The sequence below is a fragment of the Herpailurus yagouaroundi genome, unplaced genomic scaffold (genome assembly GCF_014898765.1).
Source record: "Herpailurus yagouaroundi ecotype Mexico unplaced genomic scaffold, PumYag 29, whole genome shotgun sequence".
In the NCBI taxonomy this organism is placed as follows: domain Eukaryota; kingdom Metazoa; phylum Chordata; class Mammalia; order Carnivora; family Felidae; genus Herpailurus; species Herpailurus yagouaroundi.
In genome coordinates, this window is record NW_024412377.1 from 4789981 (window position 1) to 4862069 (window position 72089).

At 44.1% G+C, this 72089-nt stretch overlaps 1 long non-coding RNA gene across 1 annotated transcript; it reads left to right on the forward strand.

Moving 5' to 3' along the window:
• The first annotated feature begins 27723 nt into the window (after nt 1-27723).
• On the forward strand, nt 27724-56825 carry LOC121042412 (uncharacterized). Its single transcript, XR_005796182.1, has 4 exons — nt 27724-27993; nt 55556-55611; nt 56057-56142; nt 56648-56825. It is a non-coding gene; the product is annotated as an uncharacterized LOC121042412 (long non-coding RNA).
• Nucleotides 56826-72089: the final 15264 nt, after the last annotated feature.

The following is a 72089-nucleotide window of genomic DNA, read 5'->3' on the forward strand; positions in this document are numbered from 1 at the left end:
CTCTCTCTCTGCCCCTCCCCTGCTCCCACTTTCTCTCTCTCTCTCTCTCTCTCAACAACAAAAAAAAAAAAAAAAAAAAAAGCATATATAAAAAAAATATCTCTGTGGTTGTCAACTGGGGAAGATTTTTGTCCCTCAAGAGACATTGGGCAATGACATCTCTGGAGACACTGTTGGAGCTTGTTACTAGAATCTAGTGGGTAGAGGGCAGGGAGGCTGCTAAACATCCTGCAGTCTACAGCATAGCCACTCACGCCAAAGAATTACCCAACCGAAAATGCCAACAGATGTTGAGAAATCTTAATCTATGACCACTGAGATACATCTATTCAGAAAATGATTACATTTACAAAATTGAAGCTTTATGATAGTACATTGAAACCATAGGAGATTAGTATGTATTTCCTATAATTTTTTCATTTCTTCCCTTCCTATTAGCAGTTTTTGTCAAACTAAAATTAAAATCTTTTAGTTCCATAAAAGGAATCTTCTTTCCATGAACATAAATGACATTGGTTTTAATATGTAAAACAGTGGATAATATTTTGGTACATTCAAGTTGTTAATTGTTCGTGTTATCAGGAACATGTAGGCTGTTGTTTTGGAAAAGTCGTTGTTTGCCATTAAACCCGGAACATCATGGATCACAAAACTCAACACTGACTGATAAAAATAACACTCGGTACCCTCAGTGTGTGGGTGACTCTAGAGTAAATTGAGAACAGATATTTATAGGGAGCCTACAGATGAGACACATTTATAATCGGTAAATGGCTCCCATCATCCTTTCCTAAATGATGGATTGCCCTCAAGGATCAAGGATGCAGTCAGAGCACGAGGAAGGTGGAGAATTTGCGCATTTCCTCATGACTCTTACAACCGTGAAACACATCCTCACAAACGCCGGGTGAAACGAGGTTGTTGCGGTAAAAAGCCCTGTGAAATCCATGGTGGAGGGGTTTGCTCCCTTAGGAAGAGGCTTTCAGAGATCTAAGCAAGTCGAATACGGAGACCAGATTATCTTAGAAAAATAAATGAATATAGTACCGCTATCGAAACAGACAGGCATCTCAGATCCCCAGGAAGAGCTGAAAGTAACAACATTAAAAACACTATTTCTATCTGAGGTGTGATTTCCTGCAAGCATACCGAATTTTCTTTGCCTGAAGCAGTGGCAACATCACAGAGCATCTGTAATGTCCCAGATAAGGATGTGGAGGGGACCGGTGGTGATCTACTGTAAAGAGAAGGGTAGCATAGGGCAGGGCTTGCGTTGGCAAACTACAGATCTGAGTTTATGTCTTAGCTCTGGCTCACCTAGCTGGTGAAATTAGGTTGAAAGTGAAGATTAAATTAGAGATAGCATTACAAGGGAGCGCTCAAGCATAGGAAAAGTTCAAAATCTATTAGCTATTATGGTTATAAATTTAAAAATCCAATGGGAGCACCCGGGTGGCTCAGTGGGTTGAGCGGCTGACTTCGGCTCAGGTCATGATCTCATGGTTTGTGAGTTTGAGCCCCACACCAAACCCCGCGTCAGGCTCCACTTGGGATCCTCTGTCCCCGTCTCTCTCTGCCCCTCCCCTGCAGGCTCTCTCTCTCTCTCTCTCTCTCTCTCTCAAAAATAAAATAAACCATTTTAAAAATAATTTAAAAAATAAACATCTGACTCATAATCTCATAGTCATTCCCTTAATAGCCTCCCCCATTGAAACAGCCACTATCCCACATGCAGCCCACAGCAATTTGGTGCATCCTGGATTCTGTTCCTGGGGTTGGACTGGTGTCAGCCTTGAAGTAGGCAGAGGTCATGATGAGCTCAGACCCAGTGATGGAAGTTTGCTGAAAGACACTTGGCCTCTTTGCTGAATGTAATGTGATGACGGCACCAGCACCCCTACAGGCCCACAAACAGATTCACTCTCCCTTTTTCACAGCATGGCTTTTCTAAGATGATGTTTTTTACCAAAAAATATATGTGCATCCTTTTTAATACTGTAAGTCACACTATATATACATATGCAAAGATATTAGAGTCTACAGGTTATCTCACATACCAATGCCACTTTATATGAAAAGTCAAAAAAGATTAGAAAGAAGATAATGATACTGTGGCATGTGATATCTGAGCATACTAAATACAAAAACAAACTACGTCAACTCTCCAGCTACAGACAGATAATAAACGTATGAAAGGGAAAAAAGCTACAGTTTATTTTTACTTAAAGGGAGAATTCTTATTCCATTATTGCTCTTGCCTTGCACAGACATCACGCATATAACCACCCGACACTATCACTACAGGGGAAAAGAAAGCTCTGTATTATTCTGTCCTCTTCCATTTCCTGCCTTGTTTTCAAAGGACGTTTCCTAACAGAGGAACTAACCAACAAAGCCAAAGTGAGTGGGGAAAAATGTGTGTTTGCGTACCGTGTGTTATACAAGATGATGCTTTTGGATGCATCACACACTGGAACCTGTGACATCACACCTACACCTTCGGTATTTGTGCTTAGATTTCTAAGGTGTGAGCTTACACTAACAGCCTAGACCGGATCGTTCACCTTTGGTTTAGCTGGGTTCACCAGTCTTTTATTTCTGCCTCCAGTAATTGTACGCTTATGCTGATGGACCCTGTGGTCACACGAACGAGCTTGGATTCTTTGCTAAACAATGGTGGCACATTTTCTATGACAAAAAAGTGTCTTGAAACTCGGAAATGAAATCTAAGCCATCTTCACATCAGTGCTCTAGATTTTTTCCAGAAATAGAATGGGTTTAGCAAAGAATGAGATGCTCTCAGATTTAAATTCTGCCCTCCAATATTTTACATGGGTTATTATTGGCTTTCTTGTCTTTATATTTGGCTCTCTTTTCTATGTAAGCCTTTATTTTTTTAAAAGCTTACATGCAAAGCAATATTCGCGGACATGATCATGTTGTGTGTCATAAAACTATTACCGCTCTAGTTATCCTGAATAACGGACAAAACATTAGGCATGTTATCCTCGCCATTACGTTCCTCTCTGAAGTTTGATCAGAACACTAGGGGAAACAATTAATACAGCTTGAGAAAACAGTAGAAATCGTCCCATTACAGACAACAGCACTGTGGTGTCGAGTGGACAATAAACTTCCACCACTGGCAACAAATACTTTCCTATACAAGAGGAAGGCTGTTGAAGTAATTGGGCTGGGTTGGAAATTTTTAAAGGTGCATGAGAAAAATGTCACCATCTTTTCATGGATGAAGTATAAAATACTGCAGACATTTAGTGAACCTTTATTGAGTAAGTCAGTTACTTTTCTGTGTCAATAGCGAGAGTGATACCAATTCCAGGCTTTCGATTCTGGGGACCAGATTTAACTGCAAGATTATCACACTCGTTGCAGATAACCCAGATTCCGAAACATAATTAGGGTCGATGCGTATTTGCACGAGGATAGGTCGTGTATCTGCACATAAATGAACCCGATCTCATTCCGTGTTCTGGGATTAGAGCAACTGCGTTGGATCCAAGGTGTGAACGTGAGGTGGCTGAGTTTCCAAGCACAAATCACCAGATTATCTGTGCCACTGAGTAGAGGCTGGCCGAGGAGTTGTCACAGAGAACACAGGTTTTCTGATTTTGCTCCATTTTTATTCTCTGCAGAATTCTTATTTTCTTGCCAACCCTGTGGTCCAATCTAAATCACTTTTTAATAAAATTTTTATGTATTTATTTTGAGAGAGAGAGAGAGCATGAGTAGGAGAGGGGCACAGAGAGAGGGAGAGAGAGAATCCCAAGCAAACTCCGTGCTCAGCATGGAACCTGACGCAGGGCTCCATCTCCTGACTGTGAGATCATGACCTGAGCTGAGATCAGGAGTCAGACTCTTATCCGACTGAGCCACCCCGGTGCCCCTAAAAGACTTTTTTTCGTAAAATACCTAGACCAGTGGGAAACTGAGACTGAGGAAGAGCCACGTGTCAGCATCTGGAGCCAGAGAGATGGTGAGACTCATGGAGTCCTCTTAATACTCAGCGTAGTGCCCAGGAAAAAAGCACGGGGGGCTAGGGCTGAGGAAGCCTCAAAACTTCCTGAGCGATCCAGTGCTGTGTAGGGGTTACTGTATGAATACACCAAAGATGGCCCCGGCATTGTTTACCTCACAGCAGGCTACAACCATTAGCTCACAGCCCACTGGCACCAAAGTCAAATTTCACACATCCAATTGCTTTCAAGAGACCCCAAATAGGCAGATTTGTAGCTATTTAGAGCCTGGTTGCATTGCAAACCCCGTGAAACTGCACCCAACATCTACCACCTGTAGATGAGATGAGTCCTGTGGCTATAAGAGACCCAAACCGCCATTTCCCTCAGAGCTCCCCGACCCAGAGACCACCCCCCCCACCCCACCACCCCAACCTAGCTGCTGCCAGCATCATTTGGACATCAAACGCCCACTCTCCATGTCCCCTCTGCCCCCGGAAGTTCCTCATCCTCTGTCTTTTCCGGCCAGTGGCCTGTGCAGCTGTCTCTGGAAGTTTTCCAGCTGGGAGGACTTCTTCTGTCACGCAGTCCTATCCAAATGCCCCTCAGTCACGCTGGTCGTGCAATATTGTCATCTCGTGGTCCTGTATTTTCTTTTCCTCGGTCAGCCCTGAAATTCTCAGAGTCACCACAGGGACCAATAAAATATGCAGCCAAGAGAGGGGCAGAGCTTGATCTAGAAATATGGCACACGTGGCGGGGCCTCGCCACTGGACCAAAGTCCAGCCGCCAGGGAGCAGGCGCGGAAGCAGACCCTCCCGGGGATGCTGGTGTGGAGGACAGACAGTCCTCCGAGCACACCCAGGAAAGCCCATGCTGGGAGGTGATGACCCAATCCCATGCTGGGAGGCGATGACCTCCACCCTACGCCGGCACCTATCAAACCAGCCCCCTCACCACACTGGGGTCTAGACAGACTCGTGTGAAGTGCTGGGGAGGTGAAATGCCTGCATTTGTCCACACTTGGTCCACTAAGATGAAGTTGTGACTGTTGCTGGAAGAGAAGGCTCAGGTAAAAATTAATCCAGTTATAATAAATTACGTATAGAAAGGTGTTATGTTGTTTGCTCAGCTGCGTTGATGACGGGGTAAAATTTTACATACTAGATCTGCTGCGTAGTTTGATCTAATTAAAAAGAACTTTTGGGCCGTCGGGGTGGCTCAGGTGGTTAAGCATATGTCTCCTGATATCACCTCAAGTCACGATCTCACAGTTCATGAGTTCACGTCCTGAGTCAGGTTCCACACTGTGAGGGCGGGGCCTGCTGGGGATTCTCTCTCTCTCTCTCTCCCTCTCTCTCTCTGCCCATCCCCCACTTGCACTCTCTCTTTCTCCCTCTCTCTCTCTTAAAATAAATAAAGAAGCCTAAAAACTTTTTTTGTTGCCTCCCCACATGCTGGGCTGAGACAACCTGTAGACCATCGCTTCCAAATGACTTCCATCTCTTGGCCCAACAGACCCTTCCGTATGAGTAATGGTTACCATTTTTCTTGTGTAGAGAATTGGGCCAAAAATATCAAAGATTCAATAAAATAAGTTGACAATAAGTTATTTTAATAAAACCCATTGGCTGAATTAATCTCTATTAAAGATTTCCCAAAATATTCACTGTTGTTCAAAAAAATAATAAGTAAAACAGCACGAGAGAGAGGAACCCATCATGAAGTTTACGAACCTTTGAATTCACGGCCCTCACTCGCAAAGGCCTCATTCAAATATCTGGGATGGACCCTAGCAATTTCACACTAACAATCTCATGCTCTTTATCTTAAGGAAAAAAAATCCTTTTTTCCAACCCCCCCAAACTTGTATGTTCCCCAAATGGCATATTGCCACCGACGTTAGGATATTATCAGGTGGAGCTGTGGTTCTACATCATGTAAGACTGATTTTAGAAGAAATGGCCCCAGGTAGCCACTTCTGTGTTTGGTGTCCAGAAGCCTCAGAAGGCTTGGAACCTGAGACCATACTAGACTTGGAGGATGGAGAGACCAGACAACACCCAGGATTCCTTCAAGCTAAGATAAAATGATGGCTGAAAATCCTGCGCTGTTTGGAAAGCTAGAGTACTTACCTGGCTTCTTTGGGTTAACGTATTAGTTGTATATGCTACATGTGTGCAGGGGAGTCAGCGTATAACGATGGCCTTCCAAATCTACTCAAAATTTAGCTGAATGTGGGCAATCACTCAACTTTCCAGCTTTAAGTGTTTCATCTAAGAAACAGGGATGGTAAGAATCCCCATCCTAAAGCTGCAGTAAGGATTAAAGGTGATAGCATATGCACATAGCCTAGAGTCGACCTTGTGCCCCCATCCAGTGGAACATGCCTCGGTAATAAAAAGGGACAAACTACTCATCACACAACCACGTGGCTGAATCTCAGTTGCATCACGTTAGGTGAAGAGAGTCGCAATCAGAAAGCTCCATACTGGATGATTTCATTTCTATGACGTGCTGGAACAACATAGAGGGAGAAGCTACGTCGGCTGCTGCCCACACAGGGGGCCCTCGTGGGGTGAAAGAACTATTCTATTTCTTGAACGTGGTGGTAGTTACCCGATTGCAAGCTTTTCTTAAAAATTCACGAGATTGTACACCTAAAGGAGTGAATTTTATTCCATGCGCTACGTATTAGGTATAGTTATGCAAATCATACCTCAAAGAACCTCACCCAAACAAACAAACAAACAAAAAAAAAAAACCACAAGCAAACAAACAAACAAAAGAAACCTGTTAGAATGCACTAGAGTGGAGGCCAGGCAGAGATGGCCTGAGGCATCTCTGTTCCAACAGTGTTCCCTACAGCACAGCTGGGTCCTGCCACGCCCTGCCCCGGAGTACCTGCTTAGAAGTTGCCAGAACCCCCTGATCTGCTTCGGTGGGATGGGGTCTGATACTCATCCAAGTATCATAATCCTCCTGGTGGGAACATGGGGCTGGGGAGAGTTTCAAGGTCACTTACCATGATGTGTCACCTCCCTGACCGTTTCCCTGACTTCAGCCACATTAGGGAGGAGAGCACTCTCAGGTCCGATCGTGCCATGCCTAGCCGCAGGCACAAAGTCTACATTCAAATAATTGTTAAAGTGAAAGATTCCACGAGACCTATTGTCCTGAGGGTCAGATAGTGGCCAGGAGATCATGAATGAGGAGCACCTCTTAGTGTGAATGGGGACACCCCTCGCCTGGCTAGCTATTGATTTGGAAGAGGTGCTTTTAATTCTAAGGGATATTTAAAAGAAGGTCATGCCCCTCTTTGGGGGGATGACGACGTGTCAATGTAGCTCATCTTTGGCACAATAGACACCGACCTAGTGAGGGACGTTGATAACGGGGGAGGCTCTGGGCGAGGAGGTGGTGGTGGGAAATCTCTGCGCCTCCCTCTCAATTTTGTTGTGCATCTAAAATTGCTCTAAAAAAATAAAGTCTCGGGGTGCCTGGTTGGCTCAATCGATAGAACATGTGACTCTTGATCTCGGAGCTGTGAGTTCAAGCCCCACATTGGGTGTGGAGCCTACTTGAAAAAAAAGAAAATGGAGCAAAAACGAAGCCTTAATTTTTTTTTAAAAAAAAGGACATAGTGATCCAAGTCTCTAGAAGGAGTTAGCTCTGATCTGCAACTTGTTTCCTCACAGGTCTGATTTTAAGGGAGGGTTCTTCCTCATCCAAAAACGAGCCGCAGGCGCCCGTGTCTGATCTGTATTTGTCTCGACAACTTGCCGTATGGAGAATCCTTACGAAGAGACTCAGAACATGTATCTTAGGCAGCAGCTCTTGAGAACTGTTCTTAGTGAACTGGAGTCATATGAATGGAAAAAAAAAAAAACACACTTCAGTGAAAGAGACAGGAAGTCATCTACAAAATTAAGCTTCACTTGTTTGGCAGAATTGTGCATGTTTCCAAAGCAGCCATGGCTTTGTGGTGGGTTCATCACTCACTAAGAATGATGTCAGGCACCTGATAATGCATGCAGCAGGGGCTGAACAAGGTTATGTATGAATTTCCTTCTTTTGCAAGAATTGGATTAATCATAATTTTTGCTCCATGACTCACTCTCATCATTAGCCATACATGGTTTGCTTTTTTTCTCTGTTTAGTTAATTAACATATATTTGGTTAGTTTAGCGATGCAATCAACACCCACAATTCAACATCCCCCCCAAAGAAGCTAAGACTTTAACTATAATCTTTATTTAACATCCACAGACCCCCCCAGTTTTCCCCACACAGGATAACTGCACCCTGAATCCTGTGTTTAATCTCCCCTTGATTACCTTATAGTAGTTTTATTGCTATTTTACATATTCCCAATGTGTCTCTCTCCATATATTTAATTTTAGCTCTTTTTCCCTCTTCCCAAAAAGGTATGCTTTGTGTAACCTTTGGGTCCTTCCTTTTTTTTTTTTTTTTTAATTCTGTATCATGTGGCGAACATTCTTTGATATTGTTGCAAGCAGCTGTGGCTCATTCATTCTGACGCATGAATTGTTCCACGAACTGTGATGTGTCCCACTGTGAACAGTTTCTCCGTCCATTCTTCTGTTGACATTTTCATGCATGTCCTGTCTTGTACATGTGCCTGGTGTTCCCGTGGGCAATGGAGTTGCGTGTGCTGGGATATCCGGTATGTGAATATTCCACTTCAGAGATAATGCCGTGCTATTTTCCAAAACATTTACACCAAGATACACCTTGCACCCTCAGTGGGTGAGAGATCTTATAGATCCACATTCCCCTCAGCACTTGGTATTTTCAGATTTTAAAATTATTGCCAACCAAATGGAGGTAAAACGGCATCCTGCTATGGTCTTGATTTGCATTTTCCTGGCCATTCATGATGTTTAACCTCTCTTCATCTGGTTCTTCCTCTATCAGTTAATTTCCTTCCCTCCTTCCCTCCCTCCTTCCTTCGTTCCTTCCTTCCATCCTTCCCTCCCTCCTTCTTTCTCTTCTGTCCTCTCCTCTCCTCCCCTCCCCTCCCCTCCCCTCCCTTCTCTCCCCTTCCCTCCTCTTCTCTCCTCTTCTTTCCTTTTCCATGGATTTGCTTCTTTATATATTTTTGGCACTAAGCTTTGTCAATCGTTGGTCGCAAATTTCTTCTCCCTACGTGTAACTTGTATTTCCCCTTCCTTTAAGATGTTTTCTCATTAATAAACTTGATTAATTTCAATACTGCCCATACACGTTATATTTATTCAGCACAACAAGATACCATGATCGTGATTCGTTTAAAAAGACTCAAAGTGGGGCGCCTGGGTGACGCAGTCGGTTGAGCGTCCGACTTCAGCCAGGTCACGATCTCGCGGTCTGTGAGTTCGAGCCCCGCGTTGGGCTCTGGGCTGATGGCTCAGAGCCCGGAGCCTGTTTCCGATTCTGTGTCTCCCTCTCTCTCTGCCCCTCCCCTGTTCATGCTCTGTCTCTCTCCGTCCCAAAAATAAATAAACGTTGAAAAAAAAATTAAAAAAAAAAAAGAAGAATTGACGTAACCTGCCCAAGGTCACATAGCCAGTTCATCGAAGAGCTAGGTTTTGAGCTCAGGTCTGACTCCAGAGACAGTGTTTTTACTACAAGATCAATTTTTTCCATACTGATGAGGTTATGTTTTTTCCCATCCAAGAGGTCAAAACTTTTAGAAGCATATTTAGAAAGCCAACATTTTCAAATGTATACATGTAACAAATCTCAGAGCTTTACAGGTGAAAGGGGTCTTGTAGCTTTAGCACATCACACAGGTTACAAGTAGAAATACCGAGACCTACACAGGCGAATAACTGTCCCAAGACCACACGTCCAATTAGTCAGAACCATAACTGGAGCCTGGTGCCTTCACCCCCCCCCCCCCACTTCCCCTATCTCACAATACATGAGGCTATTGGCACAGCCCTAGATATTTAAAATTTCTGTGTCCTTTGTGTACAGCTGCCCCCAGCAGGCTCCAAGCCAAGGTGGGTGATGGTCCGGTGAGGCCAGAGCAAAGACCTGGAGACAGCGATCGAGCCGCACGTTTACTGGGTACAGAGAGTCCAAGAGCCGCCGGCGGGACAGAGCCTCCACCACTGGGATCCAGGTGCAGGGAGCTTTTATAGCACAGCAGGCTAGCCTGGGAACTCTCAGTGGCCCTTCCCCTCCTCGCGCGACCAGTGTTCCAAGGACATCAAGTCCTGCCACCCGGACAGCCTTTGCTACTAAAGAGACACTCCCGTTGCCCACCCCCCTCCCCCCACCCAGGAGCGCGTGGCCTTGAACACCCAACGACATGTTCTTCTGCACATTCTGCTTAACGGGAGTGTAGACGGGGGGCCAGATCGCCACATTCTCAAGAAGGGGATTAACAGGGGCATTCGGGGTGTGTTTGCACAAACCAGCTTTCCAGCCTGTACCGTATGCTTTGAAATCGATCTGCATGCCAAAAAAAAGTTACATTAAACCATTTGCATGAGACCGCTTCAGCTAGCTGCACTCACCATCATTAACGAGTCTCCTGTGCGGAAAAGTAACCGGAAGCACTCTGCTTCCTAGAAGTTAGAAAGTGCATTCTATCAAGAGGGCGTTCCTGGGGCACCTGCATGGCTCAGTCGGTTGGGCATCCGACTCTTGATTTTAGCTCGGGTGGTGGGATCGAGTCCTGCGGCAAGACTGTGAGCAGGCTTAAGATTCTCCCTCTTTCACCCTGCCCCTTCCCCCCGCTCTGTCTCTCTCTAGAAAAAATAAATAAATAAATAATTAAATAATTAAAAGTAAAAAATTTAAGGGGTACTTCAGTGGATCCATCAGTTAGACGTCCTACTCTTGATTTCGGCTCAGATCATGGGATCGAGCCCCACATCGGGCTCTGCACTGAGTGCAGACTGAGTCCCTCTTGTGCTCTGTCTCCAAATAAATAAACATTTAGAAAACTAAGTCAATAAAAACTTAATTTTAAAAAAAAATTAGGAAAATTAAAAAAAGAGGGCATTCCTGACTTTGGGCAGCCCTCATAGCAGGAAGCATTAAATTGGCCATGAGTTTATTTATGAAGAGCTTCCTGTTGACAGCTCCATAGACAACTTCTAGGAGAAACACCCCAGCATCTTTAAACCAGCCTCTTGTCATCTGCCAAGACCCCCGCCCAAGGTCAGCACATCGACACGAGCACTTCTCCCTCTGGGGACCTGCTGAGTCTGTGGTGAGCCTTCTAAAGAAAGGTTGGTGTGCCTGTCTTCCATCAAGCTATTCGTGGAGAGGCCTGGAGATGCCCATCCTCATTCAGCTGTAACGATAACTACTTAACGTTTCGCCACAGATGCACGAATGAATGTGCCCCAGTGCCTTCACACAAGGCCCGTGCTTCTCTGGATCGGCCTTCTCTGTGCAAAGAAGTACGCGTGTGCACCAAGAATGACACAGCTTTCAGTCTTCTGGAAGTCGCTGCTGAGCAGCTCTCTGCTTGTGCTCTGGTTAGCATCTGGTTGCCGACAGTACTACCCCCTCTGATGGGGTTAAGTCAAAGGGATGGAATACAGGGAAGGGCGCGCTGACAAAATCGTCAGGGAGGCGGGAGAAGCAGCTCCTCATGGGGGCTCCCGGGGACGTCTCTTGGGCACCACACTGTCCTCTTCTGGAGTCAATCAAGGAATAGTTTGCATTGCTGCCCATTGAAGAACTTCACTGTTTCCGCTCAAATCAGGAACACTCCTGTTCCCGCTGCTGCAGCATCTGGAAGCCCCAGAAGCCACCTGCAGACCCCGGCAGTACAGCTGGATTTCCAGGCCACAGGTCCGTGTGTCACCTGTCACCATCTAACCCCTACGGGCAGGGAGCCAGCACCCTGCCTTCCCCCACAGAACTCAGTTCCAGTTCAGAGTCTCTCACCAGGGCATCAAACGGGCAGAATTGAAGAACAAAGTCACCAAGACAATGGAGTCCTGAGTGCAGGTTTCAGTGTTACTCTGGGCGGGCGCCGAAAACTGGTCCTCAGCATCCAGACCAACTGTGACCCACGCGGTTGGAAATACCCCCCAGCTGCACTTGGGGATTTCTTCTCTAAGGATGCGGGGTCCTGTTCCAAGGGGTGAAAGGCACACACATGACTTCTGACCACCTTGCCCTTGACTCTCCTGAAGTACTCCTGTTCATGCAAATGTAGAATACATTTGGGGCGCCTGGCTGGCTCAGTGGGTGAAGCGTCCGACTTTGGCTCAGGCCAAGATCTCACGGGTCGTGAGTTTGAGCCCCGTGTCTGGCTCAGCACTGACAGCTCAGAGCCTGGAGTCTGCTTCGGATTCTGTCTGTGCGTGTGTCTCTCTCTGCTCCTCCCCTGCTTGCTCTCTATGTCTCTCTCTCTCAAAAATAAATAAAGTTAGAGAGGGAGGGAGCCAAACCATAAGAGACTGTTAAAAACTGAGAACAAACTGAGGGTTGATGGGGGGTGGGAGGGAGGAGAGGGTGGGTGATGGGTACTGAGGGGGGCAACTTTTGGGATGAGCACTCGGTGTTGTATGGAAACCAATTGGACAATAAATTTTATACAAAAAATAATAATAATAAAAATAAATAAATAAACATTAAAAGTTTTTGGAATATATTCAAATAAAGCAACATTTCCACTAAATCATTATAATGGATAGGATTTTAAATCATTCCATTTGAATCCTCTCTGCCTCCTGCCCCCTCATTCTCTTAACTGTATTTTACTTTGCTGAGGTCACTATACTTTTGTGGCAGAAAGCACCATAATTGTACACACGTTTAGTTTACGTGCACATGGTCCATAAAGGTAAAAGCTATAACATGTAGCTTATTTCTGTTCCAATTTTCCAGGATGGAAAATGTTTTCTGCTTCTACTTGTCTTAAAAGCTTTCTTTACTCTTTCCTCCACTGCCTCCGGTTGCGATCCTAGGTCTTTCCATACAAAAGGTTCTTTTGTTGTGTGTTATTTTACTGTAGAGAATATTTTTCAGACTCCCATTCCCCTGCAAGTTTCACATTTAGTTTGAATCTGAGACTTGGTGGTGTTTCATTCTGTCCCTTATAAGCCCAATATGAGGTCTTGGGATTTATTGCCTTTTCTTTGGTGGGAGAAACAAGAGGCAATTTGCTCACTGTTTGAAGCCATTTTTCTTCATTTCTGCAGGGGAGCTCACAGCCCAGCGAGCGCCCTCTCTGCTGGGCTGCAGGGTTCCCAACCCCTTTGCGGCCGTCTCTGGGCGGCCCCGCCCTGGACTCGGGTTGCCCTGGAATGAGTTACCGCTGATGGGGCAAAAGCACCTTGAGATTATTGTGCTGATAAATCTCGATGGCCTCATTACGAAGCACCATGTGGGCTCATCTTCAAAGTTACTGAGCCTGGTTTCCTGCGGGCTTCACGTGCTTCTTTGAAAGCTGGACGGAGAACAGGCCCACAGCAGTGTTGCACCTTATTTCAGAGGTTCTCTGCCTGGGGGGTTAATCAGATAGCACTGGGGGAGGTGGAAGACTGAGGAGATCAAGGCAGGTGCCGGGTGGGGAGGGGGCGGGGGACGGGACTGAGAAACTAGGAGTTGGCATTGCGTAATTCTTGCCACCACTGATTTTGTAGGACTTTGCGTGAATTGTCTGATGTACGTTCACGCTCAGGCTAAATGTATAGAATATAGTATTAAATATAGCTTTAACCCATTAACATTCTATTAACTCTGTCATCCCCGGTCTGTTCCTGCCTTCCTCTCTGCCTCCTGCCCCCTCATTCTCCGAACTAAATTTCACTTTCCAATCCATGTTTTTTTTTTTCTTTTTTTTACTTTTAGCCTCAGATGCTGAGTTCACCTCCTGCGTCCTGGGAGAACGAAGGACACTCTTTTTCAAATTGACCGTAACCCGTGGCATTCAGTTTGATTAAAATGCATTCAGTTCGATTAGCCATTCTCTCGGACACATTTACCATCTGAAATCTCTCTTGGCAGAGCTGAGTTTGTGTGTTTCCCCTTGTTTCTTCTGGCATTTGGCCAGAGGCTTGTCCTGCCTTTCCTCCACAGCCTGCAAATTCTTCAGAGAAGTGACCTGTTTCCTTTCTCTATGAGACCCTAAGCAGGGAGCGGGACCCAGTGCTTCATCGACGCTAGGCACTTAATAACTGCTGGCAGGATCAATACTTGCAGTCATGGGCGACGAGGAGTTGTGTGTGGCAGAGCACAGGGTGCGGAATCAGCAGTAGCTGGCCCTCACGGTTAGAAGAAAATCTGCTCTCTCTGGCCTGCGGTCTGCCCAGGCTGGAGCGCCAAGGGCTTCATGGAAAAGTCACCTGATACCCAGTCGCATCAGCTACAGATCCAGATTCGGCTCCCGACTTAGCAAGCCCAGCAGAAAAAGCACTTTCCGCCTCCAGTATCCGTCGAGCAACCATGGGAGAATTCTAACTGGCCCTGCCGAGGTCCTTCACCCCTCTGGATGACGCACCCTTGTCAAGGTGACGGGTTGAATTGACCGTGAGCCGGGGTTCCAGGCCTCCGGGTAGCCCTCACAGCAGAGCCTGACAAACCTTCAGCTGGTCCCCCAGGTGGGGGATGGGGAGGTCTTCCAGAGGAATGGAGCTGGGGCCAAACAAACCTCAGCAGCAGCCACATTCCTCATTCTATATCATTCTATAGAACTCCATGCTGTCTGTGGTCTGAAGTCCCCTTTCTTCAGAGCCCCTGACCTGAGCTGTCTGTTCCGATCAGAGGAGTCTCTCCTGGGGGATCCTTCCTCATCAGGCCCCCGTGCTCCCATCACCCCTCCACCCCCGTGCTGTGGATCCAAATCTGACCTGGACCCAAGGCCCCAGTCAAAACACGCCTCTGCCAAGACCCCGTTAGAAGAGCAAACTCTGCTTTCCATGTTGGAAGTTACCAAATGGCCTCTCTTTTGGCAACTTGGTTTGTCACAGTGGAACACACGGACCTAAAGCACGCAGAAGTGCAACAGCCCTGAAGTCCCAGGTGGAAGGAAAAAAACACAACTGAGCCCTGGAGCCATGGGTGTGGCCCTCGCTATACCAGTCAACTGAGCAACTGAGCAACTGAGCGTTGGCTTTGAGCCTACTTCCTGGGCCCGAGACCAATATTCAGAACCGCTTCTGTTTCCAGAAGGATCTAAATTCTTTTATCAAATTAATTTGGATTTTTCTTTTTTGAAAGAATTGTGGTTTTTTTACATAATTCTTTCTTTCCTTGATTTATGTCTTTCACTGTTTAGCAAATGTCCACTGGGTAGATAGCACTAAGTCAGGGATTGTGGCCCCAAATCAGAGAAGGGAAAGCCACTGTTTCAATCCTTGAGATGTTAAATTAAGGAAGGGCTAATTAAATAACCTAAATTGTTTAAATTATTATTCTTTTTTAAAATCCTACTTTGTACTAAAGCTGGGCAAAGCAGGAAGCTAGTCTCCTGGGGTGCCTGGGTGGCTCAGGGCATGATCTCACGGTTTGTGAGTTTGAGCCCCTTGTCAGGCTCTGTGCTGACAGCTCAGAGCCTGGAGCCCGCTTCGGATTCTGTGTCTCCCTCTCTCTTCTCCTCCCCCACTCGTGCTCTCTCTCTCTCTCTCTCTCTCTCAAAAATAAATAAACATTTAAAAAAAAATTTTAAGAAACTAGTCTCCTGGTATGTAAAATTCTAAGTGGAAACAGAGTGGGAGTAAGCGAAAATATGCTGCAAATCCACACTGATTCAATCTGGTTCAGTGATCAAACCCCATACAAATAAGCCCCCAAGTCACCGATGGTGCAGTTGTCCCTGGCCGTGATTTCAGGCCAGTGCGGGGAAAGACTGCCAGTGGGCCCTACAGCTGCAAAAAGCAAAAAACACCTTTTGTCTTAGCCTCTCAGACACTGGAGCCCTTGTCTGCTAGAGCTCTTCATGATGAGTTGTTGCTTTGGAGAAGGGATAATAAGCTTTGAATGAAATGTTGTATCTTTGGAACATCTTATGCGTGTGACATTTGCTTGTCCTGAAGGCAACACCCAGGTGAGCTGTCCTGTCGTGCTGGAGCCCGCAGACCCATTGGGGCCACTTGCCATCTGTCTTAAAAAGTACAGAAAGAGCCAGGAGTGCGTGGAAGGCTGAATGATGGCCTCAAAGACATCCAGGTCTCAAGCCCTGGGTCCTGTGAATGTCACCGTCCACGGCAAACTGGCCTTTGCAGGTATGATCAAGGATCTTGAGATCCGAAGATGATTCTGGGCTGTCTAGGTGGGCTGAAAGGCAATCACAAATGTCTTTGTAAAAAGAAGGCAGAAAGATATTTGACTACAGAAGAGAAAAAAGCAACGTAGAGACATTGGAAGCCGGGGAAGAAAGGCAGATGATGTGGGGCCATGAGCCAGGGAATGAGAACGGCCTCTGTAAGACAGAAAATGCCAGAAATGGGTTGAGCCTGGGTGGCTTAGTTGGTAGGCATCCGACTTCAGCTCAGGTCATGATCTCACAGTTCGTGGGTTCGAGTCCCACGTCGGGCTCTGTGCTGACAGCTCAGAGCCTGAAGCCTGCTTCAGATTCTGTGTCTCCCTCTCTCTCTGCTCCTCCCCCGCTCACACTGTGTTTCTCTCTCAAAAATAAATTAACGTTAAAAAAGAAAGAAAGAAAGAAAGAAAGAAAGAAAGAAAGAAAGAAATGAATTCTCCCCTAGAGCCTCCAGAAGGAATCAGCCCAACTGATCCTTGACTTTAGCCCCATGAGACTCCTTTTGGATTTTGACCTCCAGAACTTTAAGAGAATAAATGTGTATTGTTTTAAGCCACCAAGTCTGTGGTGATTTGGTGTAGCGGCTGTAAGAAACGAATACAGGGAGTTCACATAAAAGGCAGCGACCCCTCCCTCCCCCCACCCCCAGGGAAAGGGGATCAGAAAATATTACTGGAAAATGAACTTCAACTCATGACAAGGTTTTGGTGGCCAGAGAAATCATTTACAGTTAAGAATCTGTCCTTATAAGGAGAGAGTTGGTAGGATCTATACCAGGATGGGGCCTTTTTTAAATGAAGATGTCTTCTCTTTCATTTTCCAGCGTCAGTATCAGGGAAGAATTCTACACTTACAGAGCTAAACATTTCACAGTCGTTCTGCCATTTGGGATGTCTTTCCATCATTCCGTGAGACAGGCATTATAATCATCCAGTAGCAATAACGAAACTGAAGCCACAAATAGGCACAGAACTTCCCAAGGTCACATGTGTAGTGAACCCAGCTGCCTAGTGCCATCCAGACTCCTCTTTGGCAATGACTTTCCCCAGCTCCTGGGCATACTGCCAAGCAGACAGCTCTCCATTGTTAATCCTCTTTGGGGATTGCCTGGGCTGAAAAAAATGCCTCCTTGCAAGGGCAGCCACATCCCTTGAGAGAGCAAATTCATGCCTCCCTCTGCCCAACTCAGGGCAACCTGAAGAATCACCCCATCTTTACAGCCTCCCCCAGGGTCTGCCAAGGACCTTCTTAGGACCACACCACAGCTGAACTTCTCCCTCTGACCAGTTCTGCCTCCTCCCTGCCCCTCTCACAGATGTCAATACCCAAAACGACCCTTAATAAAAATCCTACGCACAAACTTCCATGTCGGAGTCCATTCCCAAGAGAACCCAGGCTACCAACGTTGGCTGCGTGAATCATTAACTTGGGACTCTGCTCCAACACCTGTACCCTTTCTGCCTTAATCTAGTGCTCCCTGGTGGAACACAATACATACATCTATGGCCTAGAATCTTCATCTTCTATGCAGAGTGCGAAAGAGAAGCAGGTGACAGATAGCCGGGGCTGGAGAGGAAATCTGCCAATGAGAGTTCCTCTGGAAAACGGGGACCACATTTTCCAGTTCCCCTCCCTGCTGATGAACGTGTGTTACTTGGACCCGGGCTGTACAGCTTATATTTAAGTAACGCTGAATAGACACCACGTGCTCTCAGGACGGGACTGCTCATCATTCCCGTAACTACTCAATCCACCTGCTGGTGAAGAATGAGATAGGGTACCACAGCTCAGTCACCGGTGGCAGCAACTGATCCAAGAACCATCCATCAGGAAAGAGTGGCCTCTTGGAGCTGACAGCGCATTTTTTTTTTTAGGAGCTGGAAGATGGCCCCGAAGCCATCTACATTTAAAGATGTGCGGCTTCTAATTCTGGGTTTGGTTGACCAGTGCACCAAAGGATTGCTTTCAAAGACGCAAAACTTCCACCCAGCACTTAACCAAACATGACCTATATTAGCAGTATTTTCCAAAAAGCTGGGGCAGGACTTTCTCTTACTCCACTGGAGATGATTAGCTCTCGAAGGACCAGAGTGACCTCATTACAAACCGCCCCAACCTGTATGACTGTTGCATGGAATAGGGACAGCTGATAACGAAGGTGTCTTGCCTTGGCTTAGCCATAGGAAACAAAATACATTCTACATTAAAAAAAAAACAACACACTAGAGGGCTACATCTTGTCTTACTGGAATACCAAGGTGTGCTTGACATTTTTGAATTGGAGTTTCATACATACCTACCTAGCATCTCTCTCTAAACTCCGCCACCACTGCCCCCCACCAAATACCTTTAAAGGTACCAGAAAACTAACAAGACCAGAAACCTCACAGCACTGATAATGCAGACAGTCTAATGGCCACATCTTTGGGATGTCGCATTAGCTTCACAGCAGCCTGAGGCTTCGCTCCGTGACGCAGAGAATGCCTTTCTAGGCTTTTCTAACCTTGGAGCCGTTTGTCACTTCTGCCACCTGCACCCACCAGGAGATGTCACAGGCTCTACTCCTTGCAGGCGACTGGAGTGAGCAATCTGGCAAAAGGCGAGGAGGAGAAGCCCAGAGACAAGGGCAGGGGGCAGGAGTGGTGACAGGAACAGCTTTTGTGAGCCGATCAGACACAGCCTCTTGGAGCAGGACCCTCAGGCATGACAGCTTTGAGTCGCAAATCACAGTGTCTCTCATGTAGACAGAAAGAAAGGCCAAGTGTACCCTGTCTGTTAGTAAATACTGACTCTTGCCTACAGAATTAAGTGAGGCCCATGAAAAAGTGCCACGTGAAGAAGATTCCCTCTGAAATTGGCACACGGCACTGTCCAGAAGAACCTCTCAAATAATATCAACCTCCCAAGTAGAAGGTCAAGGTGTAGGTAGCCGGTGATCCCACAGACAACCGCAAAACAAATGAAATACAGACAATAATGTCAAAGATATAATATGAATCACACCGAGATAAATAACCCAAAGTTTTAAAGGGGCAATGAACTTAAATAGACATTTCATATACAAATGACCTGTAAGCACATGAAAAGATTCTCAGCACGGTTAGTCATGGGGGAAATACAAGTCAAAACCACAAGGAGATACCACTACACCCATCAGGATGGCTGTGCTCCAAAAGGCAGCTAATGACAAGTGTTGGCGAGGATGTGGAGAAATGCGAACCCTCACGCCTTGCTTGTAGGAACCTATAAAGGGGCAGCCACTGTGGAAACCAGTCTGGCAGCTCCTCAAAATGTGAAACACGGAGTCTCTACACGAGCCAGCATTTCACTCCTAATTCGATGTTCGAAAGAAATGAAAACAGATGCCCACATGAAAACGTGTACATGAATGTTCAGAGCAATATTATCCACAGGAGCTAAAAAGGAGAAACCATCCAATGTCCTTGAGCTGATACAGGAATAAGCAAAATATGGAATATCCATAAAACAAAATCTTATTTGGCGACACAAAGGAACAAAGTACTGATATGTGCCACAGTTTGGATGAACCTTGGGAACACTATGGTAAGCAAAGGACCGGTCACAAAAGTCGGAAAGACTGTACCTATTACAAGAGTCTGTTGATAGGAAATGTCCAGAACAGACAAATCTGTAGAGACAGAAAGTACATTAGTGGCTTCTTAGGGCTGAGGAGCTGGGGGATGATTGGGGTGGGAACAAGATTTCCTTGGAGTGATAAAAACATGCTCAAATTAGATCATGGTCATGGTTGCACAACTCAGTGAATACGCTAAAGAAAACATCAAATTGTACATTACGAACAGGTGAATTGTGTGGTATGTGAATTACATCTCAACATTCAGTTAACTGTTAGTGGCGGGGGTGGGGGGCAGTAAGAGAGAGAGATTTCTAAACTGGAAAAGGTCGGGGGCGCCTGGGTGGCTCAGTCGGTTGAGCGTCCGACTTCAGCTCAGGTCACGATCTCACGGTCCGTGAGTTCCAGCCCCGCGTCGGGCTCTGGGCTGATGGCTCAGAGCCTGGAGCCTGCTTCTGATTCTGTGTCTCCCTCTCTCTCTGCCCCTCCCCCGTTCATGCTCTGTCTCTCCCTATCTCAAAAATAAATAAACGTTAAAAAAAATTTTTTTAAACTGGAAAAGGTCTATGTATGCATAAAGGGGACCACAGCATTCCAGAGAAAAACATGAAGAAAAGATACATGTCTTGACAGATTCTGCATTATTCCTTTGGATTATAAAAGATGAAGAGAACACCCTACAAGGGATTTTCCGGGGGGGGGGGGGGGGGGGGGGGGGGGGGACCCCCACCCCACGGGAGTCCCCAGAGCGACCTCAGGTCCTGCCTCTAAAAACTACAATATATAATAAATGTGTTATATGCATTATGTAGCTAGAGAAAAGGGATTGCTAGCATATCTTTTGCATTCTTCTTATTTTACTGCTTTCAAGTCAAAGTGTATTTATCTACAACGCATGAGTATGTTAGGTTAAAAACTACTGTTTTCATGAAAGCAGTTTGGGTTTATCAGAGGTCAGAAAGCGAAGATAAGCAAACAGGAGAGACCCTGTCTCTCAAAGATGGAACTGTGTCTCACCCTGGTCCAGCCGAGTGCCTGATATCTTGCCAGAACCCGCTTTATAATTCACAAGGCCCAGAGCAAAATGAAAATGCAGGGACCCTTGCTCAAACTCAAGAGTTTTAAGACAGTGACTGCAGAGCATTAAATCAAGCATGAGGGCCCCGTGGCCTGCGGACGTCACCTAGTAAGCATTTAATACATACTGGCATGCTGAATCAGTGCTAGATAACTTCTAGAAAAAGTTCATTCACGTATCCTTTATTCCTACTGTCAAAATTAACAGTCACTATAATAAAAGTGTGTTCTATTTAGCTATTTTCTTTCTGTATCCTCTCTCTCTGTCTGTCTGTCTTTTTTTTTTTTTTTTAAGTAGGCTTCACTCACACTCAATGGGGTGCCCAGGGTGGAGCTTGAGTTCATGACCCTGAGATTAAGACCTGAGCCGAGATCAAGAGTCAGATGCTCAACTGACCGAGCCATCCAGGCACTCCCTTGTGTCCCCGCTTTTAAAATAAAACTTTCATTTCATTAAAAAGTCCAAGGGAGCCTGGGTGGCACAGTCGGCTAAGCGTCCAACCCTTGATCTCGGCTCAGGTCATGATCTCACAGTTCGTGGGTTTGAGCCTTCCATCGAGCTTTGTGCTGATGGCATGGAGCCTGCTTGGGATTCTGTCTCTCCTCTCTGCCCCTTCCCCACTTGTTCTCTCCCCCCTCCCCATCAAAATAAATAAACTTAAAAACTAAATTTAGAAAGCCCAAGGTAATTAGAATGAATGATGGCCCCAATTTATCTTCACGCAGATGTTTTTCCTGAATTACCGTTTATTAGGATTCTGATATGCGGGATGACCTAACCGACAGAAGGTGTGTGAAGCACTGTGCCATCTGCAATGGTGAGCACTAGATAGGGTGCCTGGCATCCTTCCTAGAGCGAAGCTTCTTGCAGGGGCACCCAACCCCATCTCCTACCTCGAGGTGTCTCTGGGACCAGTGGCCCGCCTGACTCACAGAGAAGCTCATGTAATACTTACCAGATGAAACACGATTCATCAGTTGCAACATGAAAAGAGCAAACAGATAAACCAAAACATTTGATGTTACCAGCTGCCACGCGGAAAACCCTAGTTCACGACGTGAGGTCAGATTACGGCGTGAAATGTGGGAAGAGCCCTGGTGCACAGGGAGCCTCACGTGATCAACCACTTGTCATCTATTCCACAGTATGAAATGTTCATAACTGTCGAGTCTATAGAGACAGAAAACAAATAACTGGTTGCCTGGGGAAGGGAGAGAGCGGAGGGAAGGGGAATGGGGGAAACCCAGGTTTCAGACCTGACTTCACCCCAGCTGTCTGCTCGGGCTTCGGTTTTCCTGCCAGTAAACCCAATGTCTAGGGTCATCGCTGACCCACCGATGCTTCCAGGGCCCAGAATCCCCTCTCTCCTTCCCGTGGTTTTGCGGCAAAGAGCTAGAGTAGATACATGCCTGCTCAAAACAGAATGGCCTAGAAGATGCAGCTTTGCCAAGAGGTCAAGCGCACTCTCTCTCACGTAGACAGAACTTTGTTCCATTCTTTGCCTCCTCAATACCAATAATGATGTTGTACAATAGTGTCGACATACAAATGCAGGGGAGGAAAGACTTCCAGAATTGAATTTTTTAAAAAGTAATTACAGTGGACTAATTATACAAATTCCAGTAAGGATCAAAAGTGTTCAATGCCTTAATTCTCTTCTCTGCGTGTGTCGATTGGTACCAGTGATAATTGCATCCAGGTGTTCTGAATGCCACAGTCAAGTGTTGCCCTAGAAGGCAGGCCAAAAACAGATAGGAACACGTCAAAATATGAAGTTGGTCGGGATAGAATCAATTGATCATCTTCTGTTGTTACCGTGTTACACGATGCTTCCTTCAGTCTGGAGGGTTCTTTAGTGTTAATAACTAAATACTGTTTTCTTTTCTCAAGGTGGTGTTGAGGTTTCAAAAAAAATTAGGTTATAATTTTGCGGCTCTTGATAAGAATGCATTGGAATTAGAAAAAAATAAACTCATCCAGAACCGGGAGAAAGAGTCACCAGAAAATAGTATTTTCATTTCACAGAGCTAATAGGAAATAGTTTATTTTGTTTGTAGATTTCTATCCCCTACCTCAGCGGTGACAGGTCTGTAAGTCAAACATTCGGGGTACCTATTAGTGGTTGAATCGTGTCCCTCAAAAGGATACGTTCAAGACTCAGTGCCAGTACCTGCGAATGTGACAGTTTGGGGGAATAGGGTCTTTGCGGATGTAATCAAATCCAGATGAGGCCATTAGAGTGGCTCGAACCCAATATGACTGGTGTCCTTAGAAGAGGTATTGGAGAGACAGTTGCACACGGGAGAAGTGGGGGCAGAGACTGGAGCGCGTGGCTACAAGCCAAGGAATCCAGGGTTTGTTGGCAAAGCAGAGCCTGGAGAGAGGTGTGGAATGGAATGTCCCTAGAGCCATCAGAGACAGCATGACTCTGTTAACACCCAGACTTTGGACTTCTTGCTCCCAGAACTAGAAGCGAATACATTTTTACTATAAGCCACCCACTTGGTGATCCTTTGGTAGAACAGCCCTAGGAAACTAGTATCATTTCTGGTTTCCATTCAGAGGAAAAGCAAGTGTGGGGTAAAGTCTAAATAACATTTAGCCGAATCATTTTGGGGGGATTTCAGATGACCACAGCGCCTCCCATTTATTGACCACCTTCTGCCCAGAACTGCATTGTTTCGTGCAACCGTCAAGAAGACAACTAGGTTGTAAAGTAACCAAAAGTGCTTGTCTGGGGCCCTAGGGATTGCAATTGGGAGACACAGAATCTACCAAAATCTAAAGTATGTGCTGAATTGTGAATCGGGATCCTAGTGGTGGGGGGAGGGGGGCAGGCTTATAAAGGCGAAAACCACAAGGTCACAGAAGTTCTTTTGGAAGAATTGTAATGGGTGCTAACGCAGCTAAACTCACTAACACACCACGGGCTATTTAGCTACCAGGTGTTACATTATCTCTGTTCCAGTCCTAAGTAGAAGGATTTGTTCCAGGAGGTGATAGAGTTGCAACAGACAAGTTGCAACTGACCATAGTCAAAAGTTCCTGCTGTTCTGAGAATTGAAACAGAAGTGTGGAGGCCCTGCGACCTCAATATCCTCCAGATTTTGAAGGGCTCTCAGCCATGCTTGCTTTATTTTGAAATCTGTCAGTGCGTGTGCAACCCCAGGGGCTTTCAGTGTTACCATGTGTGGAGGGCGTAGGTAGAGGCTGAGACGTGACCTGGCTTGCCCATGGTAATCCTACTCGAAAATGGTGACATCCAGTCCCAGACCAAAACTATATGACCATACAGATCTTCGACTTATGATGGGTTACGTTCTGATGAATCAAAATGCATTCAATATGGACTTCCAGGGACGATGGCAGAGTAGGAGGACCCTCGGCTCACCTCGTCCGACGGTTACAACTGGATTAACACCCACCTCAGTGTAAGTAACCCGGAACGTGATCCAAAGCCTGGCAGAACAGACTCTCCCAGCTCAATGTAGAGAAGAGGCCACATCGAAGAAGGTAGGAAGGGTGGAGACGCCATCAAGAGCTAAAGAGACCCTGGGGCCATTCCTCAGGAGGGAGGGATGTGGCTGGCATGGGAAGGGGGAGGAACAGACCCCCACACCAGGCACCACAGGCACAGGGGAGCTTCAAAAATCAACAGGCTCAGCTCTGGGAGACCCAGGAAGGCGACAGGAAACGGAGTCCCCGTCTTTAAAGAGACGCACAGCAAACAGCCTGCTGATCTGAGATACAAGATAGACGAAGCGGTTTGAACAATGCCTGGGGTGTACAGGAAGATTTATTTACTAATCTCAGAGCAAGTGCTGGAGATACAGGGATCTTTAGGAGACTTCTCCAAGAAGAGAAGAGCAGGGTGCCCCTTCCCTCCCACCACCCCCAGCCAAACACAGACACATGCAGGAGCCTGTAGAGGGCCAGCGCTCTCCCCCTAGCGCGCTAAGGGCACACCCCGCCCTGTGTTCTCCTGCAGACCTGCCCCCTCCAGTGGGCCGAAGCCCATCCAGAACAAGGCCACGAGCCCGGCAGTGTCTCTCCAAAGTGACCCTTGCCCCGAGGACAGGGAAAGAAACCCACACGCACCAGTCTGACTGTGGCTCCGTGGGCTGGGCGCAGACATCCTCTAACACAAAGCCTATTTTTTTTTTTTTTCAACGTTTATTTATTTTTGGGACAGAGAGAGACAGAGCATGAATGGGGGAGGGGCAGAGAGAGAGAGGGAGACACAGAATCGGAAACAGGCTCCAGGCTCTGAGCCATCAGCCCAGAGCCTGACGCGGGGCTCGAACTCACGGACCGCGAGATCCTGACCTGGCTGAAGTCGGACGCTTAACCGACTGCGCCACCCAGGCGCCCCGTCACAAAGCCTATTTTACAGACGAGTGTTGACGATCTCATGTCATCTATCGAAAGTGACAGACAGAATGGTTGTTGACCCTCAAAAATTGTGTGGCCGACCGGGAGCTACGGCCGCTGCCCAGCAACACTAGAGAGGATCAGACCGCGTATCGCTGGCCCCGGGGAAAAAAATCCAAATTCCCAAATTTGAGGAGTGGTTTCTACTGGATGCTATTGCTTCCGCACCATTGTAAAGTCGCAAAATCTTACGTCGAGCTATCTGACGTTTGGGGACCATCTGTGTAAGTGTTTCCCTTTGAGTAAAATGGGGGTAACTCTTAGAATTTTGTAGGGTGATAAGGTAAGATGGGGGTATGAGTCAGACCTTCTTCCGCAAGCCAGTTTGGTTGAGTTATCACATGTTAGCCCAAAGAGTGGGCTTGGACGAAGTGAGCGCCGTGTAATGACCGGCTACTGATATGACCTGTGCTATCTCATTTTCGTCCTAATTACCCCTCCTACTGCTTCTCTGTGCTCCTAAAGTCACAGTTAAGTGGGCGCCCAAAGCTCTGCTTTAACCCGAAGCCCACCCCTCTGTTTCTGCCCCTCTGGAGGCAGCAGTGGGATGCTCTGTGGTTAAGCTTTACAGCCTAAGAGACAATTAATGAAAATAATAGATTTTCCTTTGTAGCACAACATGACTAACTTCAGTGGGATTTCTTTGCCACTGAATACACTGCCAAAAAAGAAGGACTAATAAACCTAACTGAAAGTTTATTTCACTTGAAAATAAAATCAACGACGCTTAATGTGACTTGAATTTCAAATGAAGTCATAACTGCTTTTTGCTGAGATTGCTGTAGTCACTTCATGCCCTGCACCAGCACTGAGCAAATAAATCTAAGATTGTAAGCTTTGGGATTAAGAAAGGGCTTTCCTCTGAGCTAGACAATCGTACAAACGATCCATATGATGGCAACCAATGAAACCAAACAGACAGGGTCCCAGACTCAGGAGCTGGTCTGTCTCAGATCCAAATGTTTGCCATTGGGTCTGGGATCTTGGACAATTCACTGACCCTCCCTGGGCATGTTTCCTACTCTCTAAAATGAGGATGATAACAGTACCTCCATTGGGTTGTTGGGCAGATGGGGTGAGTTAATACATTTGAAGTGGTTAGAACAGGGCCTGGCAGGTACTCAGGAGTCAATAAGCGTTGAAACTACTGTTATTATTCAGATTATTAATTTTTTCCAAATGCCTATTCTTATACACCCATTCATCCCTGTGTTCTCCATAAGAGAGAGGATTGAGGTATGAACGGGGTCAGTCTCTACGGAGAGCCCAGTTGTCTCTTCAGCTCATCCATACCCCCCTGCTCAAGCCTCCAGCCCTTGTGCCCGCATGGACCAAAGAAGAGAACAGGAGAGGCGTAGACTTCTCCATTCCTACTTTCTCAGTAAAGTGCACCTTGTCCAGGGCTGGAGCCACAGAGCTTCTCTGAGCTCTGTGCTGAGTAATTAAATTGAGGGCTCTTAGCACAAAAGTCCAGAACTGGGCAGCCAAAGACAAAGAAGAAGAAGAAGAAGAAGAAGAAGAAGAAGAAGAAGAAGGATGAGGGAGAGGGGGAGGAGGAGGAGGAGGGGGAGAAGGAGGAGGAGGAGGAGGAAGGGAGAAGAACAAGAACAAAAAGACGAATGAGGGGGAGGAGGAGGGGGAGGAGGGGGAGGAGGATTAGCTGGTGCATCCCTTCAATTACGTAATGCAGAGTCTTTAGGGAAACCTATCCTTAGGTATCCTTAAGGAGTGCTTTTTTCCATTTACCAAAAAAGAATATAAAACGTACACTAGGGGCGGCTGGGTGGCTCAGTCGGTTGAGTGTCTGACTCTGGCTCAGGTCATGATCTCGCAGTTCGTGAGCTCAAGCCCCATGTTAGGCTCTGTGCTGCCAACTGAGAGCCTGGATCCTGTTTCAGGTTCTGTGTCTCCCTCTCTCTCTGCCCCTCCCCCGCTCATGCTCTGTCTCTCTCTGTCTCTCAAAAATGAATAAACGTTAAAAAAAATTGAAAAGAAAAACGTACACTAAAAGTTCTTCCTCAAATACAAAGTGTTCCCAGTGCCTTTGATGCAGGAGTTGATGAAGCATTCGTTTAGGCGGCAGAGGCACATGCTAAGGAAACAGGTCTAAGGAAGGGGGTCAATCTTTATTGATCACTACCAATGCGGGGCGTTTCATGCAGTTACTCTTACTTGCATACTCCGTCAACCTAGTATGGTAGGTTTCTCACCCATTTGCAGGGCAGGGCAGGGCAGGGATGATCAGAGCAGTCAGATAATTTTGGCCCCTACCCCACAGCAAAGCAGAAATGCCGGGTTGCTGTCCTGCTGTCCAGAGTGTGCCTCCGGGACCTGTGGTCTCCAGGAAGCCCTGTCCCACAGGGCTCCTCCCTGCACAGCTGGAGCCCCATCCTCCGGCAGCAGGTCTTTTGCATAATCCTCTTGCGTGTCATTTACCTTACCTCTCTTTAAATTGCATCACATTAACAACCTTTGAGTCTCTCCAGGACCTCTGGAATTCCAAACAGACCTTTCCTCCAGCAGCCCCGCCGTGTTTGGGGCAGCTCCTGCATCCCTGGGGCCAAGTTTCAATGTCTTTCTCCTACTGTGCGATCAAAATTCTCTGCACATCTTACGAGCCTGTTGAGTCTTCTCACTGAAGCCTGTGGAGCTGGGAAAGGAGTGAGTAAAGCGAATGTGAGTCTAGCTGGGTTTTCTTCTGAAGCAGTGCGGTGATTGACTCGTCTATTCTGATTTACCCTTAATTGTAGTCCTGCATTGCCTTTTAAAATTTTAGACAAGAAGCAGCTAACACTACCTGCTTTCTTTTTTGGGGGGGACCTGGGTTCCTTAGAGCCACCTCCTTCCCCACCAAGGAGTCAGATTTCACCCCTCCCTGGGCTGCCTCCCGAAGCTTGGAGGGTGGGCAGGCGCTTTGCTCTCTGGGCTGATGCTGTATCACGTTGGAAGCTTCATTATTCCTTTTTGGCATAAGAAGGCCTAAGGGAAAGAATGAAATCTGGCCTTTGGTAGCAACGTGGATGGAACTGGAGAGTGTTAGGCTAAGTGAAAGAAGTCAGACAGAGAAAGACAGGTACCATATGTTTTCACTCTTATTTGGATCCTGAGAAACTTACCAGAAGACCATGGGGGAGGGGAAGGGGGGAAAAGTTAGAGAGGGAGGGAGCCAAACCATAAGAGACTCTTAAAAACTGAGAATAAACTGAGGGTTGATGGGGAGGGGGGGTGGGTGATGGGCACTGAGGAGGGCACTTGTTGGGATGAGTAGTGGGGGTTGTATGGAAACCAATTTGACAACAAATTTCATATTAAAAAAAAAAAAAGAAGGCCTAAGATTGAAACCGACTATATCTAATTATGTTGGAGGAGGAAATAGACATTCATTTATTAAATATCTTCCTGCAAACCTCCTGTACACACGTTCTGTTTAATGAAGCAGAGGGCACCCAAGTCCACCGCCATCGTCACAGAGATTGTAGAGATAAGATTTCAGGGCCAGCCGGGTCAGGAGGTAGCAGTAAGGAAGCAGTTTTGTTCTAGTCCGGTTGCGCTCTGGTGATGTTAGAATAACAATGTCCTTGAGGGCTCACGCCGGCCACTTGGCGGGGGACCAGCCCCAGCGAATGCAGCTGGGAGGTTCATCGGAGAAACGGAAGGCCTGAGCGAACTCCACAAAGTAATTGCAAGGCACTAAAGATATTTACAATTTCTCCCCCACCCCCACCCTGCCCCACCTCCAAGTTTTAGGATCAAAGCTGAGGCATCTGCACTTCAGGAAAAGAAGGGCTGGGGTAGGGCCAAGCTGAGGGGGAACGGAAGATTCCAGATGATCATCAGAGCAAAGGAAGGGCTGAGCAGTGAATTGCGGGGTTGTCTTAATTCTGATTTTCTGAATTTTGATTGCACTGGAGGCTGTGATCAGTTAGGAGCTGTTGGCATCTCCTTTAACCGAACCTCAGGCTGCCTTAGTGAGGACAGGTCATTCATTGTTATGTAACGATTCTCAAGGAAAACTGCCTGGTTGCTCAGTTAATTGAAGCCCCGCAGGAACCACTGTGGGCGACCGTGTGGCTGCTTCTAAATGGGAAGAATAGAAAATTACTCAGGGAAATACTTCTTTTGCTTCTCTCTTGTTTATGAGTTAAGAGAAAAGGGGAGTTTGGGGGGTTTTGGAATGGAAGAGCTACGTGTAACTAAATAATGTGTTATTTGGGACGGGTTTACTCTGCAGTTGTATTTATTATTGAATGAAATTCTTTCCTGTATGTTTTGAGCCTCGATGTGTGGGATCAGAGACAAGGATTATTGTTATCATTATCGTAAAAGTGTCGAGAATACCCTTGAACTTATCGTGGTTACAAAGGTACTAAAGTACACTCATTCTGGGTGACGTTAATGGGTCTGGGCACTCATTGTGGGCCCTTGCAAACACATTCAAACTTTCTCCTTTCAAGAAACTTGGTGTTAACACAAAGAAGGCACCACCAGACATTCCAACAGAAACCACCGGCTGGTGAGACGTTCAGAGCTTTGCACACGGCCTCAGGTGAGAGAGAAGAGGTCCTTCATGGCATCTATTTTAAGAATCTAGAAGAGCTGTAAACCCATCTATTCACTTGACACGATGGGTTAGCTTTGAGAAGATGATGTCGTGAAGGCTGGGCTTTGTTAAATTGGTCAGTTACAGTTCATGTGTGACCCACAGCCCATGTACAACTGACCAAAGATTTAGGGCCAGCGTTGAACAAGGGCAACCCTTTTTTTCTACTTTAGTGGGAAGGCGAGCCAAAATGGCACATCTCAAGGAAATCAATGAAAAACAGAGGTGGATTTTTTTTTTCTAGTTGAAATATTTGTTGAGGCAATTGTGCATTCAAAGCATCCTGCCTACCCTTTAACATCCAGCTCCCCTAACCACGGTAACATCTTGGAAAACTGTAATGCAATAGCACAACCAGGATATTAACATCAGTACGATCTGCCGGTCTTGCTGTGATTTCCCAGTGTTACTTATTTGTCTATGTGTGTGTTTAGCTCTATACAATTTTACCACCTGTGCATCCGCCACCACAATCTAGATACAGAACAATTCTGGATGCGTCCTCTTTCTCTTTAAAAACCACATTCACCTTTTTGCCAACCCCACCTCAGCCTTCCTTCCACCCCAGTCCCTAAGCCTTGGCAACCACCAATATGATCTGCATTTCTAAATTTTTATTATTTCCAAAATGGTTACGTGAATGGAATCACAGAGTACGTAAGCTTTTGTTTGTTTTTTTCCACTCCATAAAATTCCTTGGAAATTCATCCAAGCTGTTGGGTATATCTGTGGTTTGTTCCTTCCAGCTGCTGAGGGGCGGTCCATAGCATGGATGTACCAAAGTTTGTTTAGCAGTTATCTATTGAGGGACAGCTGGGTTGGTTCCATTTGGGGGCCATTACGAATAAGTTCATGATGAACATCTGTGTGTAGTTTTTGATGTGAATGTAAATTTTCATTTCTTTGGAATACATGCCCACAGGTGCAGTCCCTGGGCTCTATTATATTGGCATGTTTGGTTTCATAAGAAGCTGTTACACTGCTTTCCAGAATGGCTGCACTGTTTTCCGTCCCCACGAGGAATGTGTGAGCGGTCCAGTTTATTTACATTCTTGTCCACGTTTGATGTTGTCTCTATATTTTCTTTCAGGTGTGCTAATAGCTGTGTAGTGTTAGTTAGCTCTGTGTTGTTTTCATTTGGGTTTTTCTGATGGGCTCATGATGTTGAACATCTTTCTAGGTGCTCATCTGCCTTCTGTATATCCCATTTGGCAGAGGTATACGACTATCTTACCCATATTCTATTTGGACTGTGTGATTTGTTTTCACTGTTGAGTTTGAGAGTTCTTTATATATTCTGGGTACTAGTCCTTTGTGAGATATGTGGTTTGCAAGTATTTTCTCTGAGTCTGGGGCTTGTCTTTTCACCCTCTTCATATGGTCTTTCTCAGAGAATAAGTTTTTAATTTTGATAAAGTCTAATTTGGCACTTTTTCCTTTTACAGATTGTGTTTTGGCAGCGAGTCTATGAACCTGCCTAGATCCCAAAGTTTTCCTCCTACAGTTTTTGTCCTAAAGTTTTATAGCTTCAGGGTTTCCATTTAAGCCCATGACTCATTTTGAGTTAATTTTGGTATAACGAGTGAGACTTAGTGAACGTTCCATTTTTGCCCACACCTGTTCAGTTTTCTGTCAACATTGGTCAGAAAGGCCAGCTTCCATTTCCCCTTCATTGAAACGTTTATGCACTTTGCCGAAGAGTCAGTTGAGCACGTGTGCATGTGTCTCTTTCTGGGTTCTATATTCTGTTCCATCAATCTGTGAAAAGAAAATTTTAAAAATTATTTTAGGGCTTAGAAAACCCACACGGTTTTGTTATTTGTTTTGGACTTGTGAATAAGCAAACTCTGCACTTTTAGTTTCTCACAAATAGCACTTGCTATATGAGTTTAAAAATACAGACACACAGGGGCACCCGGGGGGCTCAGTCAGCTAAGTGCCCGAGTTCAGCTCGGGTCATGGTCTCACAGTCTGTGAGTTCGAGCCCCCCGTTGTGCTCTGTGCTGACAGCTCAGAGCCCGGAGCCTGCTTCAGATTCTGTGACTCCTTCTCTCTGTCTGCCTCTCCGCCTCTGACACTCTGTCTCTCTCTCAAAAATAACTAAACATTAAAAAAAAAATTAAAAAAAATAAAGACACACATACATACCTCTCTCTAGATATATACAGATGTACATGTAAACACGTGTATACTCAGGTAAGGGATATATACAAATAGACATACATTGTGTGTCTATTTGTATTCTAAATGGATAAAATTCCTAAATTCCTTGGTATAAATTACTGAGAGTAAAAACTCATCCATCATAAGCTATTAATTACAAGTTTATGATTTGCCATAATTAGAAATAAATTTTCCGACATTATTTTTAGAGTAACAAAATCTAAGTTAGATGTAATTTATTCTACCTGTACACAACATCAATGTCGTAAATTTGCTCTGTTGCTATTTTTTTTTAATTGTTTTCTACTATCTTAAGATTAATGGTTAGCAGTTTGGGTATAAGTCTTCTTAACTATGTAATTGTGCATATATGAAACTTAACCAGAGCACCTGTTAATCATATTTTATGTCAGAGGAATGGAGTTTTCTTTTCTTTTTTCAAAATCAAGCTGAACCACACAACCTGATAGCAAGCTGATGATAAGCAGTGTTGTGCTGAAAATCACGATAATGTTTATGATAATAAGATATAAGGACCTAGATACACACACACACACACACACACACACACACAGAGATACACAATTTCTTTGAAGAAAGAAAATTGTTGGTGCAACATATACTGACACTTCTAAAGGCTACAAATAACAGGACAATATTGCCCCCTGAGAATTGAATTTGTGACATTAATACCTATGGTGTAGAGATTATCTCAGCACGCAATTCCCTTACACGATGGAATATATTTCAAGTCGAAGTAGAATTCTGAGTACATTTTTAAATGTGAAAGACAAACATAACCAATTTAACGTCCTTGAGTTATTAGCCTGGGGATTCCAAAAAGCGAATGAAGCTTGTAGCTTATCAGCATTTCCAAAGGAACGAAAGCCTAAAAGGCAAACACGAATTACGTATGTAGATATATAATGTAGATGTATATAGTGTGTAGATACATATGTGTGTGTGGGTATCTATACATATGGGGGGAGCAGAGAAGACAGAGAGATTAATGCATCAAATGTTTATGGGTTGATGACACAGATTAATGCATCAAATGTTTATGGGTTGATGACACTGGACATTAATTTCATCCGAATAGCGTTCCATTTCCTGACGTTCTAATATCATGCTCATGAAACAACTTCCCGTTTCTTTTCATTTCCCCTATTCCATCTCCATCTGGGAGAGTGCGCACCCACCTGCTAACGTAACTGGAAGTTCGTTGGCCATTTCAGTTCCCACTTTAGTCAGTAGCCTAGGCTTCTGGTCCACATGTCAATCCCTTCTGAAGGCTGTGTAGTTATTGGTACTCTCCAACCCTGAGTACGTGTGCAAAAATCTGTTTCTGCCCTTGCAAAGCTGAGGGTCAGACCCTGGGCTCTGGCCAGGCTCCAAAGTTGGCTACCCAGGGAGACCTGCCCTGACATGAGCTCATCTCTGTCCACTGGTGATCATCTCATCTGGTGGTTTATAGTCAGTGCCACAGGGCACTCAGAAGCAGAGGAAAAAAGGAAAGACTGTCACAAGAGCCCAAATTCTCCAGTAGCCTCCAAAGGATCTACAGACTTACACATTCATACACCTGACCTTTATCTCATGTGGTCCGTTTCATCTTGACTATTTATTTGTTCTTCTGCAATAAAATAAAATAAAATAATTAAAAAAACAAAAACCCATCACAGGAAAAGCTGGCAGACGTTTCTGGACTTCTTGGCCCATATCGTTTTGCACTGGTGGTACTGCTCGGACTGAATTGAATCTGCTGCACTGATTCCTGCCAAGTAACTATGTCTTCGACAGATTCCCAACTATTGTACCTTCATCTACAAGTGCTTCTTTACTAAAGTTATATTTGTACTTGATACCATTTTTTAAAGTTTTCCTTCTTGTCTGACTTGTTAGAGAACATGGCAGGTCATTTTCTGGTGTCATTCTTTATTGTTAAAGTGAAGCCCGTGGCTCTGCCATTCAAAGTGTGGTCCACAGATTGCTGGCATCCATGAAGCATCCATACCCCACCCATGAGATAAGTATGGGACGTGAGAGGACATGTTTGCAAAGTTTTATAGCAATTTGACATTACCGTGGCATCCATGAGCATGATTTTGTATTTCACAAAAGCATCTGTCTGTGATCAATGGGAAATAAAAATTTTGGCTTTGGCCCACAGGTAGTTAAGAAGCATGGTTTTATGAAACTATTTTTAAATTAATTATTTTAAGACTTTCTCAAACAGGTTTGTAATTCTTCTGCACAAAGGTCTAAACATACAAATTAAATGTTAATTTAATTTTCAAAAATTTTTATCCAGTAAAATCCCCTTTGATTTGAACTATCAATGTGTAGATGTTTGGATCAAAATGATGATAAAGCCACCAGGGGCTTCAAAAGAAAAGTCCTCTTTGTCCTGATGGTAGTTAAATGTTACTATGTAATACATTCATTTCTTTTCATCAGTACTGCTGAGTAACCACGTTTGGATAGAGGTGTTGTATTACCTTCTAGGAATTGGTTCTCTCCTTGGAGTAGAAGCGGTGAAAGAGAGAGGAATATATCTAGTATCCGATACTACATGTTTTCCTAAATACTGTATTTTTTATAAATCATCTTTATTATTTTGTTCATTTTCAGATTAGTACTAAAAAGTCACTAGAGATTTATGTTTGGGAGAGTTGTAAAAGGTTAATAAAATGGGGGTGGCTCAGTCGGTGAAGCATCCGACTTCGGCTCAGCTCATGACCTCATAGTTCGCAAGTTCAAGTTCCACGTCGGGCTCTGTGCTGACAGCTCGGAGCCTGGAGCCCGCTTCAGATTCTGTCTCCATCTCTCTGTCCCTCCCCTGCTGACACTCTGTCTCTCTCTCTCTCTCAAATATAAAAAATAAAACGTAAAAACGTTTAAAAAAAGGTTAATAAAATGTTATTCATTATGTAATGAAAATCAATTCAATGAGAATGCCATGAACTCCCCAGTGTACCAAAGATTTATACAAACGTTGGGAGAAATTCAAAAGAAATAGATGAGATTATCCTCCTCTGGAAACTTCTTATAAAAGAAGCCAGATGCAAATTAAGGGGTCCACCCAACAATAAAGAAGAACAAGGATATGTTAAGCATAGGCACCAATGTTGAAGGAGTGGCTTTTGGCGAAGGTGGTTCTGAAGGAGCCTGGCTTCAGAAGTCTGCTTAGACAGTTGGAATGTTCAGCCTGGCTTTAAAAGCACCTGCAGGATTTGAGTTGGCAAAGACAGAGCAGTTGACAAGGGTCCAAAATGGATTTTGGAAGCGGGAGATGAGCCAAGGCTGGAGTTTGGAGAGTTGAAGGATGCCTAGTGGAATAAGAGACCAGTCTGATTAGAACGGAAGGTGAATCAAGTCACAAAAGAGAGATTGGATAGTTGTCAGATGTGTTTAATGAATACGTGCACGTCAGGAGTGGAGGCTTGTCACTTTGAGCCAAAAAACCTGGTGGGAAACCCTTTTGGCAGGCGAGCAGCCTAATAAAGGCAGTAAGTAATACACCCTGTGCTTGCCTTTCTCGCTCAGATCTTCAGATGCAGGAGATTTAAATTCTAAAGCCCTTGAGCATGAGTTAGGAGTCACTGTTAAAGTTCCATTTCGAAATTTAAATCACCCTGGGGCAGGATATGAAAATGATCGTCAGAACTCTCGGGACATATTTGATCTCCGGCAAAAGCAGTCAACTCCGTAATTATCATTGCCATATTATTGTATGATTTAGGGTTAAAGGTATGTATGGTTGACATTAATACCAAAAGAAGAAAAAATCCCAAACAGACAAGAAATGGGAAAGGAATGGAAAGAGAAAATAGTTTGGAAGTGAACAGATACGTCTAATGGAGATATGTTTGGATATGTCTAATGGAGAGTTTCACCCCCAATAGGGATCCTGAGCTGCTTGCCAAAGAATCTGAGCACAGACTTATTGGAGCCGACTCAGAATTGTACCGCTCAGATAAGACAGTGTCCAGTGTATGTTCTGTGTCATCTGTTTTTGTTTTTTTTCTTAATAAGGAATGATGGGGAAAAAGCCCTTGCGTTACTCTAGGAAAGATACCGCAACAATCTCTGATATTTTGCTGCGTATGTTGGTATCATAGACTTCATGGATGTAGTTTTTCATCGTGCTGGCTTTGTTTCCTGTGTAAATTTCATCATGAAGCTAAGATAGGAATTCGTTCACCTTATAGAAAATAGGAAACGAGTTATCATGACAAATATGGGCAACTTTTAAAATAGAAACGTTTCGACTCAGACATCAGCGTTAAGGGATTTAGCCTGGGTTCTTAGCAGTTTACTAAAATGTCACTGTGCCGTCCAAAACATTCACAAATTTCCCAATACCCGTGGGGAACTATCAGCTGTAGATGTGACTACATTACTTTGTGGATGTAGAAATTATCCTTCAGAGTAAGAATTTATCCATATCATTGAAACCGAAGCTAAGAGAGCTCCCGGCACCAAGACTCTGCCCAGGAGTGGTCACTTCTTTGAAAAGTCATGCGAGGGTATCTACGGGGAGGAAGAATTACTTGCTGCTGCTGAATGACACGGAGAGGTCGGGGGACCAGGCACCACTCCAGCCACCGTGTGAGAGAGGAGGCTTGCGGGCGGAGGGAGGCCACTCGCCTCATACTTGAAGAAGTAAGAGCCCCCGTTTCAACTGTTGATCCATTACAATGTGTGTTAGATAGTTGAGCCACCCCAGGTTAATGATTGCTTCTTAAACCATTTTCATCAGAATAAGCACGCGCTGCATTTTACTGCATTCTAGAATGTGCACGCCGTTAGCGGTGGGACGCGATGCCTCCTGTAGACAGCTTGGCGTCCTGAGACACTGGCCACAGAGTTGCCCATGTTACAATACCGCTGTGTATATTCAACCTTTCTGCAGAGACTCTGTTCCCTGTGCAACTGAAAAGGGTTTTTAATATCTCTAAGCATCTGTTGGGTATTTTCTCTAAAAAAAAAAAAAAAAAAAAAAAAAGAAAAAGAGCAAATTTCACACTTCCTCCTCAAATTCCTCCTTAAATCATACAGTTTGTCTGTGGAACACTACATAATCCTTGCTATTGCCTTCTACCTGCTTTTAGCTCAGGCAACTTTTAACACGCTGCTTTTGTGCTTGTAGATCCTATTAACGAAGCAGTTTGGGGACAGTGTATAATAAAAGAAGCAGTAAAGGTTAAGTGTATTCACTTCAATTTTTTAATGATTATTTTTAATGTTTACTTATTTTTGAGAGACAGAGACAGAGCACAGGCGAAAGAGGGGCAGAAAGAGAGAGGGAGACACAGAATCTAAAACAGGCTCCAGGCTCTGAGCTGTCAGCACAGGGGCTCACGCGGGGCTCGAACTCATGGACTGTGAGATCATGACCTGAGCCAAAGTCGACGCTCAACTGACGGGGCCACCCGGGTGCCCCTACGTCTCTCCTAATATTTCCCATATTTGTGGCAAAGATTCTGTATGCTTCAGTTAACGAAAATACTTTCAGTTAGATAAGACCACGGCAAGACCGGTAAGTATAAGGACAACACTGGGGGAGGCTTTGCACTTCCCCTGTCACCGTTTAAATAAGGTGTGTAGGGGCGTCTGGGTGGCTCAGTCGGTTAAACGTGAGACTTCAGCTCAGGTCGTGATCTCACGGTTCGTGGGTTCGAGCCCCGCGTCGGGCTCTGTGCTGACAGCTCAGAGCCTGGAGCCTGCTTCGGATTCTGCGTCTCCCTCTCTTTGCCCCTCCCCTGCTTGCACTCTGTCTCTCTGTCTCTTGAAAATAAATAAATGTTAAAAAAAAATTTTTAAATAAATAAATAAATACGGTTTGTACTATAGCAGGATATTCTCTCACTTAATGGGGGCTCGAGCAAATCATCAACTGATGAATTACTGTTAAGCCTAGTCTCTTCTGCCTCGTGGTAACTGCAGTACAACACAAGAGGCAGGCAGTAGCCTTTCTGCTTTGCTAGGGAAGAAGGTGCACTCAGAGGACCCAGCTCATCGTGTAGGCATTTGGGGGGCGCTCCGTCTTTCTCTTCCCTTCCTACCCTCTTCGTACCCTGGCATCTATAGAAGTCCCAGCATTGGCGTCGTCTAAGACACTTGAAGGTCTCCCACATAAAATAAACAGAAAACAGCATTGTGCGTCCGTGATCTCAGTAGGGGGCGGGTAGTGTGTGTGTTTGTTTCAATAATGCAAACATGTCATCCTTACTTAATCTGTAAATGTCGAAAAGACATTGTGCTAGGTAAGAAATCAAGGCTAAGCATCCTTTCCAGTCGGATTTCCTGAAATGGATTCCCAGAAAAGCTTCCAAGAGCAAAAGAAAAGAAAAGCATGAAGAGACGTCATTTGATAGATGTGACACCGTAGTGGTTATTGGGAAATAAAATAAGCATGAAAAAAACCTTCGGCCTGTCATTTCAAAGTCAAGGGTAGGGGCACCTGGGTGGGTCAGTCGGTTGAGCATCGACTTCGGCCCAGATCATGATCCCGTGGTCTGTGAGTTCGAGCCCCGCGTCGGGCTCTGTGCTGACAGCTCGGAGCCCGGAGCCGGCTTCTGATTCTGTGTCTCCCCCTCTCTCTGCCCCTCCCCTGCTCATGCTCTGTCTCTCTGTGTCTCTCAATAATAAATAAACATTAAAATTTTTTTTTTAATTTCTAAAAAAAGTCAAGGGTAAAGTCAGTGCCTCATAAATCTTGCAGATCCACAAGCATGCCTTATTTTGGCAACAGAAGAGTTCTACCAGAAATGAAGGTACTAACAAGTACCACATCCACTGGTGTAGCGACTCTCATACGTCTTCTGTTTCTCTATTATTTCTTCCTAGCAACTTACAATCAAACTAAATTCTTCCTATGAACTTGAGTGAGTAGTTTGGCTTGAAGGAAAAAAAGGGATTAAATTACTTTGTAACACATAGCTTCTGTGGTCAGCCTCTAGCTTAGCAAATTATCATGCACCGTAGACTTGATGGAAGTCTCAACAGATTTAATAAACTTTCTGTTTTCATTCCTATTTGGTCAAATATGCTGGAACTTTTAGAGACCTCACTTGAGTCAGAACCAAGAAAGGTAGTTGAGCTTATGTTTTCAAAGACCTAAAGAGAAAAAAAGATATGAAAATTGGAAGGTAGCCCTCAAGAAAAATAAGACTAATGTAGGTGTTGCTAGGATATAGTCATAGGAGAGTAGGTGTGTGCATGGAATCCAGGAATCCAGAGCCAGTGGTGACAAGCAGAAAAATGGTTTCTCAAAGATGTCCACGTCCTTGGTCCCATAACCTGTGAATAAGTTAGCTTACTTGGCAAAAGGACTTAGCCGATATGGCTGAGGTAAGCATATCGAGATGGGAACTTTATCCTGAATGGTGTATGTGGATCCAATGTAGCCACAAGGTCTTTTAATAGGGGGCCATGTTGTCAAAGTGAGAGGGGGAGATTTCAAGATGATTGGATGGTGAGGAAGAGCCACGAATCAGGAAAGACAGGTGGTTTCTAAGAGCTGGAATAGATAAGGGAGTGGACTTTCATCCAGAGCCTTCCGAGGGGTGCAGCCTGCCAATGCATTGGTGTCATCCCATGAGACCCGTGTCACACTTCTGACCTCTGGAACTGCAGGATAATGTATTTGTGTTGTCTTAAGCTACCCAGTTTGTGGTAATTTGTCACAGCAGCCATGGGAACCCAATACAGCAGTCAATGTCAAAACACACAACGTCTGGAAAACAAATTGTTTGCTTGACTATCTTTGTTGAGGACATACGCTTTTCATTAAATAGCCGAAGAAAGGGACTTGTGGAAAAATTCCTGTATGGAATTGTCTCTTGGTGACACGTCCCAGACTTACCTTAGACGGAGAAGAGACCGGTGCAGAATCGTGTGATGAGGGCAGGGAGCCACCATGTTGCTGCTGAGGGAGCACGCGTGGGGCCAAGTGGATGTCAACGTCACCCTGGCAGTTACACACGAAAAGGACAGTAGTGAACCTTGGCCTCTGGGAAGCAGACCTTCATGATTTTATGTGCTGGGAGTTCTTCTTCTGTTGATAACACCTGGTTTCTCTTGAGACCACCTCAGTCTCCTCTTCCTGTCCATGTGACCCAGACCTGAGACAACTGGCACCTCGCATGGGCCCTGGTCACCATGCCTGGTGTAGGTATGGTGTGGGACCCACCCAGCAGACCGTTCAGGCCGATTGCCACACTTTTATTTGTGCCCTTTCCTCTGTTGTTGGACCGCTAATAAGACAGTGCAGTGGAGTGAATATTTGTGTCTCCTCAAAATTGTTATCTTGAAATCCTAATCCCACTGTAATGGTACTCGGAGGTGGGGCCTTTGGGAGACGATGAGGTCATGAGAGTGGGGCCTTCAGGAATGGGATTTGGCCCTTATGGAAGTGGCTCCAGAGAGCCAGCCTGCCCCCTCCACCACGTGAGGACACGAGGGGGGGTCTGCATCCCGGAAGAGGAACCCCACCCGACCATGCTGCCAGGCCAATCTTGGATTTCCAGCCTCCGGAACTGTGGGAAATACATTTCTGTTGTTTATAAGCCACCCCGTCTGTGGCACTTTGTTACAGTGGTGCAAGTGGATGAGGACAGGTGGACTGTAGGCCTGGAGCTGGAGGCATCCATCCACCCTTAACGACATCATTAAGGTAGAGGCTGAGCACTTCTGGAAATGAAGCAAGCGCCAAAGAAAGCAGAGCAGAAAGGGAAGAGAGTAAGACTGAGGTGAACCTGGTGATGTCATCTGAGCCTCTGGGCCCCATCCTGGCAGACCCTTGGACTTCACCTCTGTGGGCTAAGACACCTCTTATTCAGGTTTTGCTTGCGACCGATACCCCTCCCTAGGAAGGAAGCCATACACGTTTTCTGGTTTCCAGTTACGCACACACAACTGCACACACCACTTCGGCCAGAATGGGCACTCGTGCCTGCAAAGGGGCCATTCGAGAAGACGAGATAATATAAAAGCACCTAAAAGAGCAAAGATCACCAGCAGCTCTCTAAACAAATTCGTAACGTGACAGCTCTGGTATTAAGAGGATGAGGGTAAACCAAGTGATGAGTTCCGAAGAGATCCAGGCCTACCATCAACCTCCAGGAAGGCAGAGACACCTCGGCCAAGAGCCTGGCAGTGACGACCGTAGGTGTAACTAAACTCTTACATAACATCAAGTAACTCTCTTACAGATCCAAGAAGTGGTTTCTGTTTCTTTTCCAATTCTCTGAGGTTCTCCGGATTCTAGAGAGGACAGGGTATCCTTATCCTCATCTGGCAGACGAAGAAGTTGATGTTTGGAGCTGTCGCACGTCCAGGTTATTGATCTGGGGCTGTGGGATCTTTAGCCTTGGTACCTGGACCCTCCTGCCTGACCCCAAACGTCTTTCCCGGACCCAAAGTTGGACTCTAAACAGGTGACGTTGTTTATATCACAACTCATTCCATCTGAGTGATTTTTTGATTTTTGTGATGTAGGTGTTCACTAGGCTCCTCTGGAAATATTTAGACACTAAAGTTACTCTGAGGAGGAAATCTCTTTGCAATCGATACTTAGAAAGATGCAGTGCAGAAACAGATAAAAGGTCTTCTGTTCAGTGTCTCCTTATTCAATAAGTGCTGAATTGTTAAGTCAATAGGAGACGTGGCTTGTTTCAACATGGGAAGGAAGGACATTCAGTTTGCCTCATACCTACCTCACCGGGGACACGGCGCGTGGACCAGACTAAAAGCAAGACCCATCAGAACCATCCTGGCGTTATCCACTGTGGCTCCGGAGTGGGTTGACCTGGCTTCCCCACCTGCTTCCTGCCGGGATTCCTGTGTTGATGGAGGATTTAAGTACAGAAACTCCTTGCTGACCTGAATACTGAGAATGTGGACCATGCAGGCTCGCAAGACGTGAGGGAAGCTCAATTTAGAAAGGCTTTGGGAAAGGAGATAAATTTTAGTCGTGTTTGCAACAGACATAAAGCGTGACCCAAATTCATTAATGTAACAGTGAATGAGCTTCAGTCGTGAACTTCAATTATTTTCTCTGTAGAATGGGGGCAATGATGCCTTTCCCATTATCCCCCTCCCAGACGTTTGCTTTGAGTGCACAGTATTTCATAACCTGAAAAGAATTGTGTGAAGTTAGTGTCATCGGTGGTGTTGATATTTTTACGAGATGGTGTATCAAAGCAGCAGAGAGAACCGGATGAACAAAAATGCCATCTGTCCCCTGCACTGGGGGCACGGTCCTGCACTGGGGGGAGAGCGCACCTTGTAGGCAGAGGGCATGGCAGTTAAGTATGCATGTAAAGAAACCTTTGTAACAAGAAGAATAAAATGTACGGAAATTGATTAAAGTCTTGGATTATTTTCCTGGCCGGACTTAGAATAATTTATGCATTTTCTAAAGTTTCCCCGACTGATGATGGTGAGGAGAATAAAGTCACTAAAGCAATTGCCGTGTTAATAGACAAGAGCTTGAAACCTGAAAACGCTGCAGGCTGGAGAAGTCCGTCTTCTGTCACACAGGGTAGTTTTCACTTCTGCCTCTAGGTTTCCAAAGGAATATGAATTGGTAATCAGCATGTTTCATATTCATCATGCCATCAAAATGCATATTTGAACGAAGGCCTCATTTAATAAACCATGAAAATATTCATGACAGTTGTGGTGTAATTAGGGTATGCAGTTTTCATATTTTTATTGAGGTATAATTACTTGTAGCAAAATGCGCGGATCTTAAGTGCGCTCGCTGATGAGTGTTTAAAAATGTACATATCCACGGAGCCAACATCCAATCAAGGCAGAGCATTGCCTTCACCCTAGAAAGTTTCTTCGTGTCCCTCAACAGTGTGTTCCCCTCCTGCACCCAGAGCTGGGTTATATTCCCGCAGATCAGCCCTTGAACTTTATAACAGTGGGAGCATAGAGAACATACCCATGTCTGGCTTCCTTCGCTAGGCATATTGTTTTTGATATTCATCCCTATGTGTGCATCCATAGTTCATTTCTTTACAGTGCTGAGTAATATCATTGCATGAATATACTTCTCTTTGTTTACTCATTCTCCGGTTGATGGGCATTTGAGGTGTTCAAATTTCTGGCTACTATGAATAAAGCTACAAAAAACACTATGATACAGATGTGTGTGGGCATATGTTTTCATTTCTGCTGGAAAATTATCTTCAGGTGGAACTAGTGGGTCATAAGGTAACTGGACACTCAATTTTAGGAGAAACAGCCAGTTTTCCATACTGGTTGTACCGTGGCACATTCCCACCAGGATGCGTGAGATATCTAGTCTCTCTTGGTCTTCTCCAGCATTTGGTGTTGAAAGTCGGGTAAATTTAAACCATTCTAATGATGTGTGGCAGTGTCTTATTCTGGTATTAATTTGCATTTCCCTGATAACTAATGGCGTTAAAAGACATCTTTTCTTGTCTCTTTAGCAATGCTTGTGTCCTCATTTGTGAGGTATCTACCTAAGTCTTTTGACAAATTTTTTTGACAATTTTTAATTGGCTTGCTTGTCTTTTGTTTTTGATATGCACGAATTCTTTATATAATTTGGGTTCAAGTCTTTGAATATATATATATATATATATATATATATACTGTGAATATTTCTGCTAGACTCTAATTTGTCTTTTTCATTTTTAACAGTCTTTTGAAGAGTAGAAATCTTTTATTTTGATGGTCTAGTTTAGCTTTTTTTTTTTTTTTTTTTTTTTTTTTGGCCTTCCTGTTAGAGTTCACGCTTTTGTAATCTCTCTAAGAAATACTTCCTACACAGGTCACAAAGACATCTACTCCCTTTTCTTGTAGAAGCTTTGTCGTTTCAGCTTTTCGTAATGTTTATTTTTCGAGGGAGAGAGGGAACACAAGCGGGGCAGGGGCAGAGGGGAGGGGGACAGGGACAGAGGATCCAACGTGGGCTCTGCGCTGACAGCAGTGAGCCCAATGTGGGGCTTGAACCCGCGAACTGGGAGATCATGACCTGAGCCGGAGTTGGATGCTCAACCGACTGAGCCACCCAGGTGCCCCTATAATTTTAGCTTTTAAATTTTGTCTGGAATTCATCAATGCCTGTCAAACTTCATGTTAGATATGGGTCAAGCTTAAGTTTTTTATAAACGGATATATAGTTGTGCTGGCATCATTTGTTACACAGGCCTTCCTTTCCGCATTGAAATACGTTGGTACATTTGTCAAAATTAATTTTGCTGCATATACGCAGATAGAGACTTGATTCAGTTCATTAGATCTGTTCATCCTTACACCCGAATCACACTGTCTTGACCATAGGGTGGCTTATAGGAAGTCTTAAAATAAGGAAAGCATGTCCCCCAAATTTATTCCTCTTTTTCAAGGTTGAGTTTGCTGAGTTCTTTAGCTTTCCACATCAATTTGGTATTTGGTATGATCTCAAAAAAAAAAAAAAAAAAAGCCTGCTGGGATTGTTAAGCTATGCATGTTAAAAGTTCCTCTTCCCTATGCATATATTCCAAGCAGTTACAACAAAGTGGTGGGTTAACCCAGTTCCCCAAGTATGGTAGGGAGAGAACTGCCCTCCTACCCCTGCAAAATCTTTGTGATAGGTCGGCAAGGTCAAAACTTTTCTTCTTTCTTTTAAAATTTTGAATGCTTATTATTTATTTTTGAGAGAGAAAGAGAGACAGAACATGAGCGGGGGAGGGTTAGAGAGAGAGGAAGACACAGAATCCGAAGCAGGCTCCAGGCTCTGAGCTGTCAGCACAGAGCCTGATGCGGGGCTTGAACCCACGAACCATGAGATCATGACCCGAGCCGAAGTTGGACTCTCAACCAGCTGAGCCACCCAGGTGCCCCAAGGTCAAAAGTTGTCTTAATTCGAAATTGAAGGGTTAACATCATTAAGATGGTGAGTTAGGTTGCTTCTGACTTCAGCCCCTCACCAGGAGACCAACTAGCATCTATCCAGAAACAAGACACCATTGAGAAAATGCCAGATCCTGGGGGTGAGGCTGGAGCACCCCTTGGACCACAGAGACCGAGAAGAACCAATGAAAAGGGTAAGAGCAGCAGGTACACTCTGACCACATCGCCCCTCCCCCGGCCGGCACTGCAAGGCACCCAGAGGGCTCCCCAGGCCTATGGTTTCTCCAGAAAGACCATACTGTAAGGTCTCACTTATATCCGGAATCTAACAAAACAGAACTCCTAGAAAACTGACCTGGAAGGAATTTTTTGAGTTTGGGTGCAGTAACAAAGAAGGCTAGGCACAATCATCAAAGAAATCTATTCAAATATCCCTCCCTTTCTCAGCTGAATATCTATATGAGGCCAGATTTTCTTCGTCTATTTCAACCGAAATGACCTATCCGGATCAGATTGAACACAGAAGCAGATGAAAAACCCACAGATACTCTCATCTGCTTCTCTCTCTGTTACGATAGTTATCATAAACCAGCTTGCATGCAGATGGGTTGCTGCGAAATGAATTTCACTCTTACGTACAACGACAGCTCTACCTTTTCATTTGGGATCACCGTCCTGCACAAAATGCTTTCCTGTTTCCAGACTCAGATCTTCAAAGTTCTGTGCTTCATGCATCAAAAAAGCTTTAAAAATGCTCTTCGCATTCCGTACAATCCAACTGCAACTTTTTTCTAAAAAGGAAAATCTAAGCTATAATAGTTATTCCCCCGCAAAAATGGTCGTGGCCCTCTGGTGTATAAATGTATTGTGAGTTCGTGTTCCACGTGCTTTGAAAGGCTGCCATTTTTCAGGGCGAACAGGCACCTTCTCACATAATCATGAGTAAGGAAGGCCTGTAACTTTGGACCCAGGACACGGATAAAATGCAATGACATATCTGATGCACCCACTGGAAAACACAGTACCAAGAAGAAAGAGACAAACTCGGGAAGGCTCTCCTGTAAAACTACCTGCAGACGGTGGCCTGTATCAGGATGAGGGCAATGGAATCCCACAGGACTGAGTGGTGAGGACAGGCGCCTCAGAATCCCAGGCTCTGGGGGAACCGGTGACATAGCTGTCACAGGTGGAAATTGTCATCTTGTCCTCAGGTGACGCCCGCGGTGATGGGCATCCGCCAGTCCACGAGGCAGCTGGCTCCATAGGTTACAGCTTTCACCGGCAAACTTGACTTCCTGGAACTAACTTTAAATCTCCTTCCCGCAGCCTCCACTGCCTTTCCCTTACATTAAAAAGGAGCCAAGCAAATAGCATGTTCTAGAGTCCACTTCCTATGAGCTGACCCCGGAGCAAAGCAGGATGCTGCATATGAGAGATCGTTCCTGGGTCAGCCACAGTCAAAACGGGAAAAATCCATTAACCTATTTTCAGTGATAATGGACTCAGAATAGTCCTCTTGTCTTTGGAAGAGTAGAAATGTAATGTGTCCTTCTAAATTAGAGTGCTGGCTTCTCAACAAACTAAGAGTTCACGCCCCCTCCCTCTCTGGTTCGGTTGAGGGAGATATTGGAATAAAACCAACAATTCGATCATGCCTACATCAGTCGCATTGGATAATTCCTGCGGCCGCTGGTAGTTTGACCTCAGAAGGAACATTCTTCTGCAAAAGGATGGAGGAAGTGCTTAGGGATTGCTGGATTTCATTCAGGAGTGGAGATGTTCCTTCCCAACGCCTCAGATCCCCCCCTTACTCACTTATATAATGTTTAGAGATTGCCAGACACATAAGTAAACATATACGGGCCCGGATGGCCTTCAGGAAGACACAGCGTAGTGAAGCAGGAAGAGAGAGAGATTTACTGGCAGAAACACACTCTGAAAGTCCTCTGGCGCTTACTAATGAAGCTGTGTTGAATTCCTTACTCTTCCTTCCTTCAAGCACAAGTACATATAAGATGGCTTATGTCACAGGGTCCCTGCTGTTCTCCAACCAGTAGTTGTTGGGAGCCAGGGTGTGCCAATTGCTCAGAGAGTCCCAGAGGACAGAGCAGCGGACAAGAATTAGTGAGTACAAATAAATACGACGCCTCACAACACGCACACAGGGTTTCTAAGGGTGCCAGGCGCTGCTCCAAGCACTTACGAATATTACTCCATTCAATCCTTGCAATTACTCTAGCAGGGACATATTGTGGCAGAGAGAGTCAGGAACGTGCCCAGAGCTATACTTCCAGTAAGAGACGGAGGCTACAGTCTACGAGAGTGGCCTTTCAAGTTTATTTTATTTATCCCCAACGCAAAATCAGAAATACTTCGACATCGCAACTCAGCAGACACTCGTGCATGTATGCGTGCACACACACGCACACGCACAGAACAAGGGATAGTTTCACAATACTTATTTTTACCAAGTGTCATGCACTCTTGAACTTTCTGTCCTCTTCCGGTGCCTTCTGATTTTGCTAAAACTTTCCACCACCATTCACCGAACTGAGTCGTGAGTCCCACCCTCCTAGGTCATAGGCTTGCAGCTGAAAATCCGTGGTTCCTGGCGGGGGCCTGGTAGGATATCAAAGGCACCATCGCAAGGTAATTGTAAGCTTTCCGGTGTGGTGTGGAAACTCCAAGGAGGGAGAGAAGCCCTCTGTCCTGAGGACCACGCGGCCAGAGGTAAAAGCCCGGAAGAGCTTTCTCGGGGGTGTGGAGAAGTCTGTGTTCAGGCTCTGGAGCAGGCAGGAACTTGGCCCAGTGAGGAAAGAGGAGAAGGCTCGTGTGTTGTGAGGCAGGAGACGCCAGCACCTGCTTTGAGGCTATGATGAGGGTGACAGAGGAGACAGAGGCTGTGACAGAGCAGAATCCTGGTAAATGTGTTGGCATCGGTGGGGACAGAAATGCATCGATGGGAGGACCAAGGCAGAAGCCACCCTGAGGGGTGAGCTACAGAAACAAATCACCAGGGAAGGATGTGCAGAAGGGCGAAGATGAGGCACAGAAATGATCTAACTTGACCTTGCACTTCGTTCTGTGCAGCACGAGCCATGGTTGGGGAGTCCCGTGGGCCTCAAGTGCTGTGGTGGCTGCCGTTGGGGCCCCTTCCCGGCTGTGATGATGGCTCACAGCCGCCATCATTTCTGCAGTATTGCTCTCAGCAGGATGGGAACTGCCTTGCTCTGAGGTCACACGTCCCTTACCCTGGCAAGTAGCAGCTGTCAGCAGCCTGTGGCCAACTGCCACCATGTATCAAAGGCTGGCCTCCTGGCCTAAAATGGGATAGCTGTGTGGTGTAGTTGATGGACCCAGCTGAATTTACTCCGAGTCGGAATCCCTTCCTTACCTACCTTTCTCTCCTGGTCTTATCCTGCTTTCCCTCACCCCCTCCCCTGAGAGCTCTCTCATTAAATCACTCTCCCAAGAACCCCTGTCTTAGACTTCGCTTCTAGGAAACCTGACTTAAAACATGCATGATAAACAGACACGATTGGTGAAGCTAGACAGGAAAGTGGCCTAACGTTACGGACGGATACCATATGGAACTTAATTAATATGCAATTTCTTTACCTGAACTTCACGTTGTGGCCAGTACTGACCTTTGAGTTGTTACTGACCTAGGAAATCGCTATGACCATTCTAGGGATGCCAGAAACACCCTCTCTGTTCCCATGTGCCTTCTGTACAAACTCGTCCCCTCGCCCCGGAATTGGCAATTCGCCGTAGCGCAGGGCCTTCCTCGGCACCAATGCCTAGCTGGTTGGTCTCCATCCAACCTGAGGCACGCTGATTTGCTCTCAAGACCTCCCACGAAGGGACTTAGAAGTGACACGATGTCATTTCAGGGGTGGGTGGCTAAGTCTGAATCAGGTACAAGTGGATCAGAGAAGGAAGGCCAAATGCACAGCAGAGAGGAAGATGGCCACAGAGATGCAGAGTGAAGCAGGCTTGCGTTGGCAATGACCCCAGAAAAGGAACGATGCAGTGGTTCCTGGTCCCCGACGCATCTGCCAAACTTGCACTTACTCGCCTGCTGGGCTTTAGGGATCTGCTTGGCTTTAACCATCCAAGAGATGAGCTGCCTTTTTTAAACCAATTCTTGAATATGAGTGACAATGAGAATCAAGATAACCATGATACTTCATTAATAAAGGCAGTATAACATATACATACAGCTGGCCCTGAACAATGCAGGGGTTGGGGATGCTGACCCCCTGCAAGGCTGAAAATCTATATAGAACTTTTAAGTCCCCCACAACTGAACTACCAATAGCCTACTGTTGGCTGGAAGCCTTACCAATAACATGAATGGTTGATTAACACATATTTTGTATGTTAAATGCATTATACACTGTATTCTTACAACAAAAAGTAAGCTAGAGAAAAGAAAATGGTATAAAGAAAATAATAAAGAAGAGAAAATACATCTGCAGGACTGTAATGTATTTAGTTAAAGAAAAACAGAAAGAAAGAAAGAAATCAACTGCGTATACGTGACCTGTGCCGTTCACACCTGTGTGAAGGGTAAACCGTGGTTGAAGATTAAATTGATTTAATATATCAGCTCATGTTGAGATAGTTACACGGACATCAACATTGCTTCCTGTATCCAAACGGCAAAGTCATGGAGTTGACTTACTCAAGAATATATTGTTTAAATATCTACATATTCTCTTGGGGTAAGAGATTAGGGACAATAATCCTATGACTTCTTTATTACCTAACTCAGTGTATTGAAGGGGCAACTACTTGATTCTTAGCTCAACAGGGATGAATGGGGTCAAGCCATGTGATCCGTTACCTTAATTCTAGAATGAATCATCTATTCATCCCGAGTCAGGTCCTGATACGGTGCAAATACAGTCAAGTGTCCCTACTGCAGCCAAGACTTAATTGACTGCAGAGAAATAGTCAGTGATCACAGGTATTTATGGGTAAAATATTTCTTCCTGCATACTTACAAAGAACAGAGAAAGGGGAAAAGTGTCAGAGTGGCAAGGTCTTGCACGATGAAATAAAATTCAAATGTTCAGCCCCTGCTTCTGGAGGAGCTCAGAATGAAGTTATTTGCATCGTATTCCTTGCTGGGTCTTTTTATCCTGTATCAAATGGAGGTGCGTGCCCCAGGGGGGAGTCCAACAATTCATCTTGATACGTTTCAGATCCCAGAGGGCTTCCCTGAATTTTTATTTAAAAAAAGGTTTAGAGAACTGAAAGAGCATGATTCCTGACTTATTCATTCCCTCCTAGCTGGTGGAGAACAGGTTTAATTTCTGTTGACAGTTGGGGATAAATTACATTCAGAGGTAAGTGTTTTATGCAGCACAATCCCTTATCTTTCAGAAGTAGAGATGTCCCCAGCAGAGTCGCAAAGCTCTGCTGACAGGCGATGTATGTCCGTAGTTAATTCCTAAGCCAAATCTTAATTCCTCGAGAATGGTTATCAGGTGTTTCGTGAGCTATGTCCAAAAATGACCTATTTCTCGTTAATTCACAGTGAACACTTGGAGCGCGGTACCCTGGTGTGTAAATGGGATGGCTGTATTTGCAAAAATAATGAGAGTATTCTCATTATTGTTTCTAGTCCTTGACTTAGTTTCAGTTATTTAGTTGTTTTCAGGATTTTTTTTTAAATTTTTTTTCAACGTTTTTATTTATTTTTGGGACAGAGAGATACAGAGCATGAACGGGGGAGGGGCAGAGAGAGAGGGAGACACAGAATCGGAAACAGGCTCCAGGCTCTGAGCCATCGGCCCAGAGCCCGACGCGGGGCTTGAACTCATGGACCGGACCGCGAGATCGTGACCTGGCTGAAGTCGGACGCTTAACCGACTGCGCCACCCAGGCGCCCCCAGTTGTTTTCAGGATTTAAAAAGTCATTATAAAAGGAGTGCATAGTCTTTTTAGAAAATGCAGAAGGGAAGGAGGTGCAATGATAAGGAAATAAAAAGTCCTCTGTAATTCTGCCACGCACAGTGTATTGTGATAATGTATTTATTTGCTTGTGTATTCACTTTAAAATTTTGGAATAATTCGCTTAAAATTGTAGAATAATTTCCCAATGTTATATTTTGAGTGAAAACATGATCATTAGGGGTGGTATATCTTTTGAGTACCCTATCTCATCTTACCCTTATGGATACTGAATAACTCGAAATACTGCATTTTTTCTTTTTTTTTCTTCCTTCCTTCTTCTCTCCCTCCCTCCCTCCCTCCCTCCCTCCTTTCTTTCTTTCTTTCTTTCTTTTTCTTTCTTTCTTTCCTTCCTTCCTCCTTCCTTCCTTCCTTCCTTCCTTCCTTCCTTCCTTCCTTCCCTCTCACCCATCCTTCTATCCATCCATCTATCCATCCATCCATCCATGTATCTATCTAAAATCTATTAACAATCTGCTTGTTGTCTTTGGGCTAATAAATAAAGTACTATAACAAACTATAACAAAAAATACAATAACAAGATGCTATAGGCTGGGGGCTTATAAACAACAGAAATCTGTCTCCCACAGTTATGGAAGCTGGGATATCCAGGATCAAGGCACCCCAGAGTCAGTGTCTAATGAGAATCTGACTTCTGATTCCTAGGTGGCTGTCTTCTCGCTGTGACCTCACATGGTCAAAGAGGTTAGGAAGCGCTCTGGGGTCTTTTACAAGGACACTAATTCCATTCACGAAGGCCTCACCCTCATGGCCTAATCTCTTCCTAAAGGCCCCACCTCCAGATACCCTCACATTAGGTTTCAACATATGAATAGGGCAGGGGGTGGGGAGCAGTGGGATTTGGGGGCATAGTCTGTAGCATTTAACATAGACTTTGAATATATTTCCTCCAGCTTGTCATTTGCCTTTTAATGTATACTACGATTTTACTGGTACCTGTGTTTAAATTTAGAGTTGTTTCATGTCTTCTTTTGTGACTTCTTTCATTTGGTTTTATACTTTGAAATCACATGAATGATAAAATGCCCATAGATACTTTGATTTAGTTAATATATATTTTTTTATTTTATTTAAGGAAAGTGATACCAACTAGTGGTAAAAATCTCAAGCACTGGGAGAGTTAACGCCCTGTCTCCCCCTGCACAACCCTGCCCCAAGCTTTGAACACCCATTCTGCAAAAATCATGGCACTCAGCAGTTCCTACCCTCCAAAGATTGTCTTTTAGCGTACACACTTTTCTTAATCTCATTTTCCTTTCTATTGTGTTCATTGTAAATTAGCAAGCCTGACTGAAAATGCTAGAATAAGGCAACTCGATCCTACTTTCTCTGTCCAGGAAGCAATCTCAAGCACTCGTAGATTTTCAAAGGTTCTTTAACAATTTCAAGCTTGCATCAGAACCATGTCCTGGTTTCCATTTCACCATAGCTTTGTCTTGTGTTTTAGATCTCCATGAACATGCATTTCCAAATTACCCCATTATCTAATTCAGTTATATTTATTCACTGGTATTATTCTGGTCTTTGAGAGTTCAGTCAAAAACAAAGTATTTTCACATCTAGTTATTTATACACATGGGATCATACAATACTTCGTGTATACATGGAGTATCATACATGTATACTTCTCTGCAACTTGCATTTATACTTTGTATCTTTAACATTTCCCTATATAAGTAGATCTGTATTATTCTTTTTAAAGGCCATCCACCATTCCATTAAAAGTAACTATGTTTCATTAGTTAATTCATTAGTTTCCTGTTGGTAGACATTTAGATTTTCCCTGTTTTTTAATATTGCAAAAGTGCTATTACTAACATCTTTATATGCATATGTTTATGTATACTCATATGTCTATAGGAAATAGTTTTATAAGTACTACATGTAAATTTTAAATGTTGATAGATATTATCAAATTATCCTTCCAAAAAGTTCATTCCGATTCATGATTTTCTGCCAAAAGTTCATGAGAGTTCTTTTTCTCTCTCATTCTCTTTAATGCTGTATATTATAAGCTTAAAATATTTGCACAGGTAATTGCTGAAAAATGGTGCCATAGTATTGCAAGAATTTGTACTTATTTTGAGTAATAACTGTGATATTAGGCTGGTAATTAAATATTTTAGCCTCTTGTAATGTCCTGCCTTTCTTTATTCTTTGCCCATTTTTATTAGGTACTTTGTCTTTTTGTTGTCAACATGAGAGAGATTTTTTTGATCAGAAATTTCTATTATTATTAGCATTTTATCTCTTTTCTTTTGACTTGGTGTATCATGTCTTTTTTCCCTCATAGAAATGACAAGTTCTTTTTTTCAAAAAAAAGTTAAGTTTATTTATGTGTGTGTGTGTGTGTGTGTGTGTGTGTGTGAGAGAGAGAGAGAGAGAGAGAGAGAGAGAAACAGGGAGAGAGAGAAAATCCAAACCAGGCTTCATAGTGTCAGTGCAGAGGCCGATTCAGGGCTTGAACCCTGAGATCCTGACTTGAGCTGAAATCAAGAGTTGGACGCTTAACAGACTGAGCCACCCAGGAGCCCCGAAATGACAAGTTCTGTATAGTCAAATATATCAGTCATTTCCATTAGGGATTGTGGGTTTCTCTTCCTGCCTAGATAGGAATGTCGAACACAAACCTTTCAGCTCTTCACATTCTCCCGACCATCTTTTTCCTTCTCGAGGTGTCTCCTGCCTTCACCACCAACTTTGCTGCACTCCCTGAGGCTCCCCGAATTCAGGCTAAGTTGCTGAAATGCCACATCACAAGGCATGGACCCGGCTTTCTGGAGATGGTCCCTGATGGACTAGATAACACTACCTGGGGGCATGGGGCAGATACCTACCCGTGCAGTGAATCTGGAGCAATGGGAAAAAGGAGACGGGAGGAAACTTCTCTGAGATTCCCTCAGCACCACTTCCTTCCTTCTGTGGATACCTCTGAGATCTGATTCTTCCTAAGAGCCAGTTCAGGGGCCACATCTGCACCGCTGCCTGCCGTGCCCCCTCCCAGCTCACTGGGAGGCAGTGACATTGGGTAATGCGTGGCCTGCATTACTGCCCTGCCTTCCTCCCCCCTCCTCCCTCTCTCCTGACCCTCTACACAGCATCCAGCCCTTTGTATAAAACCTGGGCGAAGGCATTTGACATCGGAGGTCGTTCCAGATAATAGCTCCCAGATGTAAGGCAGTTCCCAGACCCAGAGTGCACTGATTGGAGGAGACAAAGTATCTGACAATGGCACCGGGGCCGATTTGTCTACAATTACAGTGGAATGTCCAACCAGCAAGAAACAGACTACTGGTGAGCTCTGTGTGTGCCATCATCCCTCTGGAGAACCGGCCAAGACTTGTTGGCAGATTGATTACATTAGATCCCTTCCGCCTTGGAGGGAAAATGGTTTCTTCTTGAAACTGTACCGAAGAAGTCTCTTGTTGTGAAGGTACACACCTCCTGAGAAGGCTCTTCTCTCTGTTTGTGGAAACGTCAATGAAAAACATTGACCAAAGGAGTAGAAAACATTAATAGATTAATAGTGTAGTTCATGTGGACAGGAGGTACTAAAAATATGGCTGGTGAGAGGGTCAAATATTTAAGGATTCTAAAAAATATATATTTAAGGATTCTATACTTCCTTATTTTATAAATATTGTAACAGAGAAATTCATTTTACACAACTAGTAGGATTCTACAGAAGAAAACAGAAAAAGATCAAGATGTTACTTGTTCAAATATCAAAAACTGTGCTGATTTTGAGTAGCTATGTCGTGGTGTGTATATTACGTAATTCAAGGCCAAGGATACCTTCACTGAGCAGAAACAATAAGTCTTTGCCCCTCCCTTGTTTCCTGACCCCAACGTGGCGCATCTGTTCCCAGCAGCCACTGGATCTCTGAACACCAACCCTATGAACCCCCCATCAAGTGGTGAGTGAGATGGAATGGTGAATTCATGGAGCATCCTCCATACCTGATTTATGAGAATTCTAAAACCAGTTATTCATTGGTTTTCGTCTAAAGCGAGCCTTTTTTGTGCTCAGGACTGCATTAATTTGTGTGGCCTATAGATGTGGGCAAGCACATCCAGTTCTGTGGCTGTATCAGAAAATACACAAAATGTATATATTCCCTGCCTCATAGACATCACTCGAACATTTTTCCTTCTCATTTTATTATGGTTTATTTTATTTTCCCATTATCTGCCAGCAGGAAATGACAGTATAATTTTTAAATAACTTTTTCATGTGTTGAAAGGATTTGGGCTGGGGCGCCTGGGTGGCTCAGTCGGTTAAGCGTCGACTTCGGCTCAGGTCATGATCTCACGGTCTGTGAGTTCGAGCCCCGCGTCGGGCTCTGTGCTGACAGCTCGGAGCCTGGAGCCTGCTTCGGATTCTGTGTCCCCCTCTCTCTCTGCCCTTCCCTCCCTCACACTCTGTCTCTCTCTGTCTCAAAAATAAATAAAAAACATTGATTAAAAGAAAAAAGAAAGGATTTGGGCTGCCTTTTATGGCTAACATGTCAAATTAGGAATAAACATATTCTGTAAATGCGAGGTGCTAAAAGCATCTTTGGATGCTAGCCTAAGAGACCCCGCTTCTTATCATAAGTTCTCTCTCTTCAATTCCAGGATGATGCTTTTCCCGCTGGCTGTGAAGACACGGCCCAAGGCTGCGCAGTCACACGGTCAGTAGAAGTCTATGTTTGCTTCACTCCAGAGCCCTTGATCTTCTCCTACCATCCTTCTTGTCCAAGGTAGCGGTACCCGACCTCAGCAAGCTCCCGCTGTCCTCACCACAGCTTCCATATTGCCCCCCGAGGGACAGCGCGCAGGATTCTCCTTCCCCCGAGCTGCTCACTTGCAGCCCTCCTGCTTGGACCGTTTCTTCCCGTCTCGGTGACACACTCACCTTTAGTTTTGTCACCTTCGATTTCAGTCCGGCACAGCTCTCCCAGGATACCTGTCCTCCCTCCCTTCCTTTCTCTTTCCCGTTCTTCTTCATGACTGTACTTTTCCGAAAGAGGCTCCAACAGTGACAAATCAGCAGTGACAAATCAGCCCCAACAGTGACAAAATCTAAGAACGGTGTTACCGATAACACTCTTATGTTGACGATGATTCCCAAACCAGGCTGATGTCCCTGGAGGGCTCTTGTCCAGAGTATCCAGGAAATGCTTCAAACCTCGGGGGAACTTTTCCAGAAGACGAGCTTTGGGGTAAGGCAAGTGACAACAACTTCCTGGGGGGCAGAGAAACAAAGAAGGGAGAAGGAAGGGAAACAAATGCACAGCCGCGAGCTCGTGTCTCTCTTGCACTGTCTCTGCCACACTCTTACTGCTCATTGCCTGACTCCTTTCCTCACCACCACCCCCCCACCTTCCACCAGCCACCATCACCACCTTACATTCTTGCAAAATTTCCTTTTTCCCCAGCTTTCAGCTGCATGCGAGTTCTTCTCAGCAGTAATGGTACTTACATGCACTTCAGACACAAAAACAGTAGCCCAGCCATGTTCAGGCATGAAGACCACAGTTCAGCCCTATTGGGAAGGGGAACTCTTCAAACACCTTGCAGAAAATCTAGCTAGCAAAGGGTCACTGGTGGTCATTGTTTCCTGGATTGGCATGGCTGCAGTGACTGGATGCCCCATCTGCCTCAGTCACTTTCACGTCTCACTCATCTCTGTGGTGTCTCCGTCTCTCCTCATTGGCAACGTTGCAGAAGCCCGTAAGGAATCGTTTTGTTTTCCATCATTCTGGGGCTGACGCAGTCAACAATAACGAAGTGATGGCAGAGCCCCACCGCTGGTACCAATTTCACGAAGGCACCGAGAGTGAATCACGATGCACATTTTGAATCATATCTGACTGGTGGCTCTGTTATTCCGAGTGCCGTGCTAATAAGGCAAGTTTGGTTTCGATGCGTTCCAGTTTTACATCTTCATAACTTCATCTCATAAGTCCCAAACAGTCTTCTCAAATATGTATTATCTTTTCATAAAAGGAAAATGAAAAAGTGTTACTGAATTTGCCATAGAAAGGACAAGTCCCAGTAATGGCACGACCAATGATGGTTTTGCATATAGAGACGCTGTTCATTTTCCAACACGCAGTGATCTTTTTATTGCCTTACTTGGACGCTCTCGAGGTTTCTCTGTGTTTTTCCTAAGTTAGGTTATAAAATTGGAGACACCCCTCCAGGAAGTTTAATTATGGTCGTTTTCGTGGTTGTGGACTATATGCTCACCTTGGAGGGGTCTAAATCATCCAAGTGAATGGAGTGATTATCATGGGCTGTACGTGTATACTCAGATGATTTAGAAAATGCTGTTTAAACACTCATAGCTGGGGCACCGTTGTGGCTCAGTCGGTTAAGCATCTGACTGGCTCAGGTCATGATCCCACGGTTTGTGAGTTCGAGCCCCACGTCGGGCTCTGTGCTGTCAGCGCAGAGCACTCTTTGGATCCTTTGTCCCCCCATCTCTCTGCCTGTCTTCTGCTCTCTCTCTCAAAAATAAATAAACATAAAAACATAAAAAAAAAAAAACAAAAAACAACTCACAGCCGTTATATGATCGATTGGTCCTTCAAATTCCAAACTTCTATCAAATAACAAATCATATTCCTTGAAGACAAAGGTCGGGAATATATTTCCTATACGATTTAGGTTGGCATAATCAAATGCATGTGCACATACACACAACAAGAATTATGGTGCAAGGTGCAGGAAGGGTACATAAATCCCAGAGTAATTAATGCCCCTGCGCTCACACGGACCTTTCTGGACAGGTCTCTAATGAAAACAACCATCGAAGACTATCTGAAAAACTCATGACAACCCTGTACCTCCTCTCAGGGATGAGCAGGGAAGGTCACTTCTGCGTGGTTACTCTTCCAAGGAAGTAGCATGAATGGACAGGGCGCTGATCATTATTCAAGTTTACCCCATGTTTATATTCCACCTGAGAATCAGCGGGCATCTTGGGGCACAGGGGCACACTCAGGCCAGGATGGGATGCTTCTCGGAGCTAGCTGTGCCTGAGGCTCATGTGAAAAGACGTTCTTCCACTCGTCTCTCTCGCTGAAGTAGGTTTCTGGAGATTTCAAGGGAAAAAAACTCTGAAAAGAAGAGAGTCCCTATTTTCAGGAATCTACGATCTTGGGGAGGACACTTTACTGATTTAAGAGGTGGGGAACAGGCCTGGCAAGAAAAGAGAACAAATCAGAAAGTGGGAGAAATAATCTATAGGACTTAGGATTTAATTACTTGAACTACGCACTTCTGAAAGAGACCAATGACTTCATTATTTAGAAATAAATTTTTTTAATGTTTATTTATTTTTGAGAGAAGGAGAGACAGAGTGCCAGTGGGGGAGGGGCAGAGAGAGACGGAGACACAGAATCCGAAGCAGGCTCCAGGCTCTGAGCTGTCAGCACAGAGTCCAATGCGGGCCTCGAGAACATGACCTGAGCCAAAGTCGGATGCTTAACCACCTGAGAGCCACACAGGTGCCCCGACTTCACTATTTGAATGCACTTATACTTTAGGCCATTACCTAGCTCAACTAAATTAAATATTTACTTTCGCATGAGGTGTGTTGAATGAATATTTAATATCGTAGCAAGTTTATTACTGAAAATTGTTATGATTTTTCATTTTGATCACTGATGTTTCAGTGTCATATATATTACATTTTCCCTCATTTATTTTGGTATCTCTGAATATAAGAAAAAAAATTTTTTTTAATTTCCACATGTTGTATATTAAATGAAACATTTTAGATGTTCCTGTTCTTAACACTGGTTGTATTATTACTTCCCTACCCATTTTATAACTTGACTTCAGATCAGAGTTTTTAACCCAAAGTTAAAATGCCATACTATACCTACCATTTTCAAAGTACAAATATTTATAAAGCATAGGGGGCAGAAAAGTACCGAAAACTTCAAATGAGCACATCCCCTAAAATGTAATTTTTTACATTAGATATATATCACTGCAAAATTGAGCAGTCCTTCAAGTAATGTATTAATCGCATGTATTTTTTGTTTTGGCATAATTTGATGGGGATTTATTTCTATATAAGTATTCCAACCTACAAAATACTTCTTTTTTTTCCACATACAGGTCTGAAGCATGGAATGCAGTGAGGTTCGATTGATGTACACGCCTATCCAGGCAGAGAACATTTCCATCACCTCCCAAACAGATCTCTTATTAGCGGTTTGACTCCCATCCGGTTAATTCCCATCCCCCTTGGACAACCACTGTTTTGATTTGTGTCACCAAGACCTTACCCATTCTTCAGCTTCAGTAAATGGAATCATGCAGACTGTACTGTTTCTGTGTCTGGTTTCTTTTGCTCGTGGTTCTTGAGATCCATTCATACCGTTGTTTGTGCCCGTGATTCCTGTTTGTTTTCGTTAATTGGTGAATAGTGATTCCATCGTATAAATATACCATGACCTTTTATGAATTACCCAGTCGACGGACAGATGGGTCTTTTCCAGTGTTTGCTGATTATTGGAAAAGCTCTTATAAACATTCTTGTTCAAGGTTGTTTGCAGGGTTTCCTTTTTCTTCGTTAAACTCCTGTGAGTGGGATTGTTGGATCATAAGCTTGGTAGACACTGAAATTTATCAGGAACTGCTAAACTGTTTTTTCCAAAGTAACATTTCACATGGATGAAGGCTTCAGTCGCCCCACGGCGCTCAGGCTTTGGTGTTCGCCTCTGCTTGTAACCATTGGAGTGGTGTGCAATGCTCTCTCATTGTGGATGTAATTTTGATCTCATTGAACATCTTTTCAGGTGCTTAATGGTCATTTTTATATCTTCTTTGTAAAGCAGCTGTTCAGGTCTTTTGCGCATTCTTCTTTGGGTTGTTTTCTCTTTTTATTAAGCTATAAGAATTCTTTGTAAATTCTGGATCTAAGACCTTTCTCAAATGTACATAGTGTATATATTTTATCCTATTCTGTGGTTTGCTTTTTTTTTTAGTAGTGACTTTTTTTTTTTAATTTTTTTTTCAACGTTTATTTATTTTCTTTGGGACAGAGAGAGACAGAGCATGAACGGGGGAGGGGCAGAGAGAGAGGGAGACACAGAATCGGAAACAGGCTCCAGGCTCTGAGCCATCAGCCAGAGCCTGACATGGGGCTCGAACTCACGGACCGCGAGATCGTGACCTGGCTGAAGTCGGACGCTTAACCGACTGCGCCACCCAGGCGCCCCACGATGTTTTATTTTTAATGTTTACTTATTTATTTTTGAGTTGGAGGTGAAGAGAGAGAGCAGAGGAGGGGCATAGAGCTGGAAGAGACAGAATCCCAGGCAGGTTTCACTCTGTCAGTTCATAGCCCAACACACGGCTTGATCTCATGGTGAGATCATGACCTGAGCCAAAATCAAGATTCAGATGCTTAATTAACTGAGCCACCCAGCCACCCCCAATATTTTCTCTTCATGTGGAGTACTTTGGTGACCTAAAAATGGTTGCCTTCACAAAAGTCTTGAATATACGCTCCCGTCTTTTACCCTAACAGATGTAGGGTACTGATTTCGGTGTGTGATTTGTTTCGTGTTCCTGGTGAAATGAATCTTTTAATGCTAAAAAATGCCCTTCATCCTTTCTAGTAATACTCCTTAAATTTTACTTTTTGTGATTTTTTTTTTAAATGTCTAGTTATTATTGAGAGACAGAGAGACACAGAGCATGAGCGGGGGAGGGGCAGAGAGAGAGGGAGACACAGAATCCGAGCTGTCAGCACAGAGCCCAAGGCGGGGCTCAAACTCACAAACTGCAAGATCATGACCTGAGCCAGAGTCATTCCCCTAACCACCTGAGCCTCCCAGGCGCCCCTACCTTTTCTGATTTTAATATAATTACACCAGCTTCCTTATTCTTACTTTGGTACATATTTTTGCATCTTTATACATTTCACCCGAGACTTCATATTTAAAGTGAGTTTTCTTTTCAATATATAGCTGGATCTTACATTTTTTAATCTGAGCTTCCAATCTCTGCCTTTAAAAGGCAATGGAGTGTTTAATCTGTTTACATTTAAGGCAATTGTTGATGTGGTTGTGAATAGTTCTACCGCTTTGAAATGTATTTTTGATTTGTTTCATCTGGTTTTTATTCCAGTGTTCCTCTCTTCCTGCCCTTCTTTACTGTTAGAATTAGAATTACAATCCAATATGTCTACTGGCTTTTTACTTATACTTTGCATTTTTTTTTTGGTAATTATTCTAGGACTTAAAATATATACTGTTATTTATCGCTTTCTATTTAAACCTAGTATTTTTTCACATAGAATATAAAAGCTTACAAGGTATAACTTAACCTACCCACTTATTTTTAATGGTTTCATAATTTATTTTACCCACCTATTTTTTGCTGTTATAAATTTTATGAAGCATCTACAAGCAGACCCTGACAATGCTGTGTTATGTATTATCTTTTTATAAAAGGAAAATGAAAAAGTGTTACTGAATTTGCCATAGAAAGGACAAGTCTCAGTAATTGCATGACTAATGATGATTTTACGTATAGAGACACTGTTCATTTTCCAATGAACATATTGTGGGTTCAATTCTAGACCACTGCAATAATAATATAGTGAGTCAAATGAATGTTTTTGTTATATATATATTTTTAATTAACATTACATTTATACTATACTGTAGTCTCTTAAGTGTGCCATAACATCTCTTAAAAGACAATGTACATACCTTAATTTAAAAATAGTTTAGGGGTGCCTGGGTGGCTCAGTCAGTTAAATGTGTTGACTCTTGATTTCCGCTCAGGTCATGATCTTGCGGTTTGTGAATTTCAGCCCCGAGTCGAGCTCTGTGCTGACTACACGGAACCTGCTTGGGATTCTCTCTCTGCCCCTTCTTGTGTATGCTCTCTCTCTCTCTCAAAATAAATAAATAAACTTTTTTACAAATACCAATAGAATAGTTGATGACTTTATTCCTATAAAACGCTAATCATCACTTGAGCTTGTAGTAAGCTGCCATCTCCCATTGTAGATCACCATAGCAAATATTTTAATGATGAAAAAGCTTGAAATATTGTGAAAAATGTGACCGAGACACGAAATGAGTGACTGCTGTTGGAAAAAGGGCTCTGATAGACTTGCTCGAGGCAGGGTGGCACACACCTTCCATTTGTAAAAAAAACCCAGTATCTGTGAAGCCCAGTTAAGCAGGCACAATTAAGTGAGAAATGCCTGCCCTCCAAGTCTCATGTTATAGTGTAGTTGCTTTTGCTTTAAATAATTAAGGTTTTTTAGATAAGTTAAGATTTGAATTTCCATCTGATATCACTTTTCTTCAGCCTGAATAATTTCCATTTTCAGGTCTCCTGGCAATTAATTTTTTTAGATCTTATGTAATGTAAAAGCATTTCAAGTTTGCATTTTCCTTTGTACAGAGTTCTTAGTTAATATGTGTGTGTGTGTGTATGTGTCTGCGTCTGTGAGTGTGTGGGTCTGTGTGCATCTGTGTTTGTGTGTCTGTGTGTGCCTATGTGTGTGTGTGGGTCTGTGTGCATCTTTGTGTCCCTTTGTGTGTGTGTGTGTGTGTGTGTGCCTGTATGTGTGCCTGTGCGTGCCTGTGTGTTTCTGTGTGTGTATATGTGTGTGCCTGTGCGTGTGTCTGTGTGTGTGTGTGTGCCTGTGTGTGTGTGTGTTGCTCTGCTTTAAAGACATCATCCTGGGGCACCTGGGTGGCACAGTCGGTTAAGCGTCCGACTTCAGCCAGGTCATGATCTCGCGGTCTGTGAGTTCGAGCCCCGCGTCGGGCTCTGGGCTGATGGCTCGGAGCCTGGAGCCTGTTTCCGATTCTGTGTCTCCCTCTCTCTCTGCCCCTCCCCCGTTCATGCTCTGTCTCTCTCTGTCCCAAAAATAAAAATTAAAAAAAAAAAAAGACATCATCCTATTATCTTCTGACCTCTAATTATTTCTTACAAGAAGTCAATCAGAACCCATGCTATTATTTCGCAAGTTATTTAAATTGTATTCATTCTTTAAATCTTTTTTTTAGTTTGGATCTCTATTGTCCTATCTCAAATTCAGTGACCCTTTTTCTTCCATCTGCAATATAATGTTAAGTCCATTCCATTAATTTTTATTCAAATACCTTACTTCTCGGTTCTGGAATTTCCAGTGAATTCTTTTTCATAGTTTCGATTCCTTGCTAAAACTCCCGACTGTTTACTTGTCATCACCACATCTACCTTTATATGTTTGAAGATATTTATAATAGCTACTTTAGAGGCACAGTCTGCTAAATATAACATCTGGAAAATATCAATTTCTATTGGCTGCTTTTTCTCTTGATTATAGGTCACATTTTCTTGTTTTGAACGTCTGCTAATTTTTAAATTTTGGGTTGACTATTTTAAGTGACACATAGTAGATATTGTGGACTGCATTACCTTCTTCTAATAAGAGTTGATTTTGGGTGGCACCTGGGTGGCTCCGTCGGTTCAGCATCTAACTCTTGCTTTTGGCTCAGGTCATGAGCTCCTCCCTGAGCAGGGAGCCTGCTTGGGATTCTCTCTCCCTGCCCCTCTCCTGATCACGTGGGCATGTGCTATCTCTCTCCCAAAGTAAATAAATAAACATTTTAAGAAAAAGAGTTGATTTTTGTTTCAGGAGGCAGTTGTCAGCCAATACCTTTCACAATCAGCAGGCTTTTTTTTATGTTTATTTTATTTTTGAGAGATAGAAACATGGTGTGAGTGGCCGGGGCGGGCGGGGTGGGGGGGAGGTGGGGTGGGGGCAGAGAGAGAGGGAGACACAGAATCCGAAGCAGGCTCCGGGCTCCGAGCTGTCAGCACAGAGCCCCAGGCGGGGCTCGAACTCATGAACTGTGAAATCACAACCTGAGCCGAAGTCAGACGCTTAACCCACTGAGCCTCCCAGGTGCCCCTAACAATCAGCAGGCTTTATGTGTTAGCTCCTAAGAGTTTCAGCTTCTACCTTAGTCATAAGGAGAATCCTTTTGACCTTCTACCCTAGAGCAGGGGCCCTTTGGGGGGAGTCTCTCTGGCGTGGTGGAACTCACACTCCAAAGTTTATTTTTCCCGAGGTAAGCGGCAGTCACATTTTCTGCTCCACTCTCTCAGTGATTCATGTTGCCATATGCTGCCTCCATGCACGGGCAGCGCAGGGTTCAGGGAAGCACCGGCGGATATTTATACGCAGATTTGGGACCTCTGCTTCTCCGGGTCCCTCCTTTTCCGCATCTCGTCCACCTGTCACTGTTCCAGCAGATCCCAAACTCATCTTCTGATGCCTCAAGTCAGTGAGACTGTGGCTTCCCTGTTCCAGTTCCATCCTCCAGAGCACATGCTGTGGGGGTGCCTGCAGGTGAAAACTTGGACGAACATGACCCTGCTCAGTGCACTTCCTTCTTGGAGGAGATAGGTCAGCTCCCTAGTTCATGCCTGCTGGTCGCTCTCCAGCATGTACACATGGTTGTGTGTGCCTGTGTGTGTGTGTGTGTGTGTGTGTTTGCGCACACACATATCTTCTGAGTCGCTCATTACTATCTGCAGAGGCTTGTTGCAAGAAATCCATTTTTCTTTGTAAAAATCAGAACTGTCAGACTATTTTAAGACATAATTCAAGATAGTGTCAATGAATCTTTACCATTTCTTAGATTCATGTTCAATACATACCAAGCAGATAGTAAAAACTGATTTAAATGTCATTTTAAAATAAGTATATATTTCAGAGCGCCTGGGTGGTTCAGGCGGTTGAACGACTGACTCTTGATTTCAGGTCATGATCTCATGGTCGTGGGTCGAGCCCCTCATCAGGCTCTGCACGGAGCACAGAGTCTGCTTAAGATTCTCTCTCCCCCTCCCTCTGCCCCCTTCCCTGCTTGTGTTGTCTCTCTCTCTCTCAAGAAAAATTTTAAAATAAAATAAATGCATATATTTAAAAATCATTAAATATTTCCCTGATGATCAGAGATGTTGAGCATCTTTTCATGTGTCTGGAGCTGGAGAGTATCATGCTAAGCAAAATAAGTCATTCAGAGGGACAAATACCATATGATTTTACTCCTATGTGAAATTTAAGAAATAAAACAAACAAGCAAAGGGGAAAATAAAGAGAGAGAGAGACAAACCAAGAAACAGACTCTTAACTATAGAGAACAAACCGATGGTGGTGGTGGTGGGGGGAGATGAATGAAACAGGTGATGGGGATTAAGGAGGGCACTTGTGATGAGCACCGGGTGAGGCATGGAAATCTTGAATCACTATATTCTACTCCTGAAACTCATATGAAACTGTATGTTAACTGTCTGAAATTTAAATAAAAACTTTTTTTTTCAATATATGAAATTTATTGTCCAATTGGTTTCCATACAACACCCAATGCTCATCCCAAAAGGTGCTCTCCTCAATACCCATCACCCACCCCCCTCTCCCTCCCACCCCCCATCAGCCCTCAGTTTGTTCTCAGTTTTTAAGAGTCTCTTATGCTTTGGCTCTCTCCCACTCTAACCTCTCTTTTTTTTTTTTCCTTCCCCTCCCCCATGGGTTTGTTAAGTTTCTCAGGATCCACATAAGAGTGAAACCATATGGTATCTGTCTTTCTCTGTATGGCTTATTTCACTTGGCATCACACTCTCCAGTTCCATCCACGTTGCTACAAAGGGCCATATTTCATTCTTTCTCATTGCCACGTAGTACTCCATTGTGTATATAAACCACAACTTCTTTATCCATTCATCAGTTGATGGACATTTAGGCTCTTTCCATAATTTGGCTATTGTTGAGAGTGCTGCTATAAACGTTGGGGTACAAGTGCCCCTCTGCATCAGTACTCCTGTATCCCTTGGGTAAATTCCTAGCAGTGCTATTGCTGGGTCATAGGGTAGGTCTATTTTTAATTTTCTGAGGAACCTCCACACTGTTTTCCAGAGTGGCTGCACCAATTTGCATTCCCACCAACAGTGCAAGAGGGTTCCCGTTTCTCCACATCCTCTCCAGCATCTATAGTCTCCTGATTTGTTCATTTTGGCCACTCTGACTGGTGTGAGGTGATATCTGAGTGTGGTTTTGATTTGTATTTCCCTGATGAGGAGTGACGTTGAGCATCTTTTCATGTGCCTGTTGGCCATCCGGATGTCTTTTTTAGAGAAGTGTCTATTCTCTATTCATGGAAGTCTTGAACCACTATATGCTACTCCTGAAACTCATATGAAACTGTATGTTAACTGTCTGAAATTTAAATAAAAACTTTTTAAAAATTGTTAAATGGACTTAATCACATGGCAATCATTTTTTAAAATTGTTTTAATTAACCTCACACTAAAATTGATGATTCTTGTCAATAATGATACTGGCCTAAATTATTATTATTTTTGGAAAACAAGATAATAAGATTTTTTTATGAGGATCCAGCCCCCAAATATACTTTAAGTAGTGTTGATTCTTACCTTTTACAATATTCTGTATTTTAATTCAGATTTAGCTCAGGATTTTTTTTTTTAATTCAAGTTAACATACAGTATAGTCTTGGTTTCGGGAGTAGAACCTGGTGAGTCATCACTTACATACGACACCCAGTGCTCATCCCAACAAGTGATCCTTAATCCTTAGGTTGATTGGGAAGGCTGCCAACAGAGAAAATCTAATTCATGAATAAAAAAATAAACTATTGGTTAGCATCTCATGGTATCATTCATTTGGTCATAATTGAATCAAATAATTTTCCCCAAGTTTTTTTGTGTGTGTGTGAAATAAGAGGCAGGGGCGTTTGGGTGGCTCAGTCGGTTAAGTGTCCAACTTCGGATTAGGTCACGATCTCACGGTTTGAGTTCAAGCCCGCATTGGGCTCTGTGCTGACAGCTCAGAGCCTGGAGCCTGCTTCAGATTCTGTGTCTCCCTCTCTCTCTGTCCCTCCCCTGTTCTCTCTCTGTCAAAAATAAATAAACTCTAAAGAAAATTTAAAGAAAGAACATGCAAATTTTATGATAGTATAAAATGTGTGTGATCACTAATATTTATCTTTCAAACATCATTTGTGTCTTGATTCTATAAACTTTCAGATAAGGTTAAAACAGATGCCTCACATTCTCTAAAACTATTCCTATCGAGGCTTGGAGAGTGTTTACTTTTGAAAGAGTTTCACAGTGTTACGTCCATTTTACCAAAATAATGAAAAAATACCATGAAAATGCGTCAAGTGCTGTTGGTAGCTAAAATGCGTGGTAAGATTTAGATATTTGCCATGTGTGAATTTTCTAAGAGTAAATGGTAATAAAACTACATCTGCTGTTGTCTTTGACCATTCTGGACTCCAAAGCATAATAGGACCTTAAATGTATGGTATCATGCTTACAATTTTAATATAAATACCACTTTCATAAAATAACGTGATACTTTTATTGTTGACCTATTTGTGGTGCTTGTGCTTATTAGGGAGTGTTTCATGTGTATCGAAACATGAAAATCAAGTAATCAGAAGTCATCTTGTTCAATTTATAATAAACCTTCACATACCTTGTGCTGCAAAATTAACCAACTCACTAAACAATCTGTTACATTTAAAATGACTTGCATATGGAAGAAGTCCTGCCTTATAGCAAACCCAAATTTATCTGTCATTAACTTTTGTTTACTGTTTTTAATTTTACCCCATCAAAGTGCCTCAAACAAGCTGCTTTCGCATATTAGCCCAGAGTTCAGGGTCAGTTCCTAATAGACACTCATTATTTGAATAAATGATAGAATCACAAGCCTGAAAATATTTTTAAATAGCTCTTTAATTTTGTAAATAATAAACCAAGACATTTGTATTCTCAGGCCCCTCCCCAGACCTTGTGTCATCGTAGCCTCAGGGGGTGAGGACTAAGAGCAAAGAGAGCATTGATTGTTCTCTACTCTTAAAGCTGACCTTTTTTTTTTTTTAATATGAAATTTATTGTCATATTGGTTTCCATGAACACCCAGTGCTCCTCCCAACAGGTGCCCTCCTCCATGCCCATCACCCACCCTCCCCTCCCTCCCACCCCTCATGAACCCTCAGTTTATTCTCAGTTTTTAAGAGTCTCTTATGGTTTGGCTCCCTCCATCTCTAACCTTTTTTTTTTTTTCCTTTCCCCTGCCCCATGGTCTTCTGTGAAGTTTCTCAGGATCCACATAAGAGTGAACATATATGGTATCTGTCTTTCTCTGTATGACTTATTTCACTTAGCATAATGCGCTCCAGTTCCATCCACGTTGCTATTTCATTCGTTCTCATTGCCAAGTAGTAGTTGACCTTCTTGACTTCTTTAGCAAGGCAGTAATTGTAAAAAGGCAGGCTTTGCCAAAAGAGAAAAGAGAATTGTGTATTTCCCTATGTCCTTTCGTATGGACACAGTAACTTGCCGATTTCTCCAATACTTTGCCCTTCTTCCTTGCCAACTCAACAAACGTTGATTTCATTGGGGCATCTGGTCAGCACACACTTTGAGAAGTTATGCTCCGGGAGTGAATCACAATGGATTTTACCACTGACCCCACTGCTTCCTGCGATTGGTGTGAAAGTAAGTATGTGGCTCTGTTCCTGACAACAACGTAAGGAGAATTCTGCTGGGTCTGCACAGAACAGATTTCCAACTTATGGAACAGATTTCCAACTCATGGAGCCACCCCCTGGACTCCAGACTTCTGAAGGGGTGACAAAACTATCTTCATGGAAGTAGAAAGCCCAAATCAACAGTACCAGGCAGGTAAGCGAGGGGAGAGCAGGTTCAGCTTTCGAACAACCTCCCAGCCCTCAAGTTACGTGGCAGGGGCGGGACTTCCTGCATGTGTCTGAATGTCAGGGGGCTGAGGTGAGAGCCAGCCATCTGGCATGGGACTACCAGGGTCCCAGGCCAAGTCATCCAGCCAGGGGACATGGAAACGAGTCAGGGAGAGACGACAGAAGTCCTGGCCAGTCCGCCATCCCACCGGACCCTACCCGGGCTGACTGCCAGTGACACACTCCATCAGCAAACGCTAGTGGAGTGCCCAGGGTGGGCGGGCCTTAGCAGTCACTAGCGTAGTGAACGGGATGACAGAAGTCTTCACGTGGAGCCACGGTCTCTCCTGCCTCCGGCATAACTCACCTCCCCTCGTGCCACTTGCCATTTGGGGAAGGGCAGGGCAGATCCTGAAAATGGGGCTGGTATGTAGCAACTGGGTCCTGGGAGCTGGGGTTACACAAAGGGGCCTTGAGCTAAGGAATGAGACAGGTGACTGCCTCACATTCAGCAGGCTTGTTCTCCTCTCCGCCCCGCAGGGATAGATCCTGTAAGAAAGCTCCGAGTATTTACAGGAAAACAGAGAAGCGAGATTCTCTGCACAGTTGCGTACAGGGGCAGCAATTGTGTGACTGTGTGCCCAGGTGAGGCTTTTCTTTCCAAGCAGTCCCCACAGTCAGGCAGGTAGCATGGTGATTTAGGTACCCTCTGATCCTACTTTCTCAAGGCCACTTCTAAAATTCGGCTTCAAGAGCTAAATAACCACTTACAATAACCAAGTCTAGATTTCCTGTGTGCTCATCAATCATTTAAAATTAGCTAGGGGCTCCTGAGTGGCTCGGTCGGTTGGGCGGCTGACTACAGCTCAGGTCATGATCTCAGGGTTCGTGGGTTCGAGCCGCGCGTCGGGCTCTGTGCTGACAGCTCGGAGCCTGGAACCTGCTCCGGATTCTGTGCCTCCCTCTCTGCCCCTTCCCTGCTTGCTCTCTGTCTCTGTCTCTCTCAAAAATAACAAACATTAAAAAAAATAGGTAAGTAAAATAAAATTAGCTCTATTTTAATTAGTTTTAGCGTCTGTCTCCACTATTATCGAATTGAAATTATATCCCACCTATTTCCAAAAGAGTTGGTATTCACTTTTTCATTAGGCACTATTTGAAATGTAACAACCAGAGGACTGTCACTAATCCCATAATCCCTCTTGGGAAGTGGGTGGGTTTTCACTCAATCATCCATCAAGAAACAGAAAAGCTTCCAGGTGGTTAAGAGAAAGAGGGCAACTCAAGGAATCACAGGATTACATATGTAATTACTACAGTAAAAAAAAAAAAAAAAAGTAAACAAGATGATGAGTGTGAATCATCCTGCTGTCTGAACAGCTTAAGCACATGTGGTCCCTTCCCTAAAGGTCTTACATTACAAAGTGTGCTCATGTGAGAATTTGTTTATGAATCCTGGGCCAATGATCAAAAAGAAGATAAACAAACACAAGTAATCATCCTTTGAATGTTTAATAAAAAAATGGTAAACATCCCTACAGTTTATTATCCAACAATCGCTAGGCTAACAGATTGAGTGGAACCAGGAGCCAGTCCCCACATCTGCTTTGGCTTGTGTTGGTGGTATTTGGTGAGAAATACAGCCTCCCGGTGGTTCGGTATTTCCTCATGAAAATCTCTGTGGTTGTTGGCTTTTTTCATACCCAGAGCCCATGCTTAAACTTTGGGCTCTGTAAGGAGTGTGAGTACCAGCTCAAGTCCAAAGATCATTTTATAAGTTTCATTTGGTACTTTTATTTAGGTGTAATTCGCTGAAACACTGAATGGAGCCCCAAAGAAGGAAAATGCTGAAAATTGTTTGGGTAAAGAATACTTCACTCACAGCAAGAATATAAAAGGTAAAGAGGGTAAAGAAGACTAGGGGATATCTTTCTACACCATCAACATAGCATTAGCAAAAGGGATCTATACTTACATTTGTAAACTTTTGTCCAGAACCAACATAATTTAGTGTTTGCAAATTTAGAAAGACCAAATATAGGGGTACCTGGGTGGCTCAGTCGGTGAAGCGTCCGACTTCAGCTCAGGTCATGAACTCACAGTTTGTGGGCTCGAGCCCTGCGTCGGGCTCTGTGCTGACAGCTCGGAGCCTGGAGCCTGCTTAGGTTTCTGTGTCTCCTTCTCTCTCTGCCCCTCCCCTACTGTGCTCTGTGTCTCTTTCTCTCTAAGATGAATAAACATTAAAAATTAAAAAAAAAAAAAAGAGGGATGCTTAGGTGGCTCAGTTGGTTAACCATCCAACTCTTGATTTTGGCTCAGGTCACGATCTCGCGGTTTGTGGGTTGGAGCCCTGTGTCGGGCTCTGTGCTGACAGCTCAGAGCCTGGAGCCTGCTTCTGATTCTGTGTCTCCCTCTCTCTCTCTGCCCCTCCCCCACTCGCACTCTGTGTGTGTGTGTGTGTGTGTGTGTGTGTGTGTGTGTGTCTCAAAAATAAACAAACATTTTAAAAAATTTAAAATTTAAAACGACCAAATATAATTTTGCCTCCATGTAAGAAAAGCAGGAATACCTAATTGCAAACTGTATGTCTTAAGAATAGACACATTGCACTTTACTGAAACAATATAAAGCAATTTGAATCAACATCGAGCTACCTCCAAGCCTGATATTGATTTTTTATAGTTTAGTCCAGATATTGTAATATTAATATCCTTAAAATTTCGAAGTATGTTTGTTAAAAAGATGAGCCTTCCATTTGTTGTCTCTTGAGGAAAATATATTTAGAAGCGAAGAACAACTTTACCACAGCAGGGAAGGCAGATTTTTTTTTTCATGTATTAGTTATTAGACTGTAATGCAGTAATGAGGGTCTAGGTTTAAGATTGCCTTTTTATTCCTTTAGCCTGCTGAGCATGAAAATGTCTTCAATGCCTCCCAGTAACAATGTAAATACAGCCTGTCCAGATAGAGTTGGCAGGTAAGCTGTATCTGGCCATTTGGAGGTTATTTAATCAAAGGCAATTGGCCCCATGAACCCAGCAACCTCCCCCCTCAATGGTCCAGGGCACCACCTGGCACTGATGTGGGAGCTGACAAAGGAGCATTTCTGGTGACTCCTGTGCAAATGAAAGCAGATTCTGGGCCCTTCCACAAGGCTTCGCTGGTTCTTCCTTTCAAATATCATTTGTTGCATGACAGTATTTTCTTTATCTAACTAGTTTTTGTTTTAAACTGTACTCATTTATCTATGTATTTATATGTGCTATTTACAAAAAAAAAAAAAACCACAACCACTTCACAGAGCTAGAACAAGCAATTCTAAAATTTGTATGGAACCAGAAAAGACCCCAAATAGCCAAAGCGATCTTGAAAAAGAAAACCAAAACTGGAGGCATCACAATCCC